This window comes from Salvia miltiorrhiza, chromosome 8 (genome assembly GCF_028751815.1).
Source record: "Salvia miltiorrhiza cultivar Shanhuang (shh) chromosome 8, IMPLAD_Smil_shh, whole genome shotgun sequence".
NCBI lineage: Eukaryota > Viridiplantae > Streptophyta > Magnoliopsida > Lamiales > Lamiaceae > Salvia > Salvia miltiorrhiza.
In genome coordinates, this window is record NC_080394.1 from 29,108,784 (window position 1) to 29,178,294 (window position 69,511).

The window sequence follows — 69,511 nt, forward strand, 5'->3', positions numbered from 1 at the left end:
ACTTCCCTTTATTGGAAATCAGCTTTCATGTTTGAATTTTGGAGTTTAAGTGGAATTACAAATCTCAGATGAGCCGCCATTTATTTCATTATGCAATTCAAATGAGTTTGTCTTCATAACAGTGAATTAAAAAAAATGTAGAATAAAAAAAATTATAATTTCTAAAATTTAATTATTTAAACATTTAAAATATAAAGTCAAAATTTAAAATGAAAGTCAACAAATTCACTAAATTTAAATTAAGCAAATACACTAATGACGTGGGCCACACTTTATCATCTAAACTACCTCTCCTTAATCTCCGTGCCCAAATAAAGTGTGTCTTCATTATTGGAACGGAGGGAGTACTAACTATAAAACTAAAGTAATCGATTTTCATTTCGACAGACAGAGCGTTGTGACCGCTTTAATGTATCGCATCATCTCTTTGCGAAAGAAAGACGTCTCAAGATTCTATTTTCATATCATTCAAAAAAAAAACTATTTTCATATGTTTCATAAAAAAAAAAAAGAGATTTTGTTTCCATCTGTACCAGCAGTGCACGACTGAGCAAGATAATTAGGGTACCACACCAAAATCTAAAGTGGACCCTATACGTTGAAACCACACTCCACTTCAAAAATGATGTAGTATTGTATTTTTGTGAGTTGATATCACAATGATGTAGCACAAATAATTTTATTCTAACAGATTCATACATTGATCGCTGATGTGATAATTTGTTCTAACAGATTCATTGATCATTGATGTGATAATTAATGACACGACACGGTATAATGATTTTCGTATTTTAGTGACATGTAAATAAGATAAAGTTTTGGTGTGCTTTGCTGTTTGCTTTATTATTTTTTGATTAAGTATCAATTTCACCCACTTATTACGTCTAACATCATATGGTCAGAGGTGTGTCAATTAAGCCCCTGAAGTATCTAATTATCTTCAATTTAGCCCTTTGTTCTAATGGACATTTAACTCTGTCTGTTTTTTTATTTATTTTTATCTCCAATTTAGCCCTTCACCCAATCCTATCTTCTCCCAATAGGAGGAAAATCCCCAATTCTCAGAAAAATCAATCTCCATCGCCCCACCAAAAATCTCTTGAATCAACCAGTGTTTCCCAGAAATCTCGAGCAAACTCCAGTAAATCTTGGCGTCTCCATGTGGTTCCTCGAGATCCCCCATATTCCACTACCTCCATCGGGCCAATAGCAACCCTAGGCTGTTCTCTAAATTTCTAGAAATTTGTCCACCACCACCTCGGAATTCCGGCATAATTCGTTCGCCTCACCGGAAAACGCCGCACCCCACAACCACTACTGTACACTTCAGTCGACAGCTGACCCACCGCGCGACTCCAGATTCACCATTCACGGCCAACATCGGGCAGCCTCTGCCGCACCGTCTGAAGTGGCCGACGTGGCCAAATTCCTTGTTGAACCAAGCGCTTATCACCGCAAATCTCTTAAATTGACTTTAGCTTCCCAACAATTTCTAAATAAATACCAGTAAAACCTAATGATTCTCTGCATTTGTTCGTATTTTTAAGCAAATTGTCAGTAAATCTTGGTGATTAAATTTTCTCCGAGCATCGCCATCCTCTCGGAGTTCTCAGCGCGAGAAACCCCAAACGCCTTTTGTCTTCGGATTCAACGAACATCCGTCATTACAAAATCTCCCCCAATCGAGCCGGCAATTTCAACTACCTCAGCCAGCCTCCATCCGATTACGAACGTTGCAGAAATTCCCAAAGGGAATGAAGAATGGAATGCCCAAGCCAGATTGGCCCACCGAAAAAAATAAAAAAAAAATAGATGGAGTTAAATGTCCGTTAGGGCGAATGGCTAAATTGGAGATAATTAGGTACTTCAGGGGCTTAATTGACACACCCCTGACCATAGGGTGTTAGACGTAATAAGGGCCTACACGTTAGAGGTGAAATTGATACTTAACTCTTATTTTTCTTTTGAATTACAAGAGGTATTTATTATATAATTAAGGGAAAATGTGCAGATTAGCCCCCGAAGTGGTAGCCCCTATAGCGTATAACTTACTCACTGTGTGTGCAACTAAACCCCCGAACTAAAAAAAAAAGGCTCAATTAAGCCCCTCTGACCAAACGGCGTTCTTCAACCATAATTTTTTTTAATTAAAACGTGGCCGTCCCTTCGCCTCGCGTCTTCTCCGTCCGTCCTAAAGTTCTGTTCAGCCACCTTCCACCAGATCTATGATTCCAATCGCCGGCAACCGGGCCGTCCAAATCTGAACTCCCGTCTCAGTCGCTTCATCGTCTGGTGTTCTTCGACTGGTCAATTGCTCGTCGCCGCCTCCGCCTCAAGCGCTAATCGGCCCAACCTCGTCGTGAATCGATTGGGCTGCTCGAAGGAGAATACACACCGGTCTTCTTTCCTGCTGAAGAAGAAGCACCGCGCCGGCATCTGCCTCCAGCACCGCGCTCGGCTCAATTATGCCCGCGTCTCCGAGCTCCGCCTCAACGACCTCGGCCTCTCCGGCAAGATCAGCCAGTCCTCCATGGCAAATTTCTCCGAGTTGACGGCATCGAGAGAATGCAGAGCTGGGTAAAGGCATCCCCTTCGTCTAAATCCCCAAATTCCACAACTTCCTTTAATACTTGAACCTCTCAACACAAACCACAAACAAAAATACCATTCAAACTCTACAACATTTCCGAGAATGCCCAAAACAAATACATGCATGTATATACTCGAGTCGAGGTAGCGAGATTTTCCCCAAAAACCTTTCTCAGCTATGAAGCATCCTCATTTCTATTTCTCGGTGATGGTGGTGTTGATTTTGTTGTTTCTCGCGATCTACGGCCGCTCCTTCGCGATCCTATGCACGTTGATCGGGTGGTATCTGGCTCCGACGATCGCCAGAGGGAGCGGCGCGGCGGCGGTGGCTAGTGAGAGAAAGCCGAAGAGGAAGAAGAAGTATGTGAGGAAGAAGAGCGAGGTTGTGCATAGTGAGGGCCCCACAATTTAATTAAAAAATATATAAAAAAAATGATTGACTAACGGTGGGATAACGCCGTCCGGTCAGAGGGGCTTAATTGAGCTGTTTTTTTTTTTTTAGTTTGGGGGTTTAGTTGCACACAAAATGAGTAAGGAGGGTTATACACTATAGGGGCTACCACTTCGGGGGCCTATCTGCACCTTTTCCCTATAATTAAATAAATATTCCCCCCGTCCCACGAATTTTGACATGTATTCATTTTTAGGCCGTCCCACGAATCTTGACACGTTTCTAAATATAGTACTCCCTCCGTCCACGAAATAAACTCCTACTTGCCCTTAAATATTTGTCCACGAAATAAACTCCTACTATGCTTTTTGGACAATTATACCCTTCCTTGCTTTTAAATTTACTACACTTTTATCTATTGGGCCCACTTTATTCCACCATTACTTATGTAATTAGTCTCCCCTAAACTAAATATTGTTGTTGTTATTATTATTATTATTATTATTATTATTATTATCTTTATTATTATTATTATTCTTGTTGTTGTTATTATTATTATTATCCTTATTGTTGTTGTTGTTGTTATTATTATTATTATTATTATTATTATTATTATTATTATTATTATTATTATTATTATTATGATTATTATTATTATAATATTATTATTATTATTATTATTATTATTCTTGTTATTATTATTATTATTATTATTATTATTATTATTATTATTATTATTATTATTATTATTATTATTATTATTATTATTATATTATATTATTATTATTATTATTATTGTTGTTGTTATTTCTTGTTGTTATTATTATTTATTAACCTTGTTATTTTTATTGTTATTGTTATTATTATTCTTATTATTATGTTGTTGTTGTTATTATTATTTATTATTGTTGTTTATTATTGTTTTTATTGTTGTTATTGTTATTATTATTTATTATTATTATTATTTATTATTATTATATTATTAGTATTATTATTATTATTATTATTATTATCCTTATTGTTATTATATTATTATTATTATTATTATCTTTATTATTATTCTTGTTATTATTATTATTATTATTATTATTATATTATTATTATTATTATTGTTGTTGTTATTATTCTTGTTGTATTATTATTATTATTATCCCTTATTATTATTATTATATCCTTATTATTATTATTATTATTATTTTGTTGTTATTATATTATTATTATTATCCTTATTATTATTATTATTATTATTATTATTATTATTATTATTATTATTATTATTATTATTATTATTATTATTATTGTAGTGGGCAAAATTCGTCAACATGACCCGTATCCAATCAGCACTCCAGGCTGGCTCAGCAAGCCAAGCAACCTGGTCAATCCAACCCAATTAATCTTTCAAGTTGGACCAATGAGCTAAACAGCCCGGTCAATCCAGCCCGACAAACTTCAAGTCCAACTTGTCTCAATAGTCCGGTTGGATAAATCGCACTTGGCCCAAACCCATCAAGTTAGCTCGCCAATCTGGCACGACCCTAAGAGGCTCAGTCAGTCAAGCATATTGGTCCATCTAGCCCAAGAAGCTATAGATCAACTTGAATCGATAACCAGGCTGGAGGTATCACATCCGGCCCAAGGGTTACCGCCCACCTTGTTGACGAAGTCACATGACCTAGCCATCAACCCTAAAAAATATCCTTCGCCAAGCTGACACAGTCAAAGGATGAATCTTTATGATCCCGTCCAAATCGCAACAACTTGGAAGTGGAAAGCGTGGACGGATAAGGTCAGCTTGTAAAACCCTAGCGGCTGGCTGCCCTTTATATAGACAGACTGACTAGGTTACAAAGGACACGACAAAATCCTACTTGCTCTCTACTCTTTGAATTCTCTCTACTCCGCCGCCTAGCCAACTTGGCCTATCTCCGCCTCCCATATTCCATTATCACAACACACTGTCACCGTTTCCACCCTCCGACGCCGCTTACAGCCTGGAGTCACCGCATACTCCAGCCTGCTTTTCTCTCTATTTCAATTCGCTTATCATTCTATTTTGCTATTCCGATACTGACTTGGGCGTCGGAGGCTCTACGGTCGACACCCCCACCCAGTGCTCAACCTAGGGCTCTTACGTGTTCTTGTGTTGACAGGTTGCTAGTGCCCAATCTATCCGGACGTGCAGACGTCAACCTCAATTGTAGATTTTAGCCTCTACAATTATTATTATTATTATCTTTATTATCTTTATTATTATTCTTGTTATTATTATTATTATTATTCTTGTTGTTGTTATTATTATTATTATTATTATTATTATTATTATTATTATTATTATTATTATTATTATTATTATTATTATTATTATTGTTATTATTAATGTTATTATTATTATTATTATTGTTATTATTATTACTATTGTTATTACTTATTACTATTGTTATTATTACTTATTGTTATTATTATTTTATGATTGTTATTTATTATTATTATTAGTATTATTATTATTATTGTTGTTATTATTATTATTCTTCTCTTCTTCTTCTTCTTCTTCTTCTTCTTCTTATTATTATTATTATTATTATTATTATTATTATTATTATTATTATTATTATTATTATTATTATTATTATTATTATTATTATTATTATTATTATTATGTTATTATTATTATTATTATTATCCTTATTATTTTATGGTTATTGTTGTTATTATTATTATATTCTTATTATTATTCTTATTACTTCTTATTATCTTATTATTTATCTATTATTATTATTATCAATTGCTAGTTAAAGATTAGTAAAGTATAGACAATACATAAACACTACCATTTTAGTCTTTTACACCACATTTACACCACCTTTTTCAGCTTTCTTAGTCTCCGCGCCGAACCCCAACTAGGAGTTTATTTCGTGGACGGAGGGAGTAACAATTATTACATTTTCTCTCCTACTTTATCTCACATTCTCTCTCCTACTTTATCACTTTATTACATTCTCTCTCGTACTTTATCACTTTATTACCTTCTCTTTCCTACTTTATCACATTCCCTCTCCTACTTTATCTTACATTCTCTCTCCTACTTTATCACTTTATTATCTTCCCTCTCCTACTTTATCACATTCCCTCTTCTACTTCATCACTTTCATATTTTATTACCTACACGCTTAAAACACTAATCTACAACTCCTTAATTCCCGTGCTGAAGCCAAACGTGTCAAGATTCGTGGGGGCGGGAGGGAGTAAATCGTACATAGATAGGATCTCTACGCTATACAAAAATGAGTAAAATTATTTGCATGCAGACGGGATCATTGTCACACAAACGCGGTAAAATTACCCGCATGCAGGTGGGATCACTATCACACAAATATAAAAAAATTACCCGTATACAGGCGAAATTAAACCCAAGATCGGAACCATATAAACCCAAGATCTCTCACAAAGAAGAGTCTTTGAGTGCCTTAACTTTGTCACTTAAGCTAGGTCTCATTGCACTTTAATTTCCTTTTTCAGGTTTTGAATTACTTTATCATTAAATGAAAAAAGAAGATAAAAATTAGTTATTTTTTGTGTCAGCGTATTATTTTATCCATTATTTTATGTTTTTCGAGTAATTATTTTTATTTTTATTATAAATTTTATTAAAATAGTGAATTGATATGTTAACAATATTATAATAAAATTATATGCGTGTATTGATTTAATAATAAAATAATGAATATTTGAAGTCAAATATATCAAGTGGCAAAGCTGAGCCACCTAAAGACTCACATATTTGTGAGAGGTCTTGGGTTCAATCTCATCTGCGTGTGAGTAGTTTTTTCACCTTTATGTGGTGTAGAGGTTTTTCCACTTTTGTATCGATAGTGGTCCTATTTGCGTGCGGACAATTTTTTCACCTTTATGTGATGTAGAGGTCTCACCAGTGTGTGAGTCTTTATTTGATTATATAATAATCCAATCTGTCTCCTAAAAACATGCATAGTTTTCTTTTTTCGTCCGTCCCATAAAAATATGCATAGTTTATTTATAGTAATAATTCTCCACCTTTATGTGGAGTAAAGGTTTTCCCACTTTTGTATAGGTAGTGGTCTCACTTTCGTGCGGGTTATTTTTTCACCTTTATGTAGTGTAGAGGTCTCACTTGCGTGCGAGTTTTTATTTGATTATATAAACTACCTTTTGTAATTAAGGAAAAAAATAATATAAAACGAAGTGTGGGAAAGATGTGTGTTAAAATTATTAAGGGTGTGTTATTTTGATGGATAAATTTATCAATGGAAAAGAATGAATAACAAAAAATTATCACAAAAATTCCCGTGAAATCGGTTTCACAGTAAAACCGATTTCACAATGACACTACTTCAACACATAAATGACACTGCAATATTTTAAAGTGTCATTTGTATGTTGAAGTAGTGTCATTATAAATGTTACAGTGTGATTTGTATGTTGAAGTAGTGTCATTCAAAAAAATGATTTCACTGTGAAATCGATTTCACGAGAGACCACCTCAAAAATTATACCTTTAAATGTCTCATTTCTTTTTCAATATTTAACGCAAAAGAAAAATTTATCATTTTTTCTCTTATTTTCACTTCAATGATGTATAATATTATCTATTCATATGTAAAATGTGAAAAAAAAAAGAAAATATTTAAAGGCATATTTTTTTATTATTCATCATTTTTCATGAATAAATTTGTCCATTAAAATAATGTATTGAAATATAGTTGAAGCGCTATGCATGTTAAAGATGACATCATCCCTCCAAAAACAGAGAAAAAAACAAGAGCGCAAAAGGCGATATAAGCGCATAGCAAAGACTTGTGTAGACTCAAACCGACAAATATGGTGTCGTCTTCACTCTCCATTTCTGCTCTCAGCTACGCCCCCCCTCTCTCCAGATTCCTTTTCATCCTCGCCATCATTTCATTCTTATTATGCTTCCCACATTTAGCTCACTCGTCTAGGCCTAGCTGCACAAATCCTCCAATCATCTTCAACTTCGGTGATTCCAACTCCGACACCGGCGGTCTCGTCGCCGGACTCGGTATCCCCATCCGCTTGCCCAATGGCCGTGCTTTTTTTCGCCGATCCACGGGTCGCCTCTCCGACGGACGCCTCCTCATCGATTTTCTCTGTAAGTAATTTCTAAATTCCTTGTCAAATTCTATCGGTCGTCTCGTCGCTCTTGTGCTCGATCTTCATTTCGAGATCGTCTCTTCATATAATTTTTCTCCGACCGATTGTTGAATGCAAATTGGTTTTTGGGTGCGGTAGTGGTTTTTGAGTAAAGTGTGTGTGTTTGAAGCAGGTGGTATCCCACTCAACTGCATGCTGGGTCTACTAATAAATCTAAATTAAACATATATATATATTTGGCATCTGTGTCAGCTGCAAAGCTTGAATTTATTATGGGCGGGCAGATTTATGGTATTTAGATATTGAATGAATCAATAAAATAAGGGGGGGAGGCTACTTTGAAATCGGAATGTGGTTATAGAGATTAATAAATAAATTTTCTTTGATTCCTATCACACGTTTAGTTTGAATTTGATTTGAATGATAAAATATGATTAATAAAATAATTAATTTTAATTAAATATTTATTATGTATGATTCAAGTTATGATAAATAATTTGGTTTGTACTCTGACTATTTAATTAAATAATTTTATTATCTAAAATTGAATTGATCATTTAATCGTTCTTAAATAATCTCAATTTTATCAATATAGTATTATTATCGAGACTTACTCCATCTTATCGAAACTTTAAATACAAAAATTAATGCACTTGTCACTTGTGTCATGGCCAGAAGCAACAATAAATCCTTGTCAACAGCTTGTTCTGTCATGCCTTGTTGTGGGTGACAGATGAGCCAAAACAATCCCTTAATTTAATAAAAAATATTATATATGATTAACTATATATACAATACTAACAATCATATTAACACTATTATCAATATCATACACCCAATGTTAAATTTATTAAAAAAAGGAGTATAAATAAATTGTTACTCCTGGAATCCATTTTTTTAAGTGTCCCCAAAGACCTCAACCATCGAATTACATACCGCATAAATTGGGAATTTTCCCTTCACAATCTTATTAATTATCATGATTAATGCATACAACAATTAATTACTCCCTCCGTCCCACCATTTTAGTCCCCTCCCTCTTTTCACACATATTAAGAAAATACATTTAATTTTTATGTTTTTATCTTTTATACCCTTATTTATTATTTTCACACATTCTTTTCACATTTAAATGAAACATTAAATAAGGTTAATTTAGTAAAAACAATATTTTTATATAGTATTAATTAGAAAAGTGAACTATCTTTTTGGGACATCTCAAAATGGGATAAGGGACTAAAATGGTGGGACGGAGGGAGTATAAAATTACAATAAGCATAAAAGATGGGTAAAATGGGAAGAATGTCACAATTTTATTATTAATATCATATATCCAATAGTTAAATGAGATAAACAACATATTTGTATAATTATGTAATGAACTTTAATTTAGACATATTGAAGAGCGCTTCAAAGATTGAAAATAAAAATAAAAATCTGTTAACTTGAAAGTTAAACAGGAGTGCTTGCTTGTTTTGTTTGCCAAAAGATAAAAGGGTTTTATTGGACTGGAAAAAAACATTATGTGCTTACTTGATCCTTAAACCATAGTTGAGGGCATGGACGCACCCGTTCCCTTGATTTTATGACAAAATTCATTTCTTGTGAAAATGCTTACTCCCAAACATTCTTTCAATTTTAAGATACATAACTGAAGAGGATATATATAAATGAAAAGCTCCATGATTCAGTATTCATATGTTTGTTTTTCTACATGGCTCTTTTAGATTGGATGTCTTTTCATGCGCAGTTCGTTAAGTTGTGTTTTAACATTTGATTCTCTAAGCTATTGTTTACTGCTTTTCTGGAAATTACTATACCGTGATATTGGACGATGACTTCTCAAGTCCAAGTATCACCTTCAAAGAGGATAAGGTTTACTGTTTCTCAATAATACTATTAAACTGACATCCATTTCATCATTCAGTTGAAAAATATTTCTACAGCTACCACTGCATTTAGGAACAAAATTCAACTCTGCATGCCATGGAACAGTGGTCGCTGAATATCATGTCATTGATCAGCAAATATCTTCTTAATTTTGCAGGCCAAAGTCTAAATGCAAGTTTTTTAAGCCCATATCTGGATTCTCTAGGTTCCAGCTTTTCAAATGGGGCAAACTTTGCTATTGCAGGGTCCACCACACTACCCAAAAATGTCCCATTTGCATTGAACATTCAGGTCATGCAGTTCAAGCGTTTTAAGGATCGCTCAGTTGACCTTGCTAGCACAGGTAGTTTTGTTACTGATAAAAATTATTAGTGGGGGGATAGCACAATGAGAGGGGTGAAACGAGGTAGCGCAATGGCAGAGAATATAAAATATCTGTAATTTCACAGATTAATAGCTGCTGCCATGCTCCAAGTCTCGGTATGTTGAATACAAAATGTGGTTGAAAGAAATAGCTTGAATCCAATGTCGTACGTATATGCTTCGTGGTATAGCAATGTGATAGAGTTGAAGAAGACTAGAAGAGCATTTAGGAGGCTAGCCATGGGCTAACTGTTGCATTAGTTGGTAACACAGTTTCAGGATATAAGGGGAACCAGCCCCACATGCAAAATAATTTCCACTCCCTTAGCAGCCTATGCTCCCGTCTCTTACCTCTGTATAGAAATCTTGCAAGTTATCAATATTTATTTTCATGCCATGGTTCATTTTTGTGGGAATACGAATGGTATAGCAACCATGCTGAAACATGAGGATTTTAAAACAAGAACTAAGTTCGAATATTTAATTTTCTACAAGGAAAATGATAAATGCTGCAACAAAATTGGATGGCCAAAAGAACTCCACTTGCAAGTTACAAATAATTGCTTATTACTTAGTATTTACATTATGAATGATAGTGACTTCTAATAAGCCGGATCACTAAGATTTGTTTTCTAGTAGTTTATAAGTTTTATTTCAGGAAATGTCCACATATCCATAATTCCTATGTTGGGGTAGATGAAACCGCATGAGCACACTCCTTATTTATGTTCTTATCAATTTTATTTTATTTTAGAAGAATTTTATTTTTGTTAGGAACTAAGAATATAATACACTACGGAGTAATTGTATTTTCTTGGAACTATAGGGGTCAATGGTTTGATAAGTTACGATAAGTTTGGTGATGCTTTATACATGATTGATATTGGACAAAACGACATTGCTCATTCATTTACTGATGGCCTATCCTATGCACAAGTGGTAAAAAAGATTCCTTCAGTATTGGTGGAAATCGAGAATGCTGTTAAGGTAAATTCACAGGACTCGTCTCTTAATTTTTCTCAATAGACAGATACAAAACCTGAAATTGTACCTTGAAGTTCTTCTTGTCTTTCATAAAAAAAACAAATATCCCTTTTTCCTTTACCTAAGACTGTCTTGTCTTGCATGGAACATAAGGATTCCTTCATGCTTGAGATTTGTCTCAGGATGGGTTTGATTAAAATCATATAGAACTTGTTTAGTTAACTTGTTTTTTTTTTTTTTTTTTTTTCTTGTTTAGGTTTATACTTTCAACTTGATTATTGTAACCCATGTAAACAAAACATTTTATAGGTTTATATATTAATATCTTTACAGGGATATATAGCACGGGTTAAATTTATATGTCACAAGGGAAACATAAAGTTGATATGTGAAAAAAAGCTTGGGTACACGTTCTAACTGTTCATCTGTCATGCAGGAAATATATGATGAAGGAGGCAGAAAATTTTGGGTTCACAATACTGGTCCTTTGGGCTGTTTACCCCAAAAACTTGCTTTAGCCCAAAATGTCTCAGAAAATCTAGATTCCTTTGGATGTATTTCGAGTTATAATGCAGCTGCAAAGTTGTTCAATGAAGGGCTGCGTCATATGTGCACAGGGTTAAGATCAGAGATGAAGGATGCAAGCATCGTGTATGTTGATGTATTTGCCATCAAGTTTGATCTGATAGCCAACTCGACCAAGTATGGTAAGAATGATCACTCTTGTCTAGCTCTTCATTGCCTGGCTGGAATCTTTATTTGCCAATAATTATGATAGTCCCTTTGGAAATTTAGGTGAGATAGTAAGGGAGGACAACCATAAATGTCATTTGGTTTTAAATGTTGCTACTAGCTAGACATTCCCATGCTGATGCAAAATTCTCATGTGATGTATGATGATGATCCCTGACATACAGGTTTCTCAAATCCAGTGATGGCGTGTTGTGGCGCAGGAGGGCCGCCATACAACTACGAGAAAAGTGTGAGTTGTGGGTTTCCGGGGTATCAAGTATGTGATGAAGGAAGTCGATTTGTGAGCTGGGACGGTGTCCACTATACTGAAGCAGCCAATTCCATTATAGCCTCTAAGATACTCTCCACAGATTATTCAACACCGCCTCTTGCCTTGGACTTCTTTTGTAAGTGATTGTACATACTACATACTCTTATTTGTATGTGGCGTTTACTTTGGAGGATTAGCCTTGATACATAAAAATAGTTATGCGAATCCATTGTTTACTTTGATAGATTGCAAGACCCTTGATTATTTCTATCATTCAAGTTAGTTTTGCTTGATTCTTATCCAATAGAAATGGTGGGATTGGAGATACTCTACTCTCGAGGATAAAAATACTCAATCATGTAAAGTAAACGCCCCCTATATGCATATGCATTGCTATGCCTATATTTTGATCTTCGCATATGCATTGCTATGCCTATATTTTGATCTTCAGTCGCTTAGGCTTTGTTGTTACTACATCTCTGACTCTCATGATTATTGATTTTAATTAAGATGATTAAACGGTCATGCTTCTCTATGTAACTGCGGTTGAAGTTGATGAAGTGTGATGCTCCAAATTAATCAGTTTTTGGCAAGTGAAAATTAGTGCACTTGAATAATATAGAAAGTGACGTGAAGAATGCGTGTAATGATTCGTTGATTATAGTGTTGTTGGGACCCAGTGGAAATGCAGTAGTAGTAGTGTGTGGCGAATAGATAGACATAGGTGCTGGTCGTCTTAGCCCACCCACATCAACACAAACACAACCTTCACTTGGACTTGGAATTTCACATTACCCTTTGATTCATACTCCAATTTCAAGCCTTTCTTCTTTCACAAACTTCTTATAAGTTATGAGATCCACCATTTCTCTACATAAAACTTCTTATAAGTTGAATTTCAAGCCCTCCAATTTCAAGCCTTTTCCATTCCAAGTCATGAAATCCACCATTTCTCTACATAAAAAAAAAAATACTACTACTAATCACCTTCACAGGATTGTGAGAAATAAAATGGTTACAATATTTTTTGACATATGCCAAAGTAATGGAAAAGAAAAAATTTCTTTAATATATCCTCGTTTCCCATAACTCACATAAAAAAAAGTGAGTTCGACAAAAAGAAAAACAACTAAATCATTTATTTGAATCTTGAATTTTTATGATTTTTCAGAGTACATCTCTGTAAATTGGAATTCATTTTCCTTCCCATTCACTCGAATTTTTTTTCGTTTTATCAATCTTGTACGGATCCGTATAATATAATTTATGACAACAAAAAAGTTAATAATATTTGCTCTTGTGTGATGCACGAGAGCAAATTTATATGTATTATATTATATATATATATATATTATAAATATTAAATAATTTATAACATTGAAAAAGTATTAAAAGAAATTATAAATATAAACACATCCTTATAAATAAAACATTTTTAGTAGAATATATGGTAAAAGTATGCACTTTTCACAACATTTATAAAGTTTGTCGTATTTTATATTTGAGAATATGCACTCATATAGTCAAATTGAGCAATAAAACTCAATTTTTGGCCACTTATATAAAAAGTCACAAATTATGGACATTTTTTTTTACAATTTCGATCTAAAATACCCTTGTCCGTGCCCCTTCTCTCCATTGCTCACTACTGACTGCCCCATTGGACAAGGACGACCACTGGCACAATTGACACTAATTGTGTCAAGTGTACCTAATGAATGACACAATTGACACTAATTTCCCCATTTGTACCAATTGCCAGCGATCACGCCATTTCTCTTGGCACAATTGGCACTAATTGCGTCAAGTGTACCTAATGAATGACATAATTGACATTAATTGTACCAACTGTACCAATTGCCAGCGGCCGCGCCTTCTCTCCCTCGCCCGCTCTCGCTCATACCGCATTGCCCAGCTGCTGCGCCTCTCTCCGCAGCCACGCCCTTTCTCTTGGCACAATTGGCACTAATTGTGCCAAATGTACCTAATGAATGACACAATTGCCACTAATTGTATCAATTGTACCATCATAACCCGCGAGCCCAACCCGCCCTCGTAACTCTAACTCGATCCGCCTAATTTAGGGCAAAATAATTCTAATAGCGTAAAAGATGATCAAATTTTGTGTTTTTTTGATGAGTGACCAAATATTGAGTTTCATTATTCAACATGGTTATCTCACAAGTTAACTTTTTATATTTTGTAGATTATTTAGATTATTTTTCATACAAATATTAAAGTATAATAAAAATAAGGGGTAATTGCCTGTAAATTCTTAACGTTTACACGGAATTGGTTTTTGCATCTTTTTTTATTTTTCTACTTTTAAATACCTAACCTTTCGTTTTTGTCTCGAATTTGTCCGATCACCGGTTTTTTCTAACGCCGGCGCCGGAAATGCCACTGTGGCTGCGGGAATAGATGAGATGGCAACCGGAATTGACACCTAAACATAATTTTTACATGTGGCAAAAAAAATTAAAAAAAAAAGAAGAAAATCTCCAACTCATCATCTTCCCCAACCTTATTCACCTCTTCCCCCTTTTCCCCCACCCGCCGCCGCCATACGCCAGCGCCGGCCACCCCTTCCCCCATTCCTAAACCTATCGGCCCTCTCCCATCCCCAGATCTCGTCGGTCTCCCACTCCCCAGACCGCAACGACCTGTCCCTCCCCCATCCCCAGATCTCGTCTGCCCCTCCCCAGTCCCCAACCCGCCACCGCCCATGCCGCCACCATTGCCGGCACCACCCCACACCGTTCTCACCACATTCGCAAGCACAGACGGCAGCGCACAAAGGGCAACAATTCATGCCCTAGATCCGCAATTCTCCACCAATTCGCGCCGCCCCTTGCTGCGCCACCACCATCATCGCCACCACCAATTCCCCCGCGCTTCGCCGCTTCAATTCGGAGAAATTGGAACTGGTGAGATGTGAAGGGAAAGAGGGAAAGTCAGGTGAGAGGGGGAGGGGGCGACGAAGGTCGGCGGGATCTGGGGAGGGGGAGGCCGGAAGTCCACCACGAAGTGGAGGCTGGTCTGCTGCTCCGGAGGACGGCGGCGGCGATCGACTTCCTCCACTGCTCCAGGCGGTGGAGCGTTGGTGGTGGTACCGGTGGGTGGCGGCGCCGGCGGTGGTGGAGGTGGCAGGGGGCGGCGCCGGGTGGGGGGAGGGAGAGTTAGGGATTGGGGTGGGGAAGGGAGAAAGGACGATTGGGGGGGGTGATTTTCCTTTTCTTTTCTTTTTTATTTTTATTTTTTTTCCACATGTATTTTTTATTTCAATTTTTTTCATATTTCTTTGCCACATGTCACAAATGAGCCAAGTGGAGAATTCCGGCTACTACAGTGTGAATTCCGGTTGCCACAGTGACATTTTCCGGCGCCGGTGTAAGAAAAAACTAGTGATCGGATAAATTTCAGACAAAAACTAAAGGTTAGGTATTTAAAAGAAGAAAAATAAAAAAAGGTGCAAAAACCAATTTCAAGTAAACGTTAGGAATTTACGGGCAATTACCCCTAAAAATAAAACCTGCATTAGTGCAATTTATTTTAGTGTCTAATAATTTATCAAACTGACCACCTTCACTATGTATTTATGTTTTAGTGCATGGGTCTTATTCAAATTATTTAATATTATTAGAAAAAATGTGATCTATAAAAACTTTGTAGATGAACAGTTTCTTTTTATTTGGATGATATTTATATTTTAATTTAATTTGTTGTAGTAAATATTTTGAGAATCTGCTCAAACTATATATTTAATATTAAGCATAATTTTAAAATTGTCATCAACTAAAATTGAAATCAATTTGAAATTAACTTCAAATTAATTTTTGCTTTTTTTATATTTATTATAAATTATAGATTTGTAACAATTAGTCCGAGCGTTAACTCATTTTCTAAGTCTACGACTATTGGTCTATTATATAAGATGCTCTATTCCACACCCTATATCTCATTCCACTTTAATTGGAAAACGTTCAACACGATATGTACACGCACCAAAATACATGCTCTCTAGTTTTAATCTAAAGTCTAAAATTTCATGTTCCTTATTAGATGCTGCTATCCAACTATATTAACTACCTATGTGAGCAATTTTTATGTTGCTCTCATTCCCTACAATTTGAACTCAAGAGCAAAAATCATAATGGAATACAGAAGAGTATGTATGATACTAGATAATCTATACCACTTGCAATATTTGGGATCACATAATATAAATTCATAGTGTAGTGCAAGAATCTTATAATTGGGTCGGCCGCATTAGAATTAAATATAATTTTAGTTAGATTTTAACTTACGTGAGCCTATGAGATCGGACTTCCCACTGTTACTAAAAAAATGTGACGATCGTCGACTCTGTTATTGCAATGACTTCTCCACTAATCCCATGCTATTGTAATTTATTAAATTTTCCAAGAATTTAATTTATTTATCTAAATAATTGGATGGTGAGTATTTAGTAGGTGATAAGATAAATTGATATTGTAAATAGTAATAATAGTGTTATTGAGTCAAAAGGAAGATGCGCCCGTGCAGCATATCCCTTTTCATCACGCAATTTTGTTGCGATGAAATTAAATTAATGATTAGACATTGCATTAGAGTAAGAAGGGAAATAGTAGAATAGTAGGCTCATCCACAGCCGCAGCCGCCCTTTCCACTTCTTTGTCTTTCTCTCTCCTTTTTCCCACTAAAGTCAAATAAACCTTCCCACTCAATACATACATGTACAATCTCTAAAAAATGATGTTTAATTTTGTATTTTTAAAGTTTTGGATTGCGATTATATTTATTTCAAAACTACCTTATCCAATTATACTCTACTGTAAGAGAATAATTATACAAAATTTAAAGTACACGTGAGGACAATTTATCCAACATCGATTATGTACAAAAGTATCCCCAGAAATTAATGGAAAATTTTACTCTTCTTACCCTTAATTATTGCATGGAAAACATAAAAATAAATAATTTGTATTAATGTCAAAAACGAAATGGGAAGTTTGGTATCATGAATGTATTGAATAATTCTAAAATATGACATTATTTTAAAATGGGACATTTAATTTACTCGAGTATGGAGGAATTAAAATATAAATTAAGTGTACTACCATTTTGAAGAATGTCGAGCAATAATATGTTTACGAGATAAATTGAATATTTGCATTATCAATTCAAGAAGAAGGTCACTTTGAAGCGTAAAAGAAGGAAATTGAAGCATCTTATTTGAAGAAATGGATTCTGTTTTATTGTATATATTATCAAATGTGTGGAAACAAAAAGCATCGATGTTTGAGAAAGAAAAAAAACAAACAAAGTAATGTGATTCCACGTACGCCTAAGATTCCTAACGCTCGAGTTATTTAGTTGGCTCCTAACTGAATTAATTGTGACACCCAAAACGGTTTTTATTCTTTTCTTCTTAATTGGCATATTGTACTTAGTATAATATTAAGATATAGTAGGAGAATGTCACCTACTTTGTACTTTCATAAAAAAATCCAGACGTGATTAGTGTTCGTTAACTCGTATTCAAATATAACTATCATGTTAATTAATTTGTCCATAGTGGATGGAGATACTCATTCCACTAGTAAGATATATATCATTTACACATAAAGTTGCTAATAATTTAATTATCACATACCACCAATCAAGTCACTCATAAAATTCAACACAAATTGATAAAACTCACTGATCACTTTCTTGTGAGTAAATTAAATTTCCAGTTTAAAAAAAAGCTAGATGAAAATGAAGTATTAATATATTTCTTAATTCGTAACGAGAATACGATGTGTTGTCTGATATGCAGATCACCCTAGTATTAAGGCCAATCAAGATTCAACATTAAGGGCCCGTTTGGTATTGGTTTATACCCTGTATAAGTTAATTTAATCTAGAACTATACTGTGTTTGGTATTCTGTTATACTTATGCGGATTTGCCATGGTTAATACCAAGGCCCGGTCTTATTTCTCCATATTAACCCCGCCTAATTATCCGACCTCCCCCCTCCGACAAATTTTACCTCGCCAATCTGTATTGATTTTTTGCTACCCTTATCACTATTTTCGAGGAAATTTTTTTTGCCCTAGTTTCTCACTGCCCCCAACATTACCATTCGTCTCTGAAGCTTCGTGGGTGAAAGAAACACAGCGGCTTGCAGAGGTACTCATCGGAAACCTGAAGATCTGGTGGAACAACAACATTGGGGAATCATCGGCGTCTTCCAGAACAGGTATGCCTGTGTTTTTTTCGAAAGCAATCTGTGTTTTTTCGAAAGGAAGAAACAAATTTTCTTGTGTCTGTGTTTTTTCGAAAGCAATCTGCTATGCCTAAAAAAAATTATGATTTCTCAAAAAGGTTTAATGAATTAATGAAACAGGAGGGGGTCTCGTTTTGGATTTTATAGAAAGTGTTCAGACTTGAATAGGATCCCCAAAAGTGTTATCGGCTATACTTGAATAGGATATGCTCTTCAATATTATGTTGAGTTTTATTTATTGTATCTTTTCTGATAAATTGGCATAATTTGCTCTCCATTCTCGCTCAGTTTCTACTTTCTCTGAACCTTTGCCAGATAGTGTGAAATTTTGAAGTTTTAATGGAATTTCGCCTTGGCTCGATGGTGTTGAAACGTATTTTGTTATGTGGAAAAAAATCATGTTATTTGGGGCTATGTGTTGTAGAGATTTTAATTTGGGGGCTATGGATTATGAAGTTTTTAATTATGGGATTATAAGTTATAGGGTGAAATAATAAATTTAAATTTTCTTGTGTCTGTGTTTTTTCGAAAGCAAGTCTGCTATGTTTTTAACTCCTATTTTTGTGACCATAATTGTAGGGAAATATAACGAGTGACGATTTGGCAAACCCGACAATCACAAAGGTTAGTTCCATATCCCCAATTTCATTCCCTTTGAATTTGTAGAAATGGATTTGCATATTTGGGAGTAAATGCGATTCAGTTCCAGTAAGTTTTCAGAATCATTTTAGAAACGATTTGTGTCCAAATCTGAATATGCTAATGCTAAATTTTAGAATTGCATTTTGTTTTCTTTGATTACAAGATTCTAACTATTTGTGACCTGCATTTTAGAATCATTTTTGAATCATTTCTGATCGGCATGTGTGGACTGCATTTTAGAATCAATTGTGAGTTGCTTCCGTGAACTGCATTTTAGAAACGATTTGTGTCCAATTGATTTTGTATTTTGGGAACTGATACTTGAATCAAATGCTCTGTTTGGAAGTTATTATTGTTGCACATAAATTGAAATATGCTATATGATGTTAGGTTTATATTTGCTGTTGGTTATATGATGGAATGTGATGTATCCACTGATGTCGTTCTATCGAGCTTGTTTTTTGAGGACTATGTGAAAAGGACTATGTGAAATATTTGACTGTTTTGTCAATCTGCCCATTTCAATATGATTGATTTTGGTGTATTATTTTTCTCGGATGTGGCCATTTAATAAGAATTATTAATAGGTTCATAAAAAAAATGCTGTCAAATTGTTTATATTTTTTTTATGAACATACATTATTTTTATGGATGCAAATCTCAAAGTTTGATTCTGTCCAACTTTTTCTTTGATGCTAGGATCTTAAAATAACTGCTATTTCTTCCATTGGTTTCTAAAAATGGCTGGAAGGGAAGACAGTCGTATGCGTGATATGCAATTTATTTTGTTGCAAGAAATATTGCGAGTTCACGTCATACAAGTGGTTGTGTTGTTTGCTTATTATTACAAGACTAGGTTAGGCAAAAGAAGGCGTGATTCGGGAGCCCTAAAATATGAGATAATACGTAAGTTGCCCGATCAAGAAAAACATTTAAGCCGTTTAGTTGGTCTTACCGATGTAGACTGCATTTCCAACCTTCGAATGGACCGTAGGACTTTTGCTCGGCTTTGTGTTATTTTGCGAGAACGGGGGGGGGTTGGTTAACGGTCGTTTTGTTACCGTTGAGGAACAAGTAGCTATGTTTCTTTCTGTCTTAGCCCACCATAAAAAAAACAGAGTTGTTCGGTTCGACTTTTGGAGATCTGGTCAAACAATATCGCACTACATACATGCCGTATTAGGAGCTATTATACGGATTCATGACTTGTTCCTAGCCAAACCCGAGCCCGTTCCCGCGGATTGCATTGATCCACGATGGCGATGGTTTAAGGTATAAATAAAATGAATCAATACTATTTTCAATAAAAACAGTATTCAGTGTTGTTGATTTTGTTTGCTAATTTCATGTGTGACTTGTGAATAGGGCTGTTTAGGAGCCTTAGACGGCACATACGTGAGTGTCATGGTTGGTAATGAAGACAAACCCCGATATAGAACAAGAAAAGGGCAAATATCAACTAATGTTCTAGGTGTATGTGATCGAAATCTGAATTTCAGTTACGTGTTATCCGGATGGGAAGGTTCGGCTGCGGACTCTAGAATCTTACGAGATGCCATTAGTAGACCTCATGGCCTTAAGGTCCCGAAGGGTATATAATGCTATTCATTTATTTTAGTACTTAACAATGTTCTATTTATAATGTCATTATTAATTGATCCGTGTACTCTATATTGATAGGTAAATACTACTTGTGTGATAACGGTTACGCGAATAGTGATGGTTTCCTAACGCCGTACAAAGGTGATAGATACCATTTAAAAGAGTGGGGACCAAACAATGCACGACCACAAAACAAAGAGGAACTCTTTAACTTGAGACATAGTAAAGCAAGGAACGCCATAGAAAGAGCTTTTGGAATTTTGAAGATGAGGTGGAACTTGCACAAACTCATCGTATACAAACTCCAAACAATACAAACAAGCATATATCACAAAGTAGAAAATAGCTTCATTATTATGTCTTCTTCACGCACAACATAGAAAACAAATAAATTTGTGATATTTTATTCCCTTCACGCACATTATGGGGCGAGGGTTTGTGATATATTATTCCAAGTCATCTCCAAGCATAAATCTGTGATATTTTTTTTTTACCCATCACGCACAAAGTAGCAAAGAGAATAAACCATAAGATACATATTGAAAACACACGCACAACACTGAATAAAGTATCTGTGAAGTCCCAAAATCAATATGAGTTTTACATGAATGCAAACAGAGCTATTCGAAGGCAAGAAAAAAATATGTCGACGAAGAACATGTATTATGGGGAACAAAAACTACTATCGTGAGAAATGATGAAATACCTTGAGTAGCTTGACTCATTGTCGCAAAAGAACACGACCTTGAACGGCTTCAATGGAGTCCGGCGGATCTGCTTCCTCTCGCCTTTCCGTGGGGGACGACCTTTCCTATTCTTCTTGGCGGGCTGCTGAGATAAAATGAAATGGGGAAGTGGGTTTCATAATGGGGCGAGGGTTACGTAGAAAAGGATTAGGGATGGAATTTCAAAAAATTAAAGAGGACAGTTTTGTCATTTTATTTGCTTATCCATCCTATTATTAGGGATACCAAACATAATTTAGGATTAATTAACCATGATATCAAACACTCACCCAATGTTAATAATTCGTGATAATCCACGCTAATTTAACTGGTTAATTTTTATCCTGATTATTCCCAAACAGAAAACCAAACGGGGCCTAAACGAATATCCCTTCACTAGACAACTAGGCGTGACCCTTTTATATATAGGAAAACGAAAGTGGTGAATATTATTCAACAAACCCAATTTGCATATCGTCTTAAACCCATCCTTACCTAACTACCAAATAAATTATCACATCCATAAGATAGCTTTAATTAAGAATAAGTTATACTCAAGATAGTAGTGTTATAGTCCGCAGCCAAATGGTAGGTCTGAATATTTCAATTAATTGAGAACATTTTAATAGAGAAATTAATTAATGACAATGGTTAAATATATATGGTGATTAAATGAAAATGAATTTGAAACGTAAAATATTCAAATTCATCGTGAGATATTCAGTTAACGAATAAATCAATAAAATCCATAAATAAGCTTTTTGTAAATCCATAAAAAATTTACCACATTAATTCAATAATACGGCTATTACATTACAGACAACTTATTTATGACTTTTCTTAAATTATTCGTTATTCTAATTTCTCACAAAAAATAAAATTCTTTCTATATCCCAACCCCATTTTATCTATACTTATTATAAAAGAGCATGGTTTTACAAAATTTGATTTGCCTATTAACTTAAGCTCAATTGAGTAATTTAATATATTATATACTCCCTCCGTCCCCAAAATAAGTTCCTCTTTGGGGACGGCACGGGTTTTAAGGAAAAATGGTAAAGTGTATTGATAGTGGAGAAAAATATGTTATACTTAATTAGTATTGGGAGTGGTGAAAATGTAAAAAAGTGTTATAATTAGTATTATGAGTGGTGAAAAAGTGAAAAGTAAGATTAAATAAAGTATTATTAGTGGTGGGGTAGTTGTCCAAAAATGGAAAGAAAAAAAGAGGAACTTATTTGGGGGACGTCCCAAAAAGGAAAAAGATGAACTTATTTCAGGGACGGAGGGAGTATATAATAAATCTAAAATATATTATGATTTATGTTTTATATTTGCAATAATTACTTTTGAAATTATATGTAACAAGAGTCAATGTGTTTATTGTTAGTCGACGCCACATGCTTATATCTTATCCAACCATGCTGTTAGATTTCAATAGAAACTATATCAATACCACATAACTGATTCAGTGTAATAATAATGTTCCTTATGTCATCATATACGCACACATGACATATACCATTAATTCAAACAGATTTAATTTCAAAATTTCAAAATCTTGAGGAACGCAAGCCAAATATATATTTTGTGTCTCTGATTATTAATTATGTGACATTGAACGTAACACTAAATTAGCTAAAATTGCAAACTCCGTTACAAACCAACACAAACATATATTAGTAGTATAATAGTAGTACTAGTATTTAAAAAGCAACACTTTCTATTCTCAAACAAACAAACAAAAAAAAAGCAACACTTTCTATTCTCAAACAAAAAAGAAAAAAAAAAAAAAGCAACACTTTCTTCATTAGCGGTTGCGACATACCATCAGAAATACACCATCGGAAAAGCATGCATGGTTCATAATTCTGGTGAAATATACCTATTTGCTAACTTGTCTATACGTATACATATACCCTAACACTGATCGAGGCCGTTAGACGGCAAGAGGAGCGGCGGCGCTCCCTCAATCAAGCAGAAGAGCGGCGGAATGTTGAGGTCGTCGCCGCCGTCTCCGTATGCATTCCAGCAGTAAGGGTCGACGATCCTCTGGCCCTGAACGGGAAGCAGCTCGACGTCGGAGACGGTGAGATTGGTGCAGGGCACGGCGTCGCTGCAGGCGAGGTGCATCGCGGGCGACCTGACGTCGTAGGTGCCCTTGATGCCCTTGTAGGAGATGCCGCTGATGTAGACCGCCGCCGTCTGGTTGGCGCAGGACTTGCCCGTGCAGTAGTACTGGTCGATCATGATGGGATTCCTGACGCCCTCCATGACGATGTTGCTGTACGACACCCCCGTCACCGCCCCGTACCCGCCCTGCCACGTCTTGATCCGCACCCCGTTGTCCGACTGCTTGATCACCGAGTCCCGCACCGTTATGTTCTTCACGCACGCCCTCGTGTTCCGAGGCCCCAGGCTGCCGATGCTACAACTTTAAACAATTAATTAATCGCCAACAAAAAAATCACATGTAATTAAGAATATTTGATGATGACGATACCTTATTCCATGGCCAGGGCCGCAGGTGATGTTCCGTATCTCTACGTTGAAAGTGCCGGCGCCGATGGAGACGCAGTCGTCGCCGCTGGCGATGACGGAGTTGTATATGTAGACGTTGTTACTGTTCTCTACGTGAATTCCGTCGGTGTTTGGACTCAAAGCGGGTGATTTTATGTATAGGGATTCAATATGGACGTTGTGGCAGCTGTCGAAGCGGAAGTGAAACTGTGGGCTGTTCTTCATCTTCATTCCTTTCACTACCAAATTTGAGCTCCAGAAAAACCTTACTGCCTAGTAATTTATTAATTAATTAAGTCAGTCCAGTCCAGTCCACTCACTGTTTTATTTTATTATTTAATACCAACTAATTAATTGTGTTTAAATTAATTAGTTAATTACCACTGGGCTGTCGCAGGGGCCAGGTAGAGTTGTTCCTTTTGGGCCCTGAATTTGCATTAACATAAACAGTAGTAAGTTTTTTGTTTAAAAAAAATGAATTGATGTTGATGAAAGTGGAGGAGTTAGTTAGTTAGTTAGTTACTCTGTGAGGTTTGCAGGGAAGCTCCCACCATTTCTGACCTCTTCCATCTATGGTTCCGCCGCCTTGAATTGACATTCCGTCGATCCTGTAAAACACTAGCCACTGTCGCTTGCTGTTGTTTTTCGGCCACGAATGGGGACCATCCGGCGCCATTATATTTCCTTCAATCTAACAAACAATTCATCCAGTTTTCCATTAGTCACAATAAATTAATTTTGTATGAAAAAAAAAAAAAAAGTTAATTACCCGAAAAATGAGTTCACTTTTACAAGGGCCAGAGAAGATGGTGGACTGAATCATGAAAGTATAATGCATGGGAACGAAGATAACGGCGGGATCATTGGCTTGGCAAGCGGCGTCCCAAGCCATTTTAAATGGCTGGGTGTCGTCGGCGACGCCGTTGCCGACGGCTCCATACGAGAGCACGCTGAAGAGCGGAGAAGGAGACATGACGCCGATGAGCGGAGGCGGAAGCTGAGGGGCGGGCGAAGGTGATGCGGAGATTTGAGATACTAGGATGCGGTGCTGAGCTGAGAGAGTGAAGGAGTGTAGTGTGATAGCCAAAAACAAAAACAGGGGAAAATGCAACATCTCTGTAAATTTGTTTGTCGATATGTTGTCGTAGGTGAGAGTTTAAATAGGAGAGGATGGTGTTAAGCAAGTTGAGGGATGTATGCAAGTGCAGAGGGGCGCATGCAATAGCTATGGGTATTGGAAGGGAAGAGAAGGATATATCTTAGCCTAGGGTTTGAGAGTTGAGAGCATGTGACCACTCAAGAATACAAATGGGTGCACGAATGTCACCAAGTTGATGAGCACACCAAATTCATACTTGGCTTATATACTGGGAACTCGAAGTGGAAGCTCTGCTTATTTTTTATTTATTTTTTTTTTAAAATTCAGGTCGGTAGTATTATACTACACCATTCAAAGCCGTCCAATTCCATTTGGGCAATGTTAATGGATTTTCTGGTGAGTAGAGCACCCAGCCACCAAATTATAAAGGTGTCAGAATCTGATATTTTCATATAACAGTTATATGGAGTTAAACTAATAATTTCGAATGTCATGCATTACTGTGATTATATTGTCATGTACAGTCTCAGCTAATACTTGTCAAACTAAATTAATGTCCAAATTGTACCTTAAATGAGCTTGTTTAAGCATTTATATAGTAAAATTCCTTAATATCTGTATTTTAGTGAATGTAACTGAGTGGCGATTATTTATATTTTGTAATGAAAACATGAACATAAAGCAGCAAAATATAAAATTCGCTCAAGTTTGGATAGTTTGAGATGAAACAAATAAATCGATGGAGTGTCTAGTTAGATCCCAAGAAATAGTAGTAAGATGCAGCTTAATTACGTCAATGCTTCTTTTTGAGACGTAAGAAAGCATCGACATATGCAAATAGGGTCATAGATGATGAATTGATGATGATTCTATTTCCAATCCATTCATTTACATACACATACACTGAGGGCATGAAACTCACCATTTATTCCGCTCTGCAAAGTTACAACAGACAAACAACATAAAGAAGTCGTCTGCCACATTAGAGAAGAATATTAGCTTCAACAAACAGAAGCAGAGTAGCTTATTCAGAGAGACAGTGAGCCATGTTACAGAAAATGGTTAGGTAGCAAGCGTAGTGGGTTCACAACCATCATGCACACAGGCTAACACATCCCTGTAGTCCCTTGAGATGGTGAAGGAGTCATACACTTCACCATCACTGCTCTTCTTGTACTCAAAAAGAAGGGAGTTACGGTTGAATGCCGTCATCTTCACAAATCCAAAGTCGAGGTCCTTGTAGATGCTCCACATCGTGTCAATGGTGGTGAAGTCTGATAGGTGGCTTCCTCCTCCTCCAACTACAACGTGGATGGTCCCATTCACTGTGCCGGAATAATGTGATTTCTCCGAGTTCACACATTGATTCTGCAAAACCAGATAAGATATATGTCAATAGATTACCTATGTTTATACATAGCGAGAGATAGCTAGGCACCTCACCTGGTAAATAGGGCAGATCCTTTCGTAGTTATGCACATGACCGTAGAAAGCAATGTCTACTTTGTACTTCTGCCACAGCTTCTGCAGACTCTCCCTTCCCATAGGCTCTTCGAACGACCCTTCTAAGCCATACCAACTGTTAGACGAGTAGCCAAGAACACGATGAGCTACGAAGATCAACCAAGGTTGTTTTTGCCTGTCCACAGATGCCAGGCATTTTTCAATGAACTTGTACTGTTCAGATCCTTCCCTCCAGTCATGTTCCGAATCTGCAATGCAGAAATGGAACATACCATAGTCTGTTTGATACCTGCAAGCAAAAACTCCCTAGTTTAAAATCAGAGAGCTAGAATGTTAAACCACTGAAGAAAGATGGATTAGCAGCCATATAGTTTTATACTATCATCATTTACTCAATGCTGGAGGCTCCTAAATTCAAAAACACTATATGATTTATTGTTGCGTATATGCTCCTATACTATAGCAATGACACAAGTGAACAGCTACGAGAAAGTTATCAACTAGAATGAGTTTTACCAGAACTTGGCTCTATTTTCTGCAGGAACATAGTACATGGTCTCAGCAAGCACACCACATTCGCCGCCAGAGTCGTTAGTGTCGTAAAAAGAACCTGAATTTGGCCAATCGCGCTCATGATTGCCGCTGCAAGGAGAAAACGTTTACTTTTCCATATTTATGATGGGGAAAACAGCACACCACAGACACACACACACACGTGCAGAGAGAGAAAAGGTTGAAAATCAGAAGTTGAGGTGGGCATGGCAGATCAACCTTGCAATCATATAAGCCTTTGCTGATTGTATAGGATCCACTTGTGCAGTAAACTGATCCCACTGTGAGATGTAACCATTCGCATATGGGAGATCTCCGATGTGGAAAACTATGTCGTAGTTATCAAGGTCTTCAATAAGACGATCAGTGGTATTGAGTGAGCCTGGCTGATAATCAGCATACTCATTTGAACCATCACGCTCCGCCTGAATGTTTGCATCATCAGGTTGTGATTCATATAGATTATTTCTATTACTTATTACAGAATGGAACGGAAACTAAAACTACTCAGTTTAATCACAAGAAAGAAAATTATTACCTTTCCCATGTCACCAAATATTATAACGCGCTGCAATGATTCTTCACCAGGATATGGTGATGACTTAAAAGAATATAGTTTGCTCCAAACATATGAACCATTAGATAAGTGGTGACCCATCCTATAGGTGTACCTGGATTATACAGGATTGCAAATTCAGAATGATTGATAGCTAAATGTAATGTTAGCTGAGGACGATAAAATTTAGAGGGACGAACAGAGTGTTAGGCCACAAATCCTTCAAGAAACTTGTGTGAAAGAAGCCTGGATCACGCCAGCCAACAGTACGAGCGGGTCCACCTAAAACAAGTTTTAGCAACTCCGTGAGCTACCGTCCCGTATGCTCTAATTAAAGTCTACATGCAAGATCTGCCCCATATTTTCTCTACTCTACAGGATTCAAAGTCTAAGCCCACATAACATGATCAAGAGCAACTAGAAATCTATATCTACGGCAAAACATGCGAACCAGCTCCCGTGTTGTGCAATGTTGAATTTTTGTTGACAAAAACTTGACTCAAACCATCCAGTATAAACATGGAAAGAAGTTCACAGTTATCTTTAGCGACAGCGCAACACTTGCAAGATCTATTGTCACATAGTACTAGGATGATATATTCTGAAGAGGGACTGTGACATATTTGAGGAAAACAAGTTGAAATATTCTGCACGATTTCCTTCATCTCTCCAATATACTCTCAACAAAGTGAGCAAAATCTTTAACCATAAGCATCCAAAAACCTATTGCATTTAATCTAGCCATAGGAACTTAGAGAACCTCCAAGAGATTTTCTTAGTTCATATTTGTCACAGGAAGTTGGCTTAAGTAGCATTTTTGCAAACTTCAAACAAGAGATACAACAAATGAAAAACAATAATAGAGAGATCATCCTTAATTTGAAGTATGCGCACTGAAAATTGAGGTTAGAAGTTTAGAACCAAGTGAGCATACCACACATGCTTCCTCGAGAAAATGTCAGTGTTCCAGCTGGGGAACGTACTTGAGTGTGTCCCTTCCAGCCCCATTCAACAAAAGGGACGGCTTCATCAATATTATAGCCGCTGGTCCAGGTAACTGTCATCTACAGAGAGCAACAAAGAGGAATGATAATGCTAATAAACGAATATTTAGACTATTAGTAATGAAGCCCACTAAACAGAGGAAAACCAATGGAAGAACAAGTGCAATGGCAGGCCAGATTAACTTACAATGTCCCAAGACTTGCCTTGAGCAAGCCGCGGGTATAGAGGCGCCTTCGGATTTGCAAATGATATATGATTTGAAACTGCCACCAATTTTGGCTGCACGTCATGAAATTCTCATATCAGCTCACAAAGATATCAGCAAATATAAGCGTCATCAAAATTTTGTTTTGAGGATCTCTTAGCTTCTATACTCTAACAAAATCAGAGGATAAGTCTAGAAACATCTACTGCCCAGTGGCGGATCCGGGGGCTGAAGCCCCTCCGTTTTTTTTTTTTTTTTTTTTTTTTAATATAGTATATGCATATAGGGAGAAGATCAAATGAGAATGGACAAATGTGGTGAGAAATTAGAATGAATATGTAACGTTAAAATCCTATGGCTGATATTTACCTATAGGGGACGAAAATTTATCTGGATTCGAAAATTTATAGTAATTAAGTAACTGAATTCTAATTCTAAGGCTATTAAGATTCTACTTGGGCATAAAAATCAAGTGTACGTGCTCAAAAAAGTTTGAATACTTGAATCATGAACCCGTGTTTCAGTATAGTTACTAACTAGTTTTTTATTAGGGCAAAGTAAGAAGAAATGTTGTCTTACATTCGACAGTCCACCAGTAAAGAGCGCAAAGGAGAAGTCTGCGCGCTGATTGATCAACTGGAACTTCAACGTTGTGTTTCCGGTTTTGGTGTAGTTGAGGTTGGAGAAATTTGCATACTTGTACTGAATCAAACGCAATCCATACAACAAGATATAAATTATTGGAGAATTAGATTATAAACCAAAATCACAAGGAAAGCTACCTTGATCGGGGACGTGCATAGATATGGAGTTTCGCCCTCATCGAGAGCATCTGCTTCCGGCTCACAGATTGATTCACTGTCGTACAATGTCAAAGAGAATATTGAATCCCAGTCATCTTGAAGCTTTAGAGAGAGAGAGAGAGAGAGAGGGAAATTACTTGAATTTTGCTGGAGAAAAAACTCCAACCCAATCATCTTCAGAAGGTTGAGGATTCTGAAGACGGACGTCAACCCACTCAGTGTCCTCGCCCTGAATCAAATTTTATTTTGTTACTGTAATTGTACATAAAATTAATTTATATTCATCGTTCCAGAATTTTCAAACAAAAAAATTAGACATCATTTGTAGTCCAAGATGAATTCACTTATGAAACTGCTATAATTTAGCGTCGCATAGTAAAACCATGATAAGTTTTTTTTTTTTTTTTTTTTAAGCCAACAATATGGCAAGTTAGATAGTCTAACTTTTGATTTCTGAGTAGTGACTGATTACAGATTCAAATCTGCACCATTTGAATGTTCATATTTGCATTATTTTAGATTTCAACTTCACTCCATATTCTGCTTTTCACATATATTTTCCAGTTAGCATTTCCTAATCATACCCCGAGATACAGAACAAACCTTTATTTTTTAGTATGAAGTCATTTTCAACCGGATTTTATTATCGGTGCGTTTATTTTGATGAATAAATTTATTTTATGTTCATTAAATGTCTTCTTTCTTTTTTCATATTTTATGCAAAATAGAAATTCACCAATTTTCCTTTTTTATTTTTACTTCAAGGCCAGGGGAGATAATAATTAGTAGTATTTCCTAATCAGTGTTTCCCTTTGATGGATCATGTACACGATAACAACTTTGATTCTTATTTTGTTGTGTTATTTTATTTAACTCTGTGTTTTTCTCTCTTTTTAATGCATTCTTTGTTTTTGTCTTAAACACATTTAATTGGTATTCCCCGTCTCATTACAAATGTTTCAGTTTTTATAATGGGATGTTCCATTATAAATATTTCATTTTATTTTTGGCAATATATTCTTTTTTTATACCTAATATTTAAATAATATTTATCAATCTATTTTATTTACTTTCTATATATGTTTTAATCTTTGTGCCTAAAAATAATGAGACATTTGTAATGAAACAGTGGAAGTACTAATTTTTTGGAAATGTGTCGTAGAGTATTGATTGATTTTTAGGGCCAATATTGCAATGATATTGGTTTCATTATTTAATTTCTGTTGGGCCTAAACTAAGACTTTGGTATTATGATGAGTATTGTTTATATTGTTGGGCTTTAGTTAGTCTGAATACCTAAAACATGTTTTACAATGATAATTTTATTCATATATAGGTCTCATTTTACTTATTATAATTCCTAGTTACAATAACTTTATTAATAAATATATTATATCGTCTCTACATTGCTAATTAAACTTTTAATAAATTAATAACATCATTTAAACAAATTTGACAGAATGAACACGTACAACTATCTGTTGTAATTTGAAGATATAACATGTATATCGCTATCATAATTTGAACATAAAGCACATTGAGGTCCCGGGTTCAAACTCCAAGGGGACACTAAGCAGTGCGAACTCATATCTATGAATATAATTACCCATTTTAAATTTATGTATGTTATATTTTTAATGACATGTTTATTATGAATAATACTACTCATGATGAAATTGCGATCGATATATCAAATATTACTCATGAATAATACTACTCATAGTAGCTAACATTAAATAACAACATAGAGATATTAATTGGAAAGCTTAATTGGGTATAATATATGTGTAATTTTGAAAAATATACAGTAACTATTGCAAAAATATAAAAAGTGGGTATTAAAGATTTTTTTTTTTTTGAATTTGAGTGTATTTTTAGATTCAAGTTACATTATTTGTTTGATATGAAAATTAAATAAAATGACTTCTAAGTTCGATTATTTTTATAAAAAAAAAAAATCCTTATTTTATTGGAGACTAGCACTTCCACTCGTGCGATGCACGAACATCAAAATTAAAAGACATATTATTATTATAGACAATCATAATAAATATATAAATATTTTATACACGAACATGAATAAAAAATTGTAAATTTTTAATGAAAAATAAAAAATAAAATATTTGAATTTTTTTTTTCATAACTTATTCGTTTTAAATTCATTTCTTATGTTTTTTATACTATATTAAATTTAAGATGCATATTGAATATTTTTTCATTAATCAAAATTGACAATATTTAGAAAGGAATTAAAATATAAAAATAAAAGTAAAAGAAAAAAATAGTAGAAAAATTAGTGGGAGAAGAGATTAAAAAAGACAGAGAAAGAGAAAAAGAGAATAAATGGAGGAAAGAAACTCCTCTTTTATATACTCCTATATATGGTTTAGAATTCAATATACCTGCAAAATTTTCCCCAAAATTGACGTGAGAGGCGGAGCCAACCAGCGGCACGCACGGACAATGATGCGTACAATTTTGTTATTATTATTACTAGCGTCTAATCCGTCGAAATTCGACGGGAATTATTTTATATCATCATTTATAATTATTTTATGTTATTTTTATTACTATAGCATATGAAATAGTTTATATATAAATTATTTCTTTAATTAATTTGATATGATCAAATTAAATTAGTAGTACAATATTTGAAATAATATTAATTTTAATCACTTTCGTCAATTAAATGTATGTTGTGATAATAGAAATACATTTTTATATAAATACTCATTTGATGAAGTTTATAAAAAGTTGATGTGGATTGAATATTTTAGAATAAAAAAATATCTAAATTTGAAGTATGATATGATGTACGATTGATGTGTCGCATCTGCTATTAATCGTATATCGATAATATTTACTCTCTCCGTCCCTCAAACATTTTCCTTTTTTTTTCTTTTTTTTTATAATTTTGGTTCGTCCCTAAAACATCTTCCTAACCTATTTTTGGAAACAATTTCACTAATTATTATTCTTACAATTTCACTTTTTGTGGGACTCGTTCTCCACTTTCACTAACTATCACTCTTACAATTTCACTTTTTGTGGGTATTGATTATACGGCGTCACGTAGGATAGAATTTATTTTGCTATTATATATATACAAGAATAGGATCATATAATATCCAAGCTTATAGTAGTACCGTAGGACCAATTCTTGACCACACATTTATGACATGTGGCGCATCAAGATGGTGACACGTGGCAAGACATTCCAAGGCAAAATCTGGAGAGGGGTAAAATTGGAATATAATTTTTGGAATTAAAAATTAAAAAAAATACTTTTTTAGATTTTCACAAAATATATATATTTTAGATGCATAAAGTCTCACACGAAGATGCATAAAGTTTTCACATGAAATGCATAACTTTGAACAGAAAAATGCATTTGATTTTTACAATTTTGGTATTTTCACCACCCCACCCCCATACCACCCCCCAACCCACCCCACACCACCCCCCAACCCTCCTCATTACCACCCCCCAAAAATAGGCATGTTTCACATAAAATCAAACAAAAATGCATAAAATTTTCACATAAAATGCATTAAATTATACAAAAAATGCATTTCATTTTAATAAATCTGGTATTTCCGCCACCCCACCCCCACCCCACCCACCCTCCCACCCCCAATTTTTTTTTTTTCAAAAACTGATTTTCTGATTACTGACCCACCCCCCTCCCCCAAGCAAAAAAAAAATCAAAAACTAATTTTTTTACCGACTCAAGACCGCTGAGTCACTGACCCACCCACGCCCCCCTCCTCCCTCCCCAAAAGAATTTTAAAAAAAAAATTCAAAAACTGATTTTTTGACCGCTGACCCTCCCCCCCACCCACCCTCCAGCCAAAAAAAAATTAAATTTTTTCAAAAGATGTAATGCATTTTTGTGTGAAAGTATATGCATGTAAAACATATCAGTTTTTAGGGGGGGTGGGGGTGGGGGTGGGGGTGGGTCAGTGGTCAGAAAATCAAATTTTCAAAAAATAAAAAAATAAAAAAAAATTGGGGGGGGGTGGGTCAGTGGTTAGAAAATCAGTTTTTGAAAAAAAAAATTGGGGGGGAAGGGTGTGGGTAGGTGGGTGGGTGGGTTCTGGGGTGTGGGGGGTGGGGTGAGCATTTTTATATGAAACTGTATGCATCTTAGTTTGAACCTTTATGCATCTAAAATATGAATATTTTGAGAAAACATAATATTTTTTTTAATCCGAAAAATATATTCCGATTTTACCCTTCTACAGATTTTGCTTTAGAATGTCATGCCACGTGTCACCATCTTGATGCGCCACATGTCATAAATGTGTGGTCAAGAATTGGTTCTACGGTACTACCATAAGCTTGGATACTACAAGAACTCAACCCTATATATATATATATATATATATATATATATATATATATATATATATATATATTGGGCATAGGCATGTATTTTATTTATTTATAACATTTAGTTGAAGAATATCTTTTCTAAAAAATGAATTGACATTTGAATTGATTGCTTTTTGTGGATATTAGAATGGAGTGATTATACGATGCCACGTACTAATGTAGTTATATAATGATTCTGATAATCAAATGGATATGTAGGATTTATAATTAAATGGATATGTTGGATTTATCTAATACTCCCTCCGTCCACGAAATGAGTACCCATTTATGGACGGCACAGATTTTAAGAAATGTATGGAGTGTAGTGTGAATAGTTTAAAGGTCCCACTTTTTGAGTGTATTAATGAAAGAGATGTGTGGGGTACACTTGCCAAAAAGGGAAATGGGTACTCATTTCGTAGACGGACGAAAAAGGAAATATAAGTACTCATTTCGTGGACGGATGGAGTAGTTTTATACGATTATGTAATAGTATAGAATTTATCTATAAATTTATATGATTATTTAATAATTTTTAAATGTAAAAATTGATTAGAAATGTATAAATAAATAAGAATGAATGAGAATTGAGAAAAATTAGAATTGAGAGATTATAGGATGCCACGTAGGATATGATTTATTTTGCTATAATGTAAAAATTGATTAGAAATGTATAAATAAATAAGAATGAATGAGAATTGAGAAAAATTAGAATGGAGTGATTATACGATGCCACGTAGGATAAGATTTATTTTACTATAATATATAGATTTTATATTTATATCGTATTTTGTATTTTTTTTTTCTTACCATTACAAATTTATTTTTAAGAATGTGTTTACATTGATTGTAAAATTCTTATTGAAAAAGTGATGGATAAGAAAAGATGAGCAAATATTACATTTTCGTCCCTTTTATCATATGTTTACTGGATATAAAAATATTGAAAAATGTTGAAAATATTTTCACACCACTACCTAAAAATAATATTATCCAACACTAAAATGAATGAAAATGAGCTATTCGAGAAAATATTTCACCATATTCAAAGAAAAATTTATATCATAGTACCATGTGAAAATGATGAAAATATATATATTCTCTTATTTTTCATCTAAGTAAACAGAGCCTAAAAGTATAAATATAAATTCATCCGTATAATTTTTGAAAGACAAGACATAAAAATATAAATATACCCATTTAGGACGTTTTTTAAATTCATTAAAAATATAAATATACCCATTTAGGACATTTTTACCCTTAAAAAGAGAAGATCCCCACCCACTGAGCCACTATCAGCCGACGACCACCACTATGCTTCTGCCACCACCGCGTTTCCACCATAACCATGTTTCTCAAATCATCCACCACCGACTGACACAATTCACAATCCAATCAACCACCACCGCCACCAATCCACATATATATCCACCACCATCATACATGCTCGACTAGAGTCGAGCATCAAGCATTCGTACGTTGCTCGACACTAAAGCGTCGAGCATCAACACGAGGCGGAGGCGCATCGTGGTGAGGCGAGGCACGGCGCAGTGAGGCGGCAAACCTGGAGAGAGAGAGAGAGAGAGAGAGAGAGAGAGAGAGAGAGAGAGAGAGAGAGAGAGAGGCGGAGATGTGGATGCGCGACGAGGCAGAGGTGTAGCGCGATGAGGCGCGGAGGGGAAGGCAACCGAATAGGGAAAGAGAAAGAAAGAGGTGGCGAGGGGGGTTTGTTGCGACAGTTTCCAAAATTGGGGGTTTTTTTTTTAATTATGATTTCATTAGAGGTATAAATATCAAATTTTATAAAAAGTGAGTATTATTTATATATTTTAATTTATGTGAGTAGTTTTTTTATTTTGATTTTTTAGAATGGGTAAAGCCTACTATTTTAATAGTATATATTGTTATGATTTTGGGTTGGAAATTTTATAAGGGTGCAATTACATTATAGTTATAGGAGCACGAAAGTATAATTACTTTATACGTTAAGTGTAATTATCTTATACATTAAGTATAAAATTTATAATTTTTAAATTAAATGAAATTTTTACTATAACTCAATGCTATATATATGGAGAGAGATATTCATCTATCCATTTCACGTGTGCAAACATAAGAGAAAAATAAATAGGTAAATAAATAAATACCCAAGGCTCATGTGATTCATGTTGCATAACCACCAGCAGGAAATTACGTATAAAATTTATAATTTTTAAATTAAATGAAATTTGTACTATAACTCAATGCTATATATATGGAGAGAGATATTCATCTATCCATTTCACGTGTGCAAACATAAGAGAAAAAATAAATAGGTAAATAAATAAATACCCAAGGCTCATGTGATTCATGTTGCATAACTACCAGCAGGTTACATATACGAAAATTCAATAACGAGGACAGCACGTGCAGAAAAAGAAAAAAAAGAAGCAAATTTAACGACAATTTAAGGAATAAAAATAGTAGCACATATATTAGCGGAAACAATGAAAAGACCTGCCTTCATTCTAATAAAGGAAAATTTTCTACTTTGAGAAATAGATGTAACTAAAAGGAGAAAAAGAAGGAAAAACAATTGTTTTCCACATTTATCCAAAAGAAGACAGCCCAAACTTAAAGAAAAACAAGTAGTAATTTATTGAAGCAATATATATATATATATATATACGTACTTGAATTCCGAGGAGTCGCGGAGAGACTTTAACGGAGACCGAAGGGCGGAGAGCAGCAACAGTTTTGTGGATAGCTATCTTGGACAAGGGCTGCTCTCCCGCCACCACCCTACCCTTTTCTCTGCCATCACTGTGAAGCACTGATGAAGAAGAAGATGATGAAACTAAAGTAACAATGACTACAAAAAGTATAGCTAAGAGCTTCATCTTCCTTGCTTGTTTTGGCTGTGGATAAATATGCTATACCTACATCTCATATTTATAACTGCTAAATCAGTAACTATTCAACAATTCTATTCCAAATATATAAAAACGTGCTCAATTAATGTATGTCGTCTCATCGACGTCGTATATAAAAATGTGGTCGCTATACACATTAATTAGTATATGTTTCGCCGACGTGGTTTGAGTTGTATTTTCATTTGTTTCAATATTTGATCTAATTTATACTAGCTTCATATGAGTAGCTTGGTTAATTCATGGTAATTATGTATCTTGTATCTAAAAAAAAATCCTTCAAAATTAAACAAAAATAAATCTACACATTTGTTTTTACGATGAGCAAAATGATTTTATCTTATTTTACAACTGAAATTTTCGATATGTTAATAGTATTATTTTATCTTTCAAGCAAAATGATTGTATTATATTTTTTATTATTTTTTTAACAATCGAAATTTCAGTTGCTAATTTTTTTTATTTTTTATAATATTATTTTAAAATCGATCATTAATTATTTTTTTATTATATTAAAATTGTTCGTTAAAATTAATCTTTTTGTTAAATATTTTATTATTTTAAAATCGATCGTTATTTTGATCGTTAACATTACCTTTTTATTTTTTTACTATATTAAAATTTGTCGTTAATATTATTTTTTTTATTATTTTAAAATCTAAGATTATTTTAGTCGTCGATATTATTATTTTTCATTAAAAAAAAGTTTGTTATTTCATACCATAATATTCCTTGAGCACTGCTATTAGCCTCGGACATTTGCAACATTTTTGCGTAGCCGACCAGAAAATCTTTGGTGCCGTTCCAGTACACCTTCACCTTCACCAGCTTAATTTGTTGACACTCCCGCGCCGGCACTACCAATCTTCCCTAATAATCACTATTGTCCTCTACATATTTTAAGGGTATGCAGGAATGAGACTACATATTAGATGAAAGATCAAATGAGTTAATAGGCTCCAATGTTAAGTATGCTTAAATGATAAGTATGCTTAACATTGAGTAGTTGTGCTATTGAAAACAAACACACTAGAAAATGCTCATGGGACAATCGTCATATTTGGAGCCTTGTTGTTACGTACAGTCGAAACTCTGCCATTTGTTTTTTTTTTTTTTTAATTATCAAAATTTTAGTCGTTAATTTATGATTGAAATTTGATCTTTAAGAATTCATCGAACGGTGGAAATTGAACACCAAAATCATTATTTATAATAATCGAATTTGTAATCGGTAATGGATCATTCAAATTAACTATAAAAAATTCGGTGAATGATCATCGAAACAAAGGCACCTCAAATATATGGATCGTTAATTCAGCCTTTCTAATAATTGAATTCTGATTTTCAATGATCGATTTTTAAATTGGTGCCACTCTGCTTTTCCGATTGCTAATTAATGTAGTCTTTTGTAGCACGAGCAGTGTGATATCTTCTTCGATATGAACTGAAAGCACGTGGAATGGGTGGGACGTGTTTCGTTCAGTAACCAAAGCTGTGAATAACTTCGGATTTCTTTTTGTTAAATGCAATTTTGTCCACCTTGCTAAATACAAACTTTTAGATCACATATGATAAGATTTGGTGACTAATTTTACCCAATAAAATATTTTTGATACTTCGACCCATTACAAGTCCCTTTCGGAGTGCTCAATCAATTGTGTTATTAACGAGAACGTACGTTAAATATTGAAATTAAACTATATTTTTAAATAAATAAATAAATTTAAATATTACATATAATTAAAATATAAGTAAAGATAAATTGTTTTTCTAAAAAACAAAATAATCGACACTAATTATTTAATAAAGAATTTAAATATGAAAAAATATAAAAAATTTATTTTGTATTTTCAATAGTTGAAATTACCAATTAATTAATTTTAATTGACAATGAATGCAAATATATAAATTCATTAAAATCAAAAGTACGTATAAATGTTAAGGAGTATCACTTACTTATATCACATAGATATTAAATAAAATGTACAGAACCATCTATTTGTATAGTAGAATATTTTTTGAATGCATATATATTCAAGGGTAAATATTATGAAAACCCTTAAATTATACTCAATTTATCAAAAATACCCTGAAACTTTTGAAATGTTATTTAAACCCTCAAACTATCAAGTTTTTATTAAATATATCTTGCATCTATTTTTCGGTCACCGGAAATGTGATGTGGCTCGCCGGATGCCACAATGTAATTTATATTCTATTTTTTTTTAAATGCAATGGCAAAAACGACGTCGTTTCGTATCATATCATTTTAAAAAATTCACTTCTATCTTGTTTGAAATTCACGCTAGTAACCTAGAATTAGGGATAAACACGATAGAATATGGTACGAAACGAAGTTGTTTTTGTCATGTCATTTAAAAAAATAGAATATAAATTATATTGTGATATCCGGCGAGCCACATCACATTTCTGGTGACCGAAAAATAGATGCAAGATATATTTGATAAAAACTTGATAGTTTGAGGGTTTAAATAACATTTCGAAAGTTTCAGAGTATTTTTGATAAAGTGGGTATAGTTTAGGTATTTTCATGATATTTACCCTATATTCAATATATATTTATCCGTTTATTTTGTTTAAATACAAAATAAAGATCATCGAGGACATCCAAAAGGTGAACACCATATATCAATATTGTAGGTTTAATCTTCATAACCTTATCCCAATTCATAAAAATTAAAAAGAAACATATAAATTGAAATCCAAATGATACAAAATAAATATTTTAAAAATATAGATTTGAATTCTACAAAAATTCAATGTAATGGATGTCAAATTAATGACAATTCAAACAAATTCAAAATTTATATATAAAAAAATTATAAGTTTATTATCTATGTAAACTTTAAAATCAGAGCATATATTTATGCAGTATTATTATATAAGAAATTTATCTACACTCATTATTTATTCCTATCTGAATGTATTAAAAATATAGAATATATTTTCATAAATAAAATTGCTCAATTTAATAACTTTAATTTTATTACATGGAAAAATAATGTTGCATTATTTTAGTTAGATTTCGATTTTAATATAAAAAAAATTATATGAACAATTGTAATGTCGTGAGTGGATATGTGCCGAGTAACTTGAATAAACATGACACTCACTATTTTTATATGTATTGAAATAATTACTTACTGTCAGTTGATTGGTGGGGGAAAAAATGGTTGAAGAAGAGAAAGGTGTTGTTCATTTCGAATAAAATGTAGATGTTTCAGTAAATTTAAATAGATATGTTGGTGAAGGTGGTTTATGTTGAGAAGCAGAAGTCAGCAAAAGCAACTTCACAATAAATCTAAAGCTAGTCAAAAGATAACCAAAGGATCCCTTAATCATAGGGATCCTTATGACTTTGTAGAAGTAGTATTAAATGTCATCTCCCTTCTAAACACTATAAAAGGGATGATTGTATCAGCAGAAAATAACAAGAAATACAATTACAATCTTTAGCTTCTCTTTCTCTATGCATTATGATAATATAATGTTTCAACATGGTATCAGAGCAGGTTTAACCATAGGAACTCAGAAACGAATCATCATCGTTCATAATCCAAAACCAAAACATTCCTAGCCAATTCAAATCAGTTTGTGGAGAAACTCACCGGCGACAGTTTCGATCCCAAATCTCGAGAATCTCCAGCTCAACCAGCTCCAATCTCTCCGATCTCAAAATGAAGATACTTACCGGCGACTGTTTCGAATTCGAGACGAAACCGCACATTGCGATGAGAGAGAAGGCGAAGCCGGCGCTCAACATCGCCATTCCAAAAATGAAGAAAGCTTCCAAAACCAGCGGCTGTTTCGGCTCCCCTAAGAAAGGCGGCCATGGCGGCAAGTTCACGTGGGCAGGCGACGGCCGAAAACTCAGCAGGTCGGCGGCTAGCGATGCGGCTGCCGGCGTAGATGGCCGAGATGGCCGAGGAAGCAACAGACCGGCGGCGAGAGACGCGGCTGCCAGCGTAGATGGCCGAGAGGGCCGAGGAGGCAGCCGATCGGCGGCTGCTAGCGCCGCTGCCGGCGTTGATGGCCGAGGCAGAATCGAGAGAGGAAAGGGAGAGAAGGAGATCGGCTACCCCACTTCAATGGAAGACAAAGCGGCTGCCGGCGCTTTTTCCGGCGTTAATGGCCGAAAAAGCGAGAGATCGGCGGTAGCAGCTAGAGGCGAAACCGAGAGAAGGTTTGGAGAGGAGATTGCGGCTCCTTTGTGTGAAATGGACGAAATTGGAGGTATAGGGTTTGATGAATATTCATCAAACCCTCCTATTTTTCCCTTTTCTCAAAATAATGCCCATAATTTTCAAAATTTACAAAAGAAACCCCATTGTTTTGTGTCTAGTCCCTCAAGTTTATGGAAATCCCAGAATGAACCCCATGTTATTAAAAACAGCCACACAGTTATACCCAACTCAATTTTTGACCCTAAACTATGTCAAAATTCGAAAATAACCCCTACTGCATGTCAAGTGTCAAATAAACAAGTCAGTAGAAAAACAAATTGGATTTTTGATTGTGGAGCTACAGACACTATGACTTTTGACAAATCAGATATACTTGAGTCATCAAAATCCTTTAGAACTCATGTACAAACTGCTAATGGTGACTTAACTCAAGTAGAAGGGGCCGGAACTATAGAAATCTCCCCAACTTTGCGATTATCCAATTGTCTATATGTTCCGTCCCTATCTCATAAGTTGTTGTCAATTAGTCATGTTACTAAAGAACTCAATTGTACCATGATAATGCATCCTCACTTCTGTTTACTTCAGGATATCAGGACGGGGGAGATTATTGGGCGTGGCACTGAGCGGGATGGTTTGTACTATGTGGATGAGATAGCTCAACAAGGCAAGGTGATGCTGGCTCACGGAACTGCTGACCGGGAAGCCTGGCTTTGGCACCGTCGGTTAGGGCATCCATCCATGGGGTATCTTAAGCTTTTATTTCCTAAATTAATAAAAAATGATGAGAATTTATCTTGTGAAACTTGTGTTTTAGCTAAAAGCCACCGAAAATCTTTTAAGCCTAATGACACACAAGTAAACTCCATATTTTCTCTTGTTCATTCTGATGTTTGGGGTCCTTCACCCGTGGTAGGGGGACAAGGTTTTAAATATTTTCTGTTATTTATTGATGATTGCACTAGGATGACATGGGTATATTTTTTAAAACACAAATCTGAAGTTTTTGAAAAATTTACTCATTTCCATACTATGGTTCAAACTCAGTTTCAGAAAAACATCCAAACCCTTAGAACTGATAATGGAGGGGAATTTGTTAATAATTCCATGAAAATATTTTGTCAAACAAAAGGGATTATTCATCAAACTACTTGCCCCCACACTCCTGAACAAAACGGAGTTGCCGAAAGAAAAAACCGAATTTTACTTGAAATGACTCGTTCTATGATGATTGAGTCTCATGTTCCCTCCTCGTTTTGGCCCGAGGCCGTGGCAACCTCGGCTTACCTTATTAACCGTCTCCCTACTAGGACTCTTAAACTTCAAACACCATTACAGAAATTGTCTACTCTGGCCTCCATACCTCTTGCCCTTACACTTCAACCACGGGTCTTTGGGTGCTCTGTTTTCGTTCACATTCCTAAACATGAACGCACCAAATTCTCTCCTTGTGCAGTCAAGTGTGTGTTTGTAGGATATGGAGTTAATCAAAAAGGATATAGGTGTTACAATTCCAAAACCCGTCAAATCATCACCACCATGAACTGTGATTTCCTTGAAACTGAGTATTTTTACGATAACCACCTTACCAGTCAGGGGGAGAGTGAGAGTGAGATCGACTTGTTAAGTTGGTTACCAATGCCAGTCCCGGAAGCAGATCCAACAGAAAAGGTTAACCTAGCCACCGAGCTTACTTCATCCACATCTGAGCAATCCAATCCACCGCCGCCCCAAATATCTTCTTCGCCACTGATATCTGAGGTAAGAGATTCTGAACCTATTACTATGATTTCGGGTTCTACTGATCCTGTTTCTCAAGTGGTTGAAGAAGAAGAACAGGAAGTACAGGAGGAGCATACAATGGGTGCAGACAAGGGGAGATATGTGCTACCCCCTAGAAGTACTCGAGGAATTCCTCCTAAACGTTATTCACCAGAAAAGTTTGGGAAGAACTCTCGGTATTCTATTGGGGGTATCGCCAAAGGGAACCTATCCAAAACTGCTGCTGCCTATGAAGTAGCTTTGTATGACGAAGAGATCCCAAAGAATGCGGAACAGGCCTTAAAGATTCCACATTGGAGAGATGCCATGAAGAAAGAAATAAGTGCACTGAATCGAAACCATACATGGGAGAAGTGTAGACTACCAAAGGGGAAGAAAACGGTAGGATGCAAATGGGTCTTCACAATCAAAAGGAGACCGGATGGATCTATTGAGCGTTACAAGGCTCGATTGGTCGCAAAAGGATACACACAGATGTATGGGATCGACTACGAGGAGACCTTCTCACCTGTTGCAAAGATGAACACTGTCAGAGTGCTCCTCTCAATTGCTGCTAATAAGGACTGGGATCTTCATCAGTTCGATGTTACAAATGCTTTCCTTCATGGAGAGCTTGAAGAAGAGAGAGAAGTCTACATGGAGGTGCCTCAAGGTTTTTCAGGAGATTTTGGAGAGGGTGAAGTCTGCAAGTTGAAGAAAACCTTATATGGGCTCAAGCAGTCTCCCAGAGCTTGGTTTGGAAGATTCACCGCAGCCATGAAGAAGTTTGGGTACCAACAAAGCAACTCAGATCACACTTTATTCTTAAAGAAACGAGGTGATCTGATCTCTTGTTTGGTCATTTATGTTGATGATATGATTATAACAGGGGATGACACAGAGGAGATTCAAAAGTTGAAAGAAAGCTTGTTCAAAGAGTTCGAAATGAAGGACTTAGGAAAACTAAAATACTTCCTCGGAATTGAAGTTCTCAGATCAAAGAAGGGGATCTTCATCAACCAGAAGAAGTATACTCTAGATCTCCTAGCTGAAACTGGGATGCTAGATTGCAAGCCAGCAGAAACTCCTATTATCGTAAATCATGGGCTACAAATTGTGGAAGGAGCTCAGTTAGCCGATCGAGGACAATATCAGCGTCTGGTAGGGAAACTAATCTACCTTTCCCATACTCGACCTGACATTGCTTATGCTGTTGGTGTTGTTAGTCAATTCATGCACCAACCACAGGATGACCACATGGAAGCTGCGCTCAGAATTGTGAGATATTTGAAGAAGACCTTTGACTATGGAGTGCTGTTCAAAAAGACTGGACACCTTGAGATACAAGCTTACACCGATGCTGACTGGGCAGGAAACCCGAATGACAGAAAATCAACAGCTGGATACTTTGCATCTGTGGGAGGAAATCTTGTCTCATGGAGAAGCAAGAAACAAAAGGTGGTTGCTCTCTCAAGTGCAGAATCAGAATTCAGAGGGATCAAGAGTGGGTTAACCGAAATCCTTTGGTTAAGAAGATTGTTGATGGAAATAGGACTCCACTCAACAAAGACGTGTCAAATGTACTGCGACAACAAGGCTGCCATCAGCATATCTGAGAACCCAGTTCAACATGATAGAACTAAACATGTCGAAGTGGATAGGCACTTCATCAAGGAAAAGATTGAGGAAAAGATTGTGGAGCTCCCGTTCGTGAGATCCGAAGATCAGCTCGCTGATATCCTAACCAAAGCTGTGGACTTCAAAAGTTTTAGTTCAGTTCTTTCCAAGTTAAGTATCGGAAATCCCGTCACTCAACTTGATGGGGAGTGTTGAGAAGCAGAAGTCAGCAAAAGCAACTTCACAATAAATCTAAAGCTAGTCAAAAGATAACCAAAGGATCCCTTAATCATAGGGATCCTTATGACTTTGTAGAAGTAGTATTAAATGTCATCTCCCTTCTAAACACTATAAAAGGGATGATTGTATCAGCAGAAAATAACAAGAAATACAATTACAATCTTTAGCTTCTCTTTCTCTATGCATTATGATAATATAATGTTTCAACAGTTTAAACTAATTCTAATACTTTGAAATAAATAAAGAAAAAGGTAATCTATGAAGTATTGAATCGCCGATCTTTCTTTAACTCGAATAGAGAAAATGAGGATCTCATCAAAAAGGATAAAATGAGGATCTCATCAAAAAGTAGCTCTGATATCGTTTTTCACAAGTGCAAGCACTGGGTTTCTTCTTGAATGGAGGTAACTTGAATGAGATTTGAATTTTTGATCATGGTATGGTAGATTTAAATGACAACGGTAATATAAAAATGATACGGAGTACAAGAAATCTTAAAGTTTTGGATTCTTGATTTGATTTTGGCAGCAATTCACTACAAAGAGAAAGCATGAGTAGATATTTTCCTTTTATATATAGGCTATTCTAAGCTAGGGGAATTTCAGTCATTTAAGCTCTGGATGCAGAGGGGTACTTCCATTCTTCTCGAGTTCGAATGGTAATTTCGTCTCTTCAGCTCTTCAAGTGTTGCATGTGTAACAGTCCGGCTCCAGACTTGACGGCTGTTCCCACAGACCAACACGAGTCCTTTCTAGCGTGCTTTCTCCTCACTCGCACGCTCCCCGAAAAACTTCTCAGGGGGTCACCCATCCCGAAATTGCTCAAAGCCAAGCACGCTTAACCTTGGAGTTTCTTCCACGTGGGCACCAGAAAAAAATATGCATCTTGTTGATATGAGTAGCACAATCAAATCCTTTAAGCTCTCCTTGAATATGTTGTCCCATTCCAACATATATATTCTCGAAATCTCTCTCGTTCGGATGTGTTCTGGTTCATCCTTGTGCCCCTCCGCTTGGAAGTCTTAATCGGAGCCGCTCCTTGTCCGTGCCTCTTTTGCATCGGCGATCACTCCGTACTTCGTCCCCGGGCGTCACAGCATGAGTCTGTAGCAAATATTTTGTGGTCTTTCTTGTATCAAGAACGGTTAAGGGACCACGTACGAATCCACCATGTGTCCTCAAAAAGCTCTTTTTATCCTCTTCTTCAACTCCGAGTCTGGTTCAGAGCTGTTGGATCTCATATGAGCCTTCAGATCTCTTCCGATTATCTTTTTCATCTCTCTTTGTTTTGTCTTTAGCTCGACACTTTTAGGCTCCGTTGGCATATCTGAAGCAGCTATGTTCTACGAGGTTTTCTGCTGAATCCCCAGATATTTTCTTCTTCGTTTTCTCTTAGTTTGTCCTCAAATCTTTTTCATCAGATCTGAGTAGACTCGACTAATGGATCTTTCGAATCTTCATTCTTAGCGGGCCTTTATCGTCCTTGTTGGGCCTGCTTGTGGGTATTTGGGCCTACTTTATATCCCCTCCATCTACAATAAGTATGATATTTTAGCTTATGAACTATTTTTTATTTGCCTACGAATTATTTTTTATTTACGTATGAATTATTTATTTTAGCCTCACCCTATATGTGTTGCATGAATTATTTTTGGTTTTTGTACGAATTATTTTGTATTTACGTACGAATTATTTTTTATTTATGTATGAATTATTTATTTTAGCCTCACCTTATATGTGTTGCATTAATTATTTTTTGGTTTTTGTACAAATTATTTTTTATTTACGTACGAATTATTTTTGGTTAACGTATGGATTATTTTGGTTTTTGTACGAATTATTTTTGTCAGTGTTCTCCATAAGAAATCTAAGCGTGTTCTCCAACTTTATTCCTATTTTTTTTTCTTGTACGCGTGGGTTAATTCAATTTTGTGAAAAAGGAATATTACATATTTACTTAAATGTAATCCCTTCGTTTAAGGAAAGGATATTTAATAAAATCTTAAAATTACTTCTATACCCTAATACCAAATCTGCCGCTAATTAGCTAATGAAATCAGAATGCATATCTGGCCGTTCAATAATTAAAATCTGAGGGTCTATAATGGTTCTTATTTTATAGTTTAACTTTGGTTTTTATTTTAGCATTCCCCTATATATATATATATATATATATATATATATATATAACTAATTACCCATATACAAATTTATATTAAAATTAATAAAAAATTATTTTTTAAATATTTTTGAAATTAAAGCGTTTTTAAAATGAACGGATATAATTCTCTCTCTTTGGTTGTATTATTAACTATTTATAATAAAAAAATATATTAATTAAAAATAAAAAATTTTGCCTAAAAATATAAAAATAATTTTCTAATATAAATATATATGAAAAAAAGAATGAATGATAAGAAGAAAAATAAAATAAAGAAGAAATAAGAAATGAGAGAGGAGAAAGGAAAAACTTTACTTTGAACTTTTAATTTGCTATAGTTTATATTTTATTAATTTCAAATCAATTTTTGATGTTTTTTTACATCAAATTAAAAATAAAGGAGTAAATATATTCGTAATTAAATTTGATAATTTTTTAAAAAATAATTAAAATAGAAAAATGAAAAGGGGAGAGAGAGAAAAAAAATTGATGAGAAAAAGTTAACATATCAAATTAACTTCTTATTTTTCTTTTTGGGTCGTCCGCTAAATAACTTTTTATCCATTTTCGAACACTAACACACCACTAATAATACCCTATTTATTCTTACTTTTCATCTTTTCACCACTCTCAAGTATAACATATTTTCACCATTTCAATATTAATTATAGTACTTTTTCACCACTTCCAATACATTCAATAATTTTGTCTTAAACCTCGTGCCCCTCCTTCCTAGGAAATTATTGGGTAAATATCATACTTCTATCGTCCCGCGAAGTTTGAGCAATTTCTTTTTGGCATAAATTTGTGTGTTAAGTGTGGTAGGTAAAAAAATAAAAAGGGTGAATAAATGGGAAAAAAATGTCATACAAGAAAAGTGCTCAAAGCTTCGCAGGACAACTTGAAAATGAATATTGTTCAAGCTTCGCGGAACGGAGGGAGTATTAAACCCTGAACTATAAGAAATAAGGAAAGTGCTCAAACTTCGCGGGACAACTTGAAAATGAATACTGCTCATTAAACCCTGAACTATAAGAAATATCATCTAAAATACTAAAATACCAAACTATTAAGTTTGTATCAAAAAAATCCTACGTACATTTTCCGGTTCTCGAAAATGTGACGTGGCTCGTCGGATGTCACCTTATAATTTATATATATATATATATATATATATATATATATATATATATTTTAAATGACATGGCATAAAAAATAAAATTCACACTTAGAATTAAGAATAAATTATTTGATTTAACCCCTAATTGAAGAGAATTCCTAAAACTCTCGTATCAGCGTCAAAGATAAAAATCGCTAACAAAAACTGCAAGAAGATTAGCCCTAAAAACGTCTAATTTAACAACCCCTAATTGAACAAAAAAAATGCAACAAGATCAGCCCCCAAAACGCAGATGAAATCAGTCCCAAAAAGTGCAATAGACCGAATCACGTTCAAATTTTAGCCAAGAATCTGAGGCGTCGATTTTTGCAATAGTAATGTTGGTCTGCACCTCCGCCTCTGCATCTCATCTGTCGTCGGAGCTGCCAGCCTTTGACTACCACCTCAAGCCGATCAGAGAGTTTTGGGAATTATACTCAATTAGGGCTTGTAAATTAAAAGAATTTACTCTTAAAAAAATAAATTAAAGGAAAATCACGGCTGATAGGAGAGTTTTGGATTCCAGCGTAAATTTTATATTTTTAAATGACATGGTAAGAAGATATATACAAATTACATGTAAATGAATATATATATATATATATATATATATATATATGGGGAGAGGTTCAAATAAGAACCACTAATAAAATAAGAACGGAGAACCATTTTAAGCCATTCGATCATCAAGATCTACGGTGGATGCATCATCTTGGTGGATGGATGCATGTGCTGGGTTCGAATCCTGAAGGGAGCAAAAAAATTATTTTTTCGGATGCATTAAATTTAATAGCGGATGCATTAATTTGTATAGCAGATGCGGTAATTTTATTGGTTCTTATGTTCTCACGATAATTGTGGTTCTCACTATAACCGCACCCTATATATATATATATATATACAAAATGACATTGTTTCGTACCATGTAGGGGTGTGCAGCGGGTCGGACCCGGACCGACCCGCCGGGTTTGCAGACTCGAAAATTTCAGAAAAATGGACCGACCCGGACCGAAATATTCGTGCGGGCCGACCCGGGACCGGACCGAACCCGAGCAACGGGTCCGGTTCGGTCCGGGTCAGACCCGGTGATAACCTTTTTTTTTTTTTCCTATTTTTGTACCTATTTATCATCTACAAATTCCAGATTTACCCACAATCAATTCAATTCGCTTAATTTCTAAAAGAAACAGCATGTAATAATTCTTTGAAAATCAAAACATAACTGTGAAAAATATTGAAAGCTTCGACATTAATTTTTTTTCCATTCTCTTCAAAACAAGAAAAAATGTCCATTAATAAATTTAATTGCGTGAAAAAATGTGATTTACAATTTTCACAGTTTTCATGTTCCAAACTAAATCCAAGATGGTTTTTTCTTAAGCTAAAACAATGCTTTCTTTTGCAATCTACAGAATTTAGAAGTCATTAAAATTCATGCAATTGTAACTTTGTATAAGTAAATGGACAGTTTGAAGCCAGCAGTTCAATCAATAAAGCACAACACAAATCCAATAATATTTATTATAAATATTAAATATATAAATTAAATATAAAATTTATAAGAGACCGGGTCGGTTCCGGGATCGGCGGGTTCGACCGGGTTTCGACCCGGACTGACCCGGAAAATATTCGGTCCTAGAAAATGGACCCAACCCGGCCCGAACACATACAATGGTCCGGTCCAGTCCGGACCAAACCCGTCGGTCCGAGCGGGTTCGGCGGGTCCGGGTTGGGTTTGCACACCCCTAGTACCATGTAATTTGTATATACATATATATATATATATATATATATATATACAAATTACATGTTGGTGTCTGGCGAGCCATATCACAATTCTGGGGATCGAAAAATGGATGCCAGATATTTTTGATATAAATCTAATAGTTTGAGGTTTTAGATGATATTTTTTATAGGTTGAGATATTTTTTGATAAAACGGGTATAATTTGGGATTTAATATGATGTATACGCGAAATTATTTAGGGGACGGATGGAGTATAATAATTTAATTGATGTAGTTGGGTATAGGCCGTTTGTGGTCTGTACAAAATTATTATTATTTACAAAACAAAATGTCCATCTAGAATCGAAAGTTAGGATGTTTAATTAAAAAGAGATGGAAATTATGGATTATCGAAGACGATTAAGTGTTGCAGTTCATTAATTGATCGAGCGAATCCGGTGCTTTAATTGGGAAGATACATGTGTTGAATTCGGTTCATTGCAGATTAGAAATGGATCACAATTTAGGGTTCAAATAAATTCATGTCCTTCCATTTCAAATCGAACTGTGTTTGACAATGAGCGGATGATAACATAATGAGAATCTAAAGAGTTGGGTCTCGAATTAATTAGATTGGATTAAAGTATTTTTTTTTAGACATAGATTGGATTAAAGTTGTTCGAGCTTTTTCCAATTAAATTTGTTAAGACGAATAATTTAAACTTGTCAACACTCGATTTTTTTAATCTTATCTATATGAGTAAGTGACTCCACTTAACTCTTAAACTTGTCTGCTACCAAAGAAAAGAAAAAAGAAGTCTTAATTAAACTTGTCGTGTAAAACGTTGGGAGACAAAAGTCAAGTCACCAGATAGCGAATTTTAACAACTAACAAAACTGTCTCCAAATATCTAATTTTAGGAAATGGATTGGCAAATGGCAACCATGAAGATGAAGAGCATTGGTATTGATTGAGTCAAATCTTCACTCATTCATATTTTGAGATTATTTATAAATTAACTGTTGTATTGATTTTACTCATTCTACTGACTCATATAATTTAATTTAAATTTTAATTTTTTTATTTAATTTAAATAATATAAATTTAAATAATAAAATTCTTAAAATTAAAACTACATTAATTTAAAAATACGAAAATTTAAATTACATAAAATTAGAAAAAATAAAATCAAACATTCCCGACACAGTCAGCTGTTGCACATGTATTTCTCGTTGCTCGGATGTCATCCTCGACGTATTCATGAAAAAAAAATTATCGTCATATATCTCTTGCTTGAGCCGATTATTCTCCTCGTAACCCTTGACGATTTTGGCGAGATATGTGCGCGTCTCGCCCATGAATTCCATGTATTCGGAAGAAGGAATTGAGCATTTTGATTCTTTGCCCTTTGCTTTTGCCTTCGCCATCTTGTTATCCATTGGCCGGAAAGAATAAATTTCTTCGTTTGAGGCCGAGGTAGTGAATTCGCCGCTCTCCAACGTCTTTGTCCTCTTGGAGGAATAAACGTCTCCTTCAAGGTACAAGAACTTGAACTTCTGGTTTGCCCGGAGAATCCTCCACACGTTCCACCACTTGAATGAAACGCCCTTGCTGCGTGATGTGTATAGCGTTTTCCCATTTTCACGGATCATGTTGTCTGAATGACCACTTGACCACTTGGCATTGGCTTCTACCCATGTAGCCTCCCAAAGCTTGACCTCGACAGTGACACGACCCCAATGCGATTTGATTTGGTGGATGGTAAACGGCTCGACCACCATGGCGTTTACTCGTTCCAATGCGCGACTATAATAGGCATTACCTTTTTGGTCGATACCACGGATGGCATTGTTGGTCTCCTCAATCCAAATACGGACGATGTGATCGGTCTCCTCGAGCGTGTAAGTGTGGCGCCTCCTCTTGTCGCCTCTACTAGCCGGCGCCTTCTCCTTGTAGACCTTCGCTTTCCTCGATGTTGGCGGTTGTGGCTCCGCCAAGCCATGTCCTTCGCCTTGAGGATCCTCCCCAAATTCACCACCGAGAGGTCTAGTTAGTAGTATGAATCAGAAAGATCACCAACCCGATTTGAAGAAAAATAATCGGGAGAGTTGTAATCATTTGGGGAAAATTTTGAGAGCATGAGAGAAATTTGAGCAAACGATGAAGTAGTGAAATATGACGGAGAATGATTTTAGTGTGAAAATAGTGTAGGAACAGATAGGTATTTATAGAATGAAAAAATAAAAATAAAAAAGAGGAAACAAGTGAAGTAGCCGTTTGAGATTATAAGGAAAAGAAAATCGACTGAAAATAGTCGTTGCATGCCTGATTTCAAATTTAAACAATTTTTTTTGTTAACAGGCGTGTGTAATACACTCGCCATTTATAAGGGAGAACGAGTTTGACTCATCCCATCATGCCGTAGCTTGAGTCAGCAGCCTCTGCATCGGTCGACTCATCCACTTAGAAAGAACGAGCTTGACTTATCCCATCGAGTTGTAGCTCGAGTTAACAACATCCCCATTGATCGATTCATCCACTTGGCTAACTCGAGTCACCCCATCAAGTTAGCCAATGTGGGTGCTCTAATGAAATGGTAGCAAACACCTTTTTCAAGAATGCATAAGAATGTATAGTATTACTATTTAATTTGTTAGATACGATCATATTATATACATATCACATTATAAAAATAAATATATATTACAATAAATTAATTTAACTAGTATAAGTTAAATTAAATAATTACATAAATAAAAGTATAATTTATTCCGACATTAATAAGACTTGAACCAATATATATTAAGGTTGCGTTCTCTTTGGTTGTAAATTTATCTTGGGAAAAGGAAGGATAAACAAAATTTCACCCTTTAAATCCTTCCTTTCTTTTTCCACATTTCTTACTTGACCCTTACTCATTCCTCATTTACACTATAAAGGAGGGATAATATTATCACACCATTTTTGGAGGGATAATATTATCCCTCCTTTGTAGTGTAAATGAGGAATGAGTAAGGGTCAAGTAGGAAATGTGGAAAAAGAAATGAAGAATTTAAAGGGTGAAATTTTATTTATCCTTCATTTTTCCATGATAAATTTACAACCAAAGATAACGCAAAGCAAAATAGGTGGCCTGCAAAATTTTCCCGCTAAAGCTATAATTGATTCATTCAATGTATTAAGTTTAACTATTGGTTATTAGGCATAATTGTCATCCACTAAATATTTTCCTCAATAAATAAAAAAATATTTATAAAGTCATTTTATATTATTTAGTGATGAATTCATTTTGTTAAATAAAATGGACATTAACCCAATATCAAAATAGTTCATTTAAAATAAAATAAAAACATAAAATACTTATATTTTATGTTTACAATATTGTTTATATTTTAAAAATATTTTTGGTTCGTGTAATTAATTGATGGACAAAGTAATATGTTTTTATGTAATTTTAATATATTTTGTAATATTAGTACCTATCATAGATATTCCATAATATACAAGAAATTCTATAAGATATTCATAATGTGTATAATACAGTGGTACAAAGTTATATTTTTAGCAATTAATGAGCTTGTACAAGATTAGTTACCATAAAATATAGTTGCAATCATATTTATTTCTCTCTCTCTTAAATTTTATATTTTAATAAAATATATTTATTATATTTAGTATAGTCAATGTCATAGGCTATTATAAAATTGCTGGTTGTTTTCCAAAATTTTATACAAGAATAAGATAGTTATTTTATATTCATTAGATTGAATTGCTTTTATTTTTCATAAAAGTGTAAAATATTTCTCAAAATATAATTAGAAAAAAGTCGCATTTCTTGAACTCAAGAAAAGCCCCAATCTTTAACTAATTAAAAAAAAATGTATTTCTTTATTGTTTCGTCCTTCTCCCCTCTAGGGATGGCAATGGGCCGGATCTAAATTGGATCCTACTTGGTCCAAATCCAAATCCGCATTTGCTTACTTAGGTCTGGATCCGGTCCAAATTCGTTGGATCTAAAAAAATAAGATTCAGATCCAGATCCATAAGATCCACAAGGTCTCGGGTCCAGACCCAGATCTATATTTTTTTTTCTTTTTAAAACATTTATAAATTTTAAATAAATTCAGATTAAATTCGAATTTGATCTAGACTTTCAACAATTATTAAAAAATAAATAACTAAATCATACTCCATATAAAAAAAATTACTATAAAAATTTAAAATAAATAAAAATATAATAATCAAGTACTAAATAATATATTAGTATTATAATGAGATATACATTTATTGTAATTGTATATGTAAAAAATGGTGAAAATTAATTATAACATCATTAAAATCAATTTCATCTCTATCTTCAGGACAATATTTAGTAACAGTGGAACAATATATGTGTCTTCTATTTTGACATTGAAATAATAATAATAATAATAATAATAATAATAATAATTTAAATTAAGATATAAGTAAAATATTATCTTTAACAGAATTATGTATTAATTATGAAAAGAGATGTATAGATTAGTAATAGATTTTAGGGTAGAGTTCAATAACAATAAAATAAAATTATATATTTTTCATATATCACTGGATCCGCGGGCCGGATCTGGACCGGATTTGGGTCTTAAAATTTTTGCTCCAGATCCAGATCCATCGGGTCCATTTTTTATAAGGCCCAAATCCTCTAAAAATGATATGGATCTGTGGATCTGGACCGGATACAGGATTCATTGCCATCCCTACTCCCCTCTCGCGCTCTTTCTCATTACACTCTCTTGTTCCCTGTTGGTCTCTCGACGATGCACATTGTTGCCCTGGCCACTGATGCACCATCTTCTGAATTAATTACTATGTGTGTAATTTTTTTTTTTATATTGAGAAGGACCCACACCCAATCTATCATGATCCGTGTCGGATTGTAATGAGAGAATCAACATAGGATTAGAATAAAAGAGACGAAGAGGCATATTGATTCAATGGATGAGAGGAGGATTAAGGTTTGGACCAAAGATAGAGTGTGAGAATCGGTAGATAAAGAGATAATAGGTTAGGATTTTCTTTCTATATGGACCTTAATTGATTCTTTAATATAATCTTAATTTTAGCTTAAAATAGAAATAGGTCATATTACATGGTCATATTACATGGAATAACTTAAAAAGGAACAATGGTGATAAATAATGAATAACTTAAAAAAGGAACAATGGTGATAAATAATGGAACGGAGGCATATATGTTTACCTCATTTTTTATTAATATTTGCGGGTCTTGGGATGCACGTTTGAGCATGTTCTGCACATATTTGTGTTATTTTATACTTGATCAATAACTTTGTGTGCGTTTCTGTTGTTTTGTAGGGTGTCGTGGTGTTTTTAGCGTTTCGCGAAGCTTTTTATTGATACGTCTTGGATCTCCCGCGTCGCAGAGTTATACGAGGGTGTTTTTGATGCATTTTGAAAGAAAGCAGCTGCCACCACCGCCTTCGCGCCGCCCGCCGCCCACGGCGCTCGCTGCCCTGCGTCGCCCGCCGTGCCTATTCTGCGTAGGGGGTAGGCAGTGCCAGCGCCGCCGCCCACAGCGGCCGCCTTCTCACTGCAGTCGCCGCTCGCGTCTTTTTCTGGCAGTTACGAAATTCGAGTTTAAAACCTATTTTTAGGGTTTCATTATGGATTCTCGCTCCAGCATCCTCCACCTGCATTTTTACGGTATTTACCTTGGTTTTGGTAGATAGAAACGCGCTTAGAAACATATGGATTCCGTTAGATAACTTCGGATTGTCATCCACGTTAATCTATTGTAAGAATTATTCATTTAGTTATTTGCTTAGTATGATCCTTGATTATTTACTTTTGGTTGCTTATAGATTAATTTGATTTATGTTTTTGCTAATCTCGTTGCCTAGATAATCGTTGATTTATTATTGTTGATTTAATTACTGCTTTCTAGAGTGCTAGATTAGAACCCTATCTCTTTATGCTTTCTTATTGCTTTCTTTGTTTGCTTCCTATCTTTCGCCTAGATAAATTTATATGTTTTATTTTAATTACGCATTAGTTAATCGGAAAGAGAGTGCCAGACCCAAACTTCTGATTAGAGTGTTTAGGTTTATTTTCTATTTTCTGTGTGTAGCATGATCAGAGCCTTGTTTCGCCTTCCTTGAGAGACGACTTGGGTTAGCTTATCACACTAGGACAACCTCGTACGATTGCTAGTCAATCCCTTAGGTGTATTGGGTTGAGTCAATATGGAATGAAGGTTATGAATAATAAAAGGAAGTACTCACTCCGTCCACAAAAAATAATCTCTATTTGTCATTTTGAGATGTCTACAAAAATTAGTCTATTTCTATTTTAGGAAACTATCTATCACATGGTAGGTCGTATTCTCTCCACTCACAATATAATTAATCATCATTATAAATATTAGTACTTTTTAAAGCGAGACCCTTTCTCCACTCACAATACAATAATACTCATTCCGTCCTCATAAAATGTATCCAATCTATTTATGGTAAGTTTTCTACTTACAATAAAGTGAGACATTTACTCCGCTCACAACACATTCAACTACTTTATTAAAATTCGTGTCATTTAAAAAGAAATGAGTAATACTTTTTATGAGGACGAAGGGAGTAATTTAAAATAAAATATGTGTCGCCCCTTATTAGGACTATTTTTTGGGGACGGGGAGAGCACAATTTATTAAAATTTGTTATTTTATAATCTCTTCTTCCACGAAATGAGTACCCATATTTTCTTTTTGATTCGTCCATCAAATGAGTACTCATTTTTTTTTTCATAAATGTACCTCATACAATCCACTTCCAATAAAACTTGGTTCCTTATTTCATTTATACACACTTAATCAATTTTTTAAAATTCGTGTTATTTTCAAATGAGTACTCATTTTATGAACGGTTGGAGTATTATTTTTTATATTGATAATTAGATTATGAATCAACTGGATGACAACGATGAGGATGTGGATGAGGATATAGAGATGGAGACACCGAATGGAGTCGTGAATCTTGCGAAGAATGTGGCAGCTGCTGCAGAGGAGGGCAATAGCTTGCGGAATGAAACTTTGGCGCTTAAGGATGCAGTGGCGGAGAAGCAGTCGGAGGTTGGGACAGATGGTTTTGTGAGTGAGCAGGTTCATTCTCCGATTCAAAAGAAGGTTGTTGGAGATAAGCAGTCCAATCCTACTCCGGAGGATATTGCTGGTCGTATAAGTCGGTTAGAGGAGCAGGTTAATCAAGGGATGTTATTGCTCTCGGAGCCGAAGCGCGGACGTGGCCGTCCAAAAGGCTCGGGAAAAGGAAGTGAGCTTGGTCATGCAGTTCCGACTGATAGCATTAAAAACCGCCTCAGAAATGCGGAGGGTCTTGGATTTCAGCCGAGCAACTTCGTTGTTGATCATAGTAGCAGCAACACGATGCGTACTATGAACAATATTGCGAACCTCCGTTGGTCGGATGTAATTGCCATGGAAAATGATCGCAACAAGGATGATTATCATTCCAATATGGATTTTAATATTTGATTGTTGGTTTTTGCGGTAACGTTTAGACTTTTCTGAGCGTTTTGTTTTTTTTATCGGACTCTTTTAGAGTCTCTGTTCCTTGCTTGCGTCTTGTGCATTCAAGGGTTTTTATTTCTTCTTTTTATATTAAACTTCCATTTCAGCAGAATTAAGTTTGGGTGCATAAATTTTATACTTATATATTCACATGCACATGCACATGCACATGTAGGGATGTCAATCGGGCCAGCCCACCGGATTTTCGGGCTAGCCCTATCGGGTTCCGGGTTAGTCGGGTGCGGGCTAATCGGGTTGGAGATTTTTTCGGGTTGTAAATCTTCAACCCTAACCCTAAACTTTCGGGTTTCGGGCTAGCCCATCGGGCTAATCAGGTTAAAGGCGTAAAAATAAAATTATCATTTGTATTTTATTATTCCTAATGATCTAATGTATAATGTATAAAATATACATAGATATTAAAAGTATAAATTATATAGCAAAACATGAAATGCAAAAATAAAAGATATTCAAGATTACATAAACAAAATTATATTAAAATGAGATAGTAAAATTTAACATGTATCAATGCACTAGAATCAATCTGGATTATTACTGAATAATTAATGAATTTGCCATGCACGTCTCATTGACAGAAAAAAAAAAAAAATTTGGCATCACTTTAAAATGAGATACTAATAATTAATTTCTAACTAATGAAATACTAATAATCAATTTCTACAAAAAAATCTGTAATTAATTTCACTTTTTTTTATGAGATTGCACACACACACACATATATATTCTAACTAATTAATTTTACTTTTTTTAATGAGGCTACATATATATATATATATATATATATATATATATATATATATATATATTTAAGCAAATACCATAGATCTAAACATAGCAAAAGTTGTAACTGGATGCATCAGTCACAATTCCATCAGCCCACCGGGCCAGCCCATCGGGTTTTCGGGCTAGCCCTATCGGGTTCCGGGTTAGTCGGATGCGGACTAATCGGGTTGGAGGTTTTTTCGGGTTGCGATTTTTCAACCCTAACCCTCTAATTTTGTCGGGTTATTCGGGTCGGCCCACGGATTTCGGGCTGCATTGACATCCCGCACATGTACAATAATAGTGACTTTTATATAAAGGAGATATTTTCGTGACTTGTCAGTAGAGCTGTCAAAACTGACCCGGCCCGATGGGCCGGCCCGGTCCGCCCGGGTTTAGGGCTGGGCTGGGCCCTAAAAATTGAAGCCCATAAAAAACCGGGCCTAAAAAGCCCGCCCAGTGAGCCCGCCGGGCTGATCGGGCTTTTGGGCTAAAAAGCCCGGGGTTTTCGGGCTTTTTAGCCCGCCCGAAATTAATTAATTAATATTTAAATTATATATTTTAAAACTCATAAATTTTCATATTAAATTCTACAAAGCTATTCTACCGTGCATTTTTAAGGGAAAATAAGAAAAATAATTTTAAAATGAAATTCTAAAAGCAATTCATATGATGATGACGTTTTGGGCGTCTTTAATGCAGACATCTCATGCATCAGGATTTGTTTTTTCTTTATTCTACCATGCATTTTTAAAGGAAAATAAGAAAAATAATTTGATTGTATATATAGGAAATAGACAAATAATATGATTAATTAATTTTTTTTCTTCATTTAATGTATTATAATTTTTTTCTTGGTTTAATGTCACAAAAAATATCTTATATATATGTTTATATATATATATATATATATATATATATATAATTTTTTAAGTTATTTTATTTTTCATTATTTTTGCAACGAAAAAATATGATTTCAGGAAAAAAAAAAGTAATGGGCGGGTTTGGCCCGACCGCCAGATGGCTCGACAAGGGCTGGGTTGGGCCTAGAATTTGGCAGCCCGATTTAATTTCGGGCCGGGCCGACCCGACCTGATAAAAGGCGAAACCCAGTGGGTTCGGGCCGGGCGGGCCCGACCCGGCCCGTTTGACACCTCTACTTGTCAGCATATTATTGATGTATTGCACAGCGTCTTGCACAACAACACATGTACGATAATAGTGATTTTTTATTACTCTCTCATTTCTTATAAAAAAAAGTCTGATGTTCAAACGTCTGATGTTCAAACGTTAGTTGTCGTCTTCCGAACTTTAGATTATGATATGATCCTACAAAGTTCAGACGAGATGATGCTTAGATGAAATAAAATTTTCAATATCGATACATTTTTCAAAATATTATTAAATAAAAATCTACATAAAAAAATATTTATTATTCTAACAAAAGGTTAACATTTAATTGAGGAATATGATTCAAATTAATATAATTTCAACTATATTACTTTAAATTAAATAAATTTAAAAATAATTAATATGATAAGTTAAAATAATTTCCCGTCGAATTTCGACGGGTTGCGCACTAGTGTACGATAATAGTGGTTTTTTATTACTCTCTCATTTCTTATAAAAAATAATCACTTCTAACACATAATTTTAATAAAATAATTGAATGTGTTGTGAATAAAGTAAGGATTCCATTTTATTGTGAGTGAAAAATTTATTAAAAATAAATTAGATATATTTTATGAAGACGGATAAAAATAACAAATTAGATACTATATTTTATGAGAACGGACGAAAATGACAAATTAGAGTACATTTTATTAAGGACAGCTAGAGTATAAAAGGAAGATTATAGGGACTTGGCACTTGGCACTTGGCAGCATATTATTGCTGTGTCCGTCTTGGGTATGTCGGTAATGAAAAAAAAATTCGAATGTCATTTAATGTAATTTACGTCAGGCTGGGCCGCTGGGGCCAGGTTTCCTTATCAATTGATGATAGCCACGCATCAAGAAATTGAGAATTCTACGCATTTTACATCAAGCAATATCTGGACAAAATTTATTTGAACAAAGAAATATTATTTTAAAAAAAATTCATTTACTTAAAAAATTTAGTTCAAATTTTAAAAATAATGTAAGTAGTTTTATTATTTTCTTCGCATTATAATTTTTTGTAGTTTTTGTAAAAATAATAAAAATTAAAAAGATTATTAAAAAATTACAAAAAAAAAAACTGCAATGTGGATAAAACAATAAAACTAACTAAATTCTTTTTTACTTTTAACCAAAATTTTTAAATAAATTTATTTTTTAAAATATTTAATTATATTTTATCTGAACATATTTTTATCTAAATAACATTATTATTTTTCATTTTAGAAATTCACAACTCACGAGGTAAGATTATATCTATACACATTATAGAAATAATTAAGAATTTCATAGCAAAATTTGATATATTTTTCAAAAAGAAAAAAGGGTTCAACTTAAACGTGGCAATTATAAAGGAAATAAAATTTACAAACACTTTGTGTGTAACTATAAAAGTACTCTAGACATGCTGAAATAAGATTTTATTAAAAAGAAAAGAAACAACAATGGAGAACCAAAAACACTTGAAAGCACAAAGCTGCAAACTAAGGGCCGAGCCTCGTTAAAACCTCATAATAGCTGAGGAAAAAGAGTACTCGTCAAGGACCAAGGTTGACAGAGCTGAGTTAGGAGGTCTCAAGGATTCCGGCCGAACCATTACCCTTAGGCCTCCCGGCTCACAACCGATCCAGAACGAAGAGAAAAAAAAAAAACCAAAAAATCAAGCGAAACGAGAAAAATAGGGAATAGAAACATCCTCCTTGACAAAATCATTTAAACCAGCAATGGCATGAGGCCAAAAACCCTCATCCGAAGCTTGAGAAGCTAAAAAATCCGCCGATCTGTTGCCCTCACGAAAAATGTGAGAAATGCGCCACGTGAAAGAATGGAGTTTGGAGAGAGCAAGCTGCCACCGAGGCTTGAATCTCCAAGAAACCGTCTCAGATAGCGACTGAAGAAGCTGAACCACGTAAGAAGAATCCGACTCAAACCAAACTCTCTCCCATTTGGCGCGATGTGCAGATTCAATCGCAATAATAATAGCTAAAAGCTCTGCTTCGAACGCAACCCCATGGCCGCCTGAAAAATGATAACAACCAAGAACGTCGTTGAAGGCATTCCTAAAGACGCCCCCCGCATGAATCCTCCCTTCACGGACCGAGCCATCAGTATTAACTTTAATCCAAGACGGCGGGGGAAGGTGCCAAGCAACGTAAATAAAGGAGAAAGGCTTCCTGGGTTGTCCAGCGATGGAAAGATTCTTAAGAATGAGTAGATCAGTAACCGAGTTGGCCATAGTGCCAAGGACGAAATTGTTGGCAGCTTCACAAAGAAAAACCCGGACCTGCTTGAGAATGAGGTGGCGCGAAGGTGCTAAATTGTTGTGTATGACGTTGTTGCGATGAGACCAGAGACTCCAGAGGAGAGAGACCACCCCAACCTTCCACAAATTGCCAACTTGTTTGCTGTTATTCTGGTGGATAGAGAAGCGAATCATGCTGCCCACGTCCAACGGTAAAGTTTGCTCAATCAAAAACCAACGAAAGACATCCGCCCAAATAGAAGCCGAGAAGGAGCAGTTCAACAGAACGTGATCCATCGTCTCTTCTGCTGCCGAGCATAAAGGGCATCGGTTAGGCCCCTGAAAACCAAGGAGGCGATTCATATCAAAGGTAGGGAGCTTGCCAACAATAGTGCGCCAGACAAAGAGAGATCGTCGAGCAGGGATAAAAGGGGCCCAAATCCAGGATCCCCAGTCGACCTTAGGGAACTGAGGTCGTATGTGAGCAAAGGCCGAAGCAGCAGTAATGTTCCCGAAACCCGAGTGTATCCAGGATCTGTCGTCCGTCAATCTAGGAATGGGGGTAGATATGATGTCGAGAGCAATGCGCGGGAAAGACTGTATAAAACTATAAGTGAGGTGCCACTTATTATTAAAGAAGAAGTCTGAAATCTTCTGAGAGAAATAGGGTGTCATGAACTCCGGAATATGAAGTTTGTCGATCAGCCGATACCCGAGCCAATTATCTCTCCAAAAATAAATCGTATCTCCATTGCCAATCGTGCAGAAGGTATCCGAAACAATCTCCCGAATCGTCCTTCTAACACCAGTCCAAATCGACGAACTCGCCCATTGGGAAGCCCAATCCATGGTCTGAGTGAGATATTTCTGACGAAGCAGCCGATAGCCGAAGCTGTTCATGTTCAGAATATACCAACCTAGCCGAAACATGAAACTATTATTGATGTCAGAGAAAGATTTGACTCCAATGCCGCCATGTTCCTTCAGAGCACGAGCTCTGATCCAACTCACAGAAAAAGAAGGTTTCTTGATAGTACTCCCAGTCCAGATGAACGATCTACAAGCTCTATCAAGATCATGCAGAAGTTTCACCGGCCATTTATAAACCAGCATACTATGTACCGCAGCACTGTTGATAACAGAAGAAACTAAGCAGAGCCTGCCCGCCATAGAGAGTTGACTACCTTGCCACCTAGGGAAATGTGCAAGAATCCGATCAAAGATAGGTCGAAGTTTAGCGCAAGAAGGTCGACCCGAGAAAATAGGCACTCCCAAGTATGTGAAAGGCATGGAGCCAATGTTGAAGTCCAAAATCCGTTGGAGCGTAGAACGTCGCCCGGGCGACACCCCTTTCCCGAAGTAAAGAGTAGACTTATTCTTGTTACAATATTGACCAGAGACCGTGGCATAGAGCTGAATAATCGAGTCAATCATAATGCAATTACGCTTGGAGGCCTGACAGAACAGGAGCACATCGTCAGCGTAAAGCAGATGAGAAGGGAAACTCAAAGATCTCGAGAAACGCATGCCGGCAATTAAACCCCGATTACCAGCATCCAGAAAAATACGGCTAAGAACATCTTCCGCCAAGGCAAAAAGAATGGGAGACAAAGGATCTCCTTGTCTTACTCCCCGACCGCATTCGAAATAGCCATAGAGAGCACCATTGAACCGAATAGAGATGCGAGCCGAGCTGAGAATAGTTTTGATCCAAGAGCAGAAAATATTGGGGAAGCCAAACTGTTGAAGCACGAACAGAAGAAAATCTCATCTAAGCGTATCAAAGGCCTTATGAATGTCGACTTTAAGAGCCATGTTTTTGCCGTGTAAAGATCTCTCCATGCAGTTCGCCCCTTCTGAGGCAAGAGTGATGCACTCATGAATAGAACGTCCCAAAATAAAGCCAAATTGGTTGTTGGAGACTATGGTTGCAGCAGCAGCATTCAGTCGGATCGCCAGAATCTTGGAAATAACTTTGAAAAAGAAATTGCCAAGAACGATGGGCCGATAGTCAGAGATAACCTTGGCATTAACTTTCTTGGGAAGAAGGCTCAGAGTATTGGAATTGAGACCCGAAGGGAGATAATGATGAGTGAAGAATCTTCTGATGGCGGAAGTGAAATCATGCTCAATAATTTCCCAAGCGGAACGATAGAAAGTACCTCCAAAGCCATCCGGGCCGAGAGCGCTATCTTTGTCCATAGCAAAGACCACCGCTTTGATCTCCGTCGCAGTCGGACAAGTAACCAAAGCCGATTTATGTTCCAAAGTGAGGCTACTGGGGATATAATTAGCAATCCACGAAAGATCGGCCCCAGGATTGATATCCGCCGCAAAAAGAGATTTATAAAAGTTTTCCACATGAGACGCCAAAGTGTTATGATCTTCAACCAGGACGTCGTTAATCTCAAGATGCTTGATAGTATGGCTAGCGCGCTTCATTCTCAACATGTTATGATAAAACTTTGTATTTCGATCGCCATCCTGGAGCCATCGAATTCTACTTTTCTGGCGAAGTAGGTTCTCTTGCCGAGAGAGCATGACCGAGATAGAGGCTTCAAGCTCAACTTCTTGATCAAAGAGCGTCTCAGAATAGCCAACATTATCGATATGTGCCTGAAGAGAAGAGAGCTTATTATAGAGTTCCTCAAGCGAAGTGTTGAAGTTCCCAAAAGTGGATTTATTCCACATTTTGAGCTCTTTCCTCAAACGTTTCAACTTGTGCATCATACGCACCATGGGGCAGTTCGTGTCAACAACAGGAGCCCAAGAACGCTGAACCATTGGAATAAAATCAGAGTGAGAACTCCACATGTTCAGGAAACGAAAAGGACGGGCGCCATAGGTATTAGGAAGAGTGGAACATTTAAACAAAAGTACTCTAGACATGATGGGTCATATAAAACTAATACTCCCTTCGTCCCATTATAAATATCTCATTTTTTATAATGAGATGTCTCATTACAAATATCTCATTCTGATGAAACATAAAACCTCACCCTCATTAAAATAGTAAATAACAACAGGATTTACGTGGTTCAATCATCAAGACTTACATCCACGGGAGTTCTTCGGGATTTTCCACTATATCGGGAGTGTTCACATATTACAAGTGATGAATGAAATATATGATGCCCCAACCCTAATGACAGACCTTCTATTTATAGGCACAAGTATAAAACTAAAGGCCTTTTGGCCCATTAACTCTAATAAACGGGTTTAGGCTCTTATTACAATTATTCTAGTTTCTGATTTGAGTCTTCAGCGCAGGGAGCTTCGTTGTTTTTTGACTGCGCATGCGCTTCGGGTTCTCTTGACTGCGCAGGCACGCGTCCTTCATACTTCGTCTTATCTGCGCAGGCGAATCTTCTTTATATTATCCAAAGCCTTCAGTTAAACATGCGCTGGTTATCTTTACTTAATAACAACAACAACAACAACAACAACAACAATAATAATAATAATAATAATAGTAGTAGTAATAGTAGTAGTAGTAGTAGTAGTAGTAGTAGTAATTGAGAGAGATATTTCGATATTGTTAAGTACAGCGCTGATGGAGGATTTAGTCCTCATCAGCTACTCCCCCTAGTCTGGTTGAACTGTGTCTTTGTTTGTGTTCAACCAGTGGTGTATTGTGTGGAGCCAGCGCTGTGCTGCTCTCCCAAGTTGGCTAAGCATACATGATTCCCTGCAACTCATTTGAGGTGAAAGGTTTTTATTCTATAACATAATATATGCAAAGTAATTCACAGTAACAAGACCAAGTATTTTAGTGGTGCCCACAGATAAAGTATTTCAGCGCTGCCACACAACCCCGTAACTTGTCAGAAATAAAAATGTTAGTTTTTCAAAACAGTAAAGACAAAATATGCTAACCCTGCAAATTATCAACACAAATGAATTTTCAACGCTGTAAATAAGCAAAGACAAGAATTTTTCCTTAACTTTGGATTTATGGACGCATACTTGATTTCTTCTTTGATTCTTGAATGTTGCCAAATATGATCTGCTTTCATTTCTTCGGGCATATAAGAAGACCAATACATCACTTTACCAATAGTACCTTAGATAATCCACGCTCAGAATGCCTAGATGATCTGCTCTGAACATGACTGAGATATTCTGTACCGAACATGGCTGGGATATTCTGTGTTGAATACGGCTTAAATACTCCGAGAACAACTTAGATAATTTGTACTGAGAGAGCTGAGACAATCTGCACTGAGATAACTGAGACAATCTGCACTGAGATAACTAAGGCAATCTACACTGAGATAGTTGAGACAATCTGCATTGAGATAACTAAGGCAATCTGCTCTGAACATGGCTGGGATATTCTGTGTTGAATACGGCTTAAATACTCCGAGAACAACTTAGATAATCTGTACTGAGAGAGTTGAGACAATCTGCACTAAGATAACTAAGGCAATCTACACTGAGATAGCTGAGACAATCTGCACTGAGATAGCTGAGACAAACTGCACTAAGATAACTAAGGCAATCTGCACTGAGATAGCTGAGACAATCTGCACTGAGATACTGAGACAATCTACTTTACAACCCCTTTTGCCGATGTTATAGCCCCTTTTGCCGATGTTATGGCCTCTTAAAATGCTTTATAGCCCCTGTGCCGATGTTATGGCCCCTTACAATACTTTACAGCCCATGTGCCGATGTTATGGCCCCTTAAAATGCTTTACAACCCCTGTGCCGATGTTATGGCCCCTTAAAATGCTTTACAGCCCCTGTGTCGATGTTATGACCCCTTTTTTTTTGCTACGCGGCTGAGGTGCTATTTAAGGCTCATCTTTGTCGAAGCAGGTTTTTCCAGCGCTGTCAACTATTATTCCTGCGCTGTAAATTTTTTAAGAAGAATGCAAATAGTAAATACCCTACTCCCCCTAGTAACATGTGCATGATTAAAATAAACATGTTATGTGTATGCTTGTGAGTTGTGATTGGTGTTCCTACTTGTGATGTTAGTGACAGCGCTGACATGACTATGTTCACAAAATAAGATTTTTTATCAATTAATTAAAAGACTAACTAACTAATGGGCTCACCACTTACTCTATCTCTTTCTACCTTCTTTTGCAAATCCTAAGAGCATCCAAAGCGCTATATACATAGTGCTAGGTTGAGCTGGCGCACATGGGGGGAGGTCGCGCTGGAGGGCCGGCTTGGCTCAAGCGTGGCATGAAGATTAGTGTTGGGCACACAGTTGGTTTGAGGCGAGCGCGTGTGAATCACGCAACAAAATTTAAAAAAATGTTTAAATTTTGAAATTGGGCCGTTGCAGCCATGGACGATTTTTTTTTTCCTTTTTAAAGAGTGTATCGTTGCATTTCAATGGCTCTTTGCATATTTTTTTTATTCAATATCTATAGAATACTCCATTCTTTTTAACACAACTCACGGATTTTAATTATTCTTCTATATTTTCTTCTTCTCTCTAGCAAAATGCCTTTGTTAGAGTTATTTTAACTCTAATAATTATTTATTCATTTTATGAATAAACCTTAGTTTTATCTTATTCATTAATATCAATTTAAGAGAATTAATATTTATTTGATTTTCGAAAACCAATCTTGGAGTTAAATTCAAAGACTTTATCAAATATATGACCGGATATTAGAAGAAGAGAGAAGAAGGATTAAAAGCTAAAGACTTAGTCTTCCTACTTTTTAGGGATGTTGGTTATTTTGCTTAACCAACAAGCACACTTTGGCTTGAAGAAAACTCCACATGCCACGTCCATATCCCATGATCTCAGCCACGTTTTTCTTGCCCATCAAGCATATATTGGATCTATAAATAGGGGCAAAGCTCAATGCATTCGACACCAGTTCATTCAAGCAAAACACAAATGCAGGAGCTCGAAAGTTATTGTTCCAACATCTTACCAGACATCTAGTTCAAAACACACATTGAGTGGGAGACTCGTGTGCCTAACAATCCTTGAGTGGGAAACTCGTTTGTTGGGGCTAGTTGATAGGTTTGTATGTTTGGTTTTCATAGAATAGCTTCGTTCAAAGTCTAGTTGTTGCTAGCTTGTTGATAGGATTCGAAGGGATTTCTATTATTGTCAATACCACTCAATAAGAGGGATTCTATTGAGTGAATTTGTGTACATTCATTGTAAAAGAGATTTTTATAGTGAATACACAACTGCAATTAATTAATATTGTAGTATAAAATCATCCATTGTGCGTACTTTTATTTTATGTTGCTTTTATGTTTCTCATGCGGTAATGTTGGGTTAATTGTTCCATCATTGTATCTAACATTTATGTGTTTGCGAGAGCAACAGAACTTTCAGCCTTTATCCTCATCATCATCTTCACCACCTTCGTCATCCTCAAGCGGCGACGAGCGACATGCTCAAGAATTTACTATTTTACGACGAATATATTTGCGCTTCTTCTTCAGTTGAGGCGGATGATCAAATTTGATAGTACTTGCCACTTGCATGAAATTGGAAGAAAGTTGCATGAAAAATAATTCGGGATTGACATTCGGATCGGGCAATTAAACAAGATCTTGGTTGGAAATTTTTTCGTCGGATGAAGATTAATAAGAATTGATGGAGGAATTGTTTGAGGATGACATGATCTTTGAGTAGAGATGAAATTGAAGAAAATGGATAGTGGAGAAGTGAATGAAGGTAGAGTAGTATTTATAGGAGAAGAAATAAAATAAAAGAGAAAGAAAGAAAAAATTGAAAACGGCCAAAGACCCAACGGACGCCTGCCATCCCCAACGTTCGAAAACGGTAAGAGTTTTATTTTTATTTAATTTTAATTTTTATTTTTTAAAATTCGGCCGAATTTTGTGATTGGGGCGTGTTTCACACGCGCCCCACAAATTTTGCTTCTACGCCGGGGGCACCGGAGAGGGCTTGGCGCGGGGAGGGGAAGCACGACGTTGGGGGGAGGGGGTGAGAGGGCGCCTGGTCCGCACCCCCCACTGTGGATAGACATTCCGTGCCCGAAAGCAATGGGACATTTGTAATGGGACGGAGGGAGTAATTATTCTGAACCAAAAATAATACTCCCTCTGTCCCCCAAATAACTTCCTAGTAGTGGACGTCATGTGTTTTAAGGAAAAATTGTTAAGTATATTGGTAGTGGAGGAAAAATGTTATAATTAGTATTGTGTTGAAAGTAGAGAGAAAAGTAGAAGAAAAGATAATAGCGTAGAGAGCGTAAAGAGAATAAATCTGCAGAAGCGTATTATTGTGAGGACTAAATACCTCTATTTATAGGAGATACAAAGCTAGGGTTAGGGTTTATGGTTAGGTCATTAAGTAGGGAATATATATATATATATATATATATATATATATATATATATATATATATATAGGGGAGGGCTACAGTAAAAACACTTCTTAAAATATAAATATAAACGTTTTTTAATGTACGAATTATATCCAACAGGGTTACGAATTCATCCAACATGGTTACGAATTGTGAAAAATAAATTTTTGCTACCTTTGGGATTCAAACCCAGGACCACGAATTCATCCAAAAGGGTTACGAATCAATCGTAGATCTTGATGATCTAAGGGCTGAAAATCATTTATATTTTATACACTTAAGAGTGTTTTTATTCTAGCCCTCCCCTATATATATATATATATATATATAGATATATATATATATAGATATATATTATCATTATTCATTACAACACTCCTCCTTAAATGACTAACCCTAAAAATATGCTGCCTCATTAAAACCTTTCTAGAAAAAATTCAATGGAACAAAAACCTAGTATAAGGAAA

The 69,511-nt window shown here is 35.3% G+C and overlaps 4 protein-coding genes across 6 annotated transcripts; 2 read left to right on the forward strand and 2 right to left on the reverse strand.

Annotated features, from left to right (window-relative positions):
- Window positions 1-7,655: 7,655 nt before the first annotated feature.
- Window positions 7,656-12,661, forward strand: LOC130997516 (GDSL esterase/lipase At1g09390-like). The gene is made up of 5 exons (XM_057922851.1): window positions 7,656-8,126; window positions 10,176-10,361; window positions 11,208-11,368; window positions 11,802-12,072; window positions 12,283-12,661. The coding sequence occupies exons 1-5, from the start codon at window positions 7,835-7,837 to the stop codon at window positions 12,510-12,512; spliced, it is 1,140 nt and encodes a 379-aa protein (XP_057778834.1). The 5' UTR covers window positions 7,656-7,834; the 3' UTR covers window positions 12,513-12,661.
- Window positions 12,662-18,234: 5,573 nt separating this feature from the next.
- LOC130998293 (uncharacterized) lies at window positions 18,235-21,265 on the forward strand. The gene is made up of 5 exons (XM_057923725.1): window positions 18,235-18,614; window positions 19,221-19,265; window positions 19,983-20,555; window positions 20,649-20,874; window positions 20,964-21,265. The coding sequence occupies exons 3-5, from the start codon at window positions 20,364-20,366 to the stop codon at window positions 21,263-21,265; spliced, it is 720 nt and encodes a 239-aa protein (XP_057779708.1). The 5' UTR covers window positions 18,235-18,614; window positions 19,221-19,265; window positions 19,983-20,363.
- Window positions 21,266-23,310: 2,045 nt separating this feature from the next.
- Window positions 23,311-25,582, reverse strand: LOC130997517 (polygalacturonase At1g48100-like). 3 transcript variants are annotated; one of them, XM_057922854.1, is made up of 5 exons: window positions 24,900-25,582; window positions 24,654-24,821; window positions 24,512-24,556; window positions 24,114-24,403; window positions 23,311-24,029 (listed from the first exon to the last, which is right to left on the reverse strand). In XM_057922854.1, the coding sequence occupies exons 1-5, from the start codon at window positions 25,242-25,244 to the stop codon at window positions 23,531-23,533; spliced, it is 1,347 nt and encodes a 448-aa protein (XP_057778837.1). In that variant the 5' UTR covers window positions 25,245-25,582; the 3' UTR covers window positions 23,311-23,530. The 3 variants fall into 3 exon arrangements, with proteins under 3 accessions (XP_057778837.1, XP_057778835.1, XP_057778836.1); XM_057922852.1 differs by having other exon boundaries at window positions 23,311-24,044; XM_057922853.1 differs by having other exon boundaries at window positions 23,311-24,038; window positions 24,900-25,578.
- Window positions 25,583-26,077: 495 nt separating this feature from the next.
- LOC130997518 (nucleotide pyrophosphatase/phosphodiesterase-like) lies at window positions 26,078-37,102 on the reverse strand. Its single transcript, XM_057922855.1, has 12 exons — window positions 36,861-37,102; window positions 29,952-30,043; window positions 29,794-29,869; window positions 29,591-29,713; window positions 28,993-29,085; window positions 28,736-28,865; window positions 28,002-28,083; window positions 27,784-27,916; window positions 27,465-27,670; window positions 27,210-27,335; window positions 26,673-26,982; window positions 26,078-26,597 (listed from the first exon to the last, which is right to left on the reverse strand). Exons 1-12 carry the CDS (start codon window positions 37,065-37,067, stop codon window positions 26,292-26,294), a joined length of 1,884 nt encoding a protein of 627 aa, XP_057778838.1. The 5' UTR covers window positions 37,068-37,102; the 3' UTR covers window positions 26,078-26,291.
- Between the last annotated feature and the right edge of the window lie 32,409 nt (window positions 37,103-69,511).

Excerpts from the sequence above, each read along its gene's own strand:
- LOC130997516 (XM_057922851.1), top strand. The coding sequence starts at position 7,835 with ATGGTGTCGTCTTCACTCTCCATTTCTGCTCTCAGCTACGCCCCCCCT. Across the intron at positions 8,127-10,175 it reads CCTCCTCATCGATTTTCTCT|GCCAAAGTCTAAATGCAAGT; the intron begins GTAAGTAATTTC and ends TTAATTTTGCAG. Across the intron at positions 12,073-12,282 it reads AGCCAACTCGACCAAGTATG|GTTTCTCAAATCCAGTGATG; the intron begins GTAAGAATGATC and ends CCTGACATACAG.
- LOC130998293 (XM_057923725.1), top strand. The coding sequence starts at position 20,364 with ATGTTTCTTTCTGTCTTAGCCCACCATAAAAAAAACAGAGTTGTTCGG. Across the intron at positions 20,556-20,648 it reads CACGATGGCGATGGTTTAAG|GGCTGTTTAGGAGCCTTAGA; the intron begins GTATAAATAAAA and ends ACTTGTGAATAG. Across the intron at positions 20,875-20,963 it reads TGGCCTTAAGGTCCCGAAGG|GTAAATACTACTTGTGTGAT; the intron begins GTATATAATGCT and ends CTATATTGATAG.
- LOC130997517 (XM_057922852.1), bottom strand. The coding sequence starts at position 25,244 with ATGTTGCATTTTCCCCTGTTTTTGTTTTTGGCTATCACACTACACTCC. Across the intron at positions 24,822-24,899 it reads AAAGTGAACTCATTTTTCGG|ATTGAAGGAAATATAATGGC; the intron begins GTAATTAACTTT and ends ATTGTTTGTTAG. Across the intron at positions 24,557-24,653 it reads TTCCCTGCAAACCTCACAGA|GGCCCAAAAGGAACAACTCT; the intron begins GTAACTAACTAA and ends ATGCAAATTCAG.
- LOC130997518 (XM_057922855.1), bottom strand. The coding sequence starts at position 37,067 with ATGAAGCTCTTAGCTATACTTTTTGTAGTCATTGTTACTTTAGTTTCA. Across the intron at positions 29,714-29,793 it reads TATGCACGTCCCCGATCAAG|TACAAGTATGCAAATTTCTC; the intron begins GTAGCTTTCCTT and ends CGTTTGATTCAG. Across the intron at positions 26,983-27,209 it reads GAAAATAGAGCCAAGTTCTG|GTATCAAACAGACTATGGTA; the intron begins GTAAAACTCATT and ends TTTTGCTTGCAG.